The sequence below is a fragment of the Mustelus asterias genome, unplaced genomic scaffold (assembly GCF_964213995.1).
Source record: "Mustelus asterias unplaced genomic scaffold, sMusAst1.hap1.1 HAP1_SCAFFOLD_1318, whole genome shotgun sequence".
NCBI classification, from domain to species: domain Eukaryota; kingdom Metazoa; phylum Chordata; class Chondrichthyes; order Carcharhiniformes; family Triakidae; genus Mustelus; species Mustelus asterias.
This window is the reverse complement of record NW_027591263.1, coordinates 28,324-98,482: the sequence shown is the minus strand read 5'-3', so window position 1 is coordinate 98,482 and position 70,159 is coordinate 28,324. Positions and strand designations below refer to the sequence as shown.

Sequence of the window (70,159 nt, the reverse complement as noted above, 5' to 3'; positions counted from 1 at the left end):
GGACGGGGGGGGGAATGGACGGGGGGGGGAATGGACGGGGGGGGGGAATGGACGGGGGGGGAATGGACGGGGGGGGGGAATGGACGGGGGGGGGAATGGACGGGGGGGGAATGGACGGGGGGGGGAATGGGCGGGGGGGCGGAATGGACGGGGGAGCGGAATGGACGGGGGAGCGGAATGGACGGGGAGCGGGGGGGGGGAATGGACGGGGGGGCGGGGGGGGAATGGACGGGGGACGGGGGGGGGAATGGACGGGGGGGGGAATGGACGGGGGCACGGGGGGGTGGAATGGACGGGGGGGGGGAATGGAGGGGCGGGGAATGGACGGCGAGGGGGGGAATGGACGGGGGGGGAATGGACCGGGGGGGGTAATGGACGGGGGGGGGAATGGACGGGGGTGGGAATGGACGGGGGGGGAATGGACGGGGGGTGGGAATGGATGGGGGGGGGAATGGACGGGGGGGGGGGGGGAATGGACGGGGGGGGGGGGAATGGACGGGGGGGGGGAATGGACGGGGGGGCGAATGGACGGGGGGGCGAATGGACGGGGGGGGGAAATGGACGGGGGGGGGGAATGGACGGGGGGGGGGAATGGACGGGGGGGGGGAATGGACGGGGGGGGGGAATGGACGGGGGGGGAATGGACGGGGGGGGGGGAATGGACGGGGGGGGGGAATGGACGGGGGGGGAATGGACGGGGGGGGAATGGACGGGGGGGGGAATGGACGGGGGGGGGAATGGACGGGGGGGAATGGACGGGGGGGGGAATGGACGGGGGGGGGAATGGACGGGGGGGGGAATGGACGGGGGGGGGGAATGGACGGGGGGGGGAATGGACGGGGGGGGGAATGGACGGGGGGGGGAATGGACGGGGGGGGGAATGGACGGGGGGGGGGAATGGACGAGGGGGGGGAATGGACGGGGGGGGGAATGGACGGGGGGGGGGAATGGACGGGGGGGGGGAATGGACGGGGGGGGGAATGGACGGGGGGGACTGGACGGGGGGGGGGGAATGGACGGGGGGGGGAATGGACGGGGGGGGGAATGGACGGGGGGGGAATGGACGGGGGGGGGGGAATGGACGGGGGGGGAATGGACGGGGGGGGGAATGGACGGGGGGGGGATTGGACGGGGGGGGGATTGGACGGGGGGGGGAATGGACGGGGGGGGAATGGACGGGGGGGGGAATGGACGGGGGGGGAATGGACGGGGGGGGAATGGACGGGGGGGAATGGACGGGGGGGGGAATGGACGGGGGGGGGAATGGACGGGGGGGGAATGGACGGGGGGGGGAATGGAGGGGGGGGAATGGACGGGGGGGAAATGGACGGGGGGGGAATGGACGGGGGGGGAATGGACGGGGGGGGGAATGGACGGGGGGGGGGGAATGGACGGGGGGGGGAATGGACGGGGGGGGGGGAATGGACGGGGGGGAATGGACGGGGGGGGGGAATGGACGGGGGGGGGGAATGGACGGGGGGGGGGGAATGGACGGGGGGGGGGGAATGGACGGGGGGGGGAATGGACGGGGGGGGGAATGGACGGGGGGGGAATGGACGGGGGGGAATGGACGGGGGGGGGAATGGACGGGGGGGGAATGGACGGGGGGGGGAATGGACGGGGGGGGGAATGGACGGGGGGGGGAATGGACGGGGGGGGGAATGGACGGGGGGGGGAATGGAGGGGGGGAATGGACGGGGGGGGAAATGGACGGGGGGGGAATGGACGGGGGGGGAATGGACGGGGGGGGGAATGGACGGGGGGGGAATGGACGGGGGGGGGGGGAATGGACGGGGGGGAATGGACGGGGGGGGGGAATGGACGGGGGGGGGGGAATGGACGGGGGGGAAGGGGGGGAATGGACGGGGGGGGGGAATGGACGGGGGGGGGAATGGACGGGGGGGGGAATGGACGGGGGGGGGAATGGACGGGGGGGGGAATGGACGGGGGGGGGAATGGACGGGGGGGGGAATGGACGGGGGGGGGGAATGGACGGGGGGGGGAATGGACGGGGGGGGGGAATGGACGGGGGGGGGGAATGGACGGGGGGGGGAATGGACGGGGGGGGGAATGGACGGGGGGGGGGAATGGGCGGGGGGGGGGGAATGGGCGGGGGGGGGGGAATGGGCGGGGGGGGAATGGGCGGGGGGGGGAATGGGCGGGGGGGGGAATGGGCGGGGGGGGGAATGGGCGGGGGGGGGAATGGGCGGGGGGGGGAATGGGCGGGGGGGGGAATGGGCGGGGGGGGGGAATGGGCGGGGGGGGGGAATGGGCGGGGGGGGGAATGGGCGGGGGGGGGAATGGGCGGGGGGGGAATGGGCGGGGGGGGGGGAATGGGCGGGGGGGGAATGGGCGGGGGGGGAATGGGCGGGGGGGGGAATGGGCGGGGGGGAATGGGCGGGGGGGGAATGGGCGGGGGGGGGAATGGGCGGGGGGGGAATGGGCGGGGGGGGAATGGGCGGGGGGGGAATGGACGGGGGGGGGGAATGGACGGGGGGGGGAATGGACGGGGGGGGGAATGGATGGGGGGGGGAATGGACGGGGGGGGGGAATGGAGGGGGGGGGGAATGGAGGGGGGGAGGGGGGGAATGGACGGGGGGAGGGGGGGAATGGACGGGGGGAGGGGGGCAATGGACGGGGGGAGGGGGGAATGGACGGGGGAGGGGGGGAATGGACGGGGGGAGGGGGGGAATGGACGGGGGGAGGGGGGGAATGGACGGGGGGAGGGGGGGAATGGACGGGGGGAGGGGAGAATGGACGGGGGGAGGGGAGAATGGACGGGGGGAGGGGGGAGTGGACGGGGGGGGGGAATGGACGGGGGGGGAATGGACGGGGGGGGGAATGGACGGGGGGGGGAATGGACGGGGGGGGGAATGGACGGGGGGGGGAATGGACGGGGGGGGGAATGGACGGGGGGGGGGAATGGACGGGGGGGGAATGGACGGGGGGGGGGAATGGACGGGGGGGGGGAATGGACGGGGGGGGGGGAATGGACGGGGGGGGGGGAGGAATGGGCGGGGGGGGGGAATGGACGGGGGGGGGAATGGACGGGGGGGGGAATGGACGGGGGGGGGAATGGACGGGGGGGGGAATGGACGGGGGGGGAATGGACGGGGGGGGAATGGACGGGGGGGGGGGAATGGACGGGGGGGGGGAATGGACGGGGGGGGAATGGACGGGGGGGGGAATGGACGGGGGGGGGGGAATGGGCGGGGGGGGGGGAATGGGCGGGGGGGGGGAATGGGCGGGGAGGGGAATGGGCGGGGGGGGGGGAATGGGCGGGGGGGGGGAATGGACGGGGGGGGAATGGACGGGGGGGGAATGGACGGGGGGGGAATGGACGGGGGGGGGGAATGGACGGGGGGGGAATGGACGGGGGGGGGGAATGGACGGGGGGGGGGGAATGGACGGGGGGGGAATGGACGGGGGGGGGGGAATGGACGGGGGGGGGGAATGGACGGGGGGGGGGAATGGACGGGGGGGGGGGAATGGACGGGGGGGGGGAATGGACGGGGGGGGGGAATGGACGAGGGGGGGGGGAATGGACGGGGGGGAATGGACGGGGGGGGGGAATGGACGGGGGGGGGGAATGGACGGGGGGGGGAATGGACGGGGGGGGGAATGGACGGGGGGGGGGGAATGGACGGGGGGGGGGGAATGGACGGGGGGGGGGAATGGACGGGGGGGGGGAATGGACGGGGGGGGAGAATGGACGGGGGGGCGAATGGACGGGGGGGGGGAAATGGACGGGGGGGGGAATGGACGGGGGGGGGGGAATGGACGGGGGGGTGGAATGGACGGGGGGGGGGAATGGACGGGGGGGGAATGGACGGGGGGGGGAATGGACGGGGGGGGGAATGGACGGGGGGGGGAATGGACGGGGGGGGGAATGGACGGGGGGGGGAATGGACGGGGGGGGAATGGACGGGGGGGGGAATGGACGGGGGGGGGAATGGACGGGGGGGGGAATGGACGGGGGGGGGAATGGACGGGGGGGGGAATGGACGGGGGGGGGAATGGACGGGGGGACCAATGGACGGGGGGACCAATGGACGGGGGGGGAAATGGACGGGGGGGGAATGGACGGGGGGGGGGAATGGACGAGGGGGGGGAATGGACGGGGGGGGGAATGGACGGGGGGGGGAATGGACGGGGGGGGGAATGGACGGGTGGGGGGAATGGACGGGGGGGGGGAATGGACGGGGGGGGGGAATGGACGGGGGGGGGAATGGACGGGGGGGGGAATGGACGGGGGGGGGAATGGACGGGGGGGGGAATGGACGGGGGGGGGAATGGACGGGGGGGGAATGGACGGGGGGGGGAATGGACGGGGGGGGGGATTGGACGGGGGGGGGATTGGACGGGGGGGGAATGGACGGGGGGGGAATGGACGGGGGGGGAATGGACGGGGGGGGGAATGGACGGGGGGGGAATGGACGGGGGGGGAATGGACGGGGGGGGGAATGGACGGGGGGGGGAATGGACGGGGGAGGGGAATGGAGGGGGGGGGGGGAATGGAGGGGGGGGGAATGGACGGGGGGGAAATGGACGGGGGGGGAATGGACGGGGGGGGGGGAATGGACGGGGGGGGAATGGACGGGGGGGGAATGGACGGGGGGGGAATGGACGGGGGGGGGAATGGACGGGGGGGGGAATGGACGGGGGGGAATGGACGGGGGGGGGAATGGACGGGGGGGGGAATGGACGGGGGGGGGAATGGACGGGGGGGAATGGACGGGGGGGGAATGGACGGGGGGGGAATGGACGGGGGGGGAATGGACGGGGGGGGAATGGACGGGGGGGGGAATGGACGGGGGGGGGAATGGACGGGGGGGGGGGGAATGGGCGGGGGGCGGGGGGGGGGAATGGACGGGGAGCGGGGGGGGGGAATGGACGGGGGAGCGGGGGGGGGGAATGGACGGGGGGGCGGGGGGGGAATGGACGGGGGGCGGGGGGGGGAATGGACGGGGGGGGAATGGACGGGGGCACGGGGGGGTGGAATGGACGGGGGGGGGGAATGGAGGGGCGGGGAATGGACGGCGAGGGGGGGGAATGGACGGGGGGGAATGGACGGGGGGGTAATGGATGGGGGGGGGGAATGGACGGGGGGGAATGGACGGGGGGGGGAATGGACGGGGGGGGAATGGACGGGGGGGGAATGGACGGGGGGGGGGAATGGACGGGGGGGGGGGAATGGACGGGGGGGCGAATGGACGGGGGGGCGAATGGACGGGGGGGGTTGAATGGACGGGGGGGGGGAATGGACGGGGGGGGGAATGGACGGGGGGGGGGGAATGGACGGGGGGGGGAATGGACGGGGGGGGGGGAATGGACGGGGGGGGGGGGAATGGACGGGGGGGGAATGGACTGGGGGGGGAATGGACTGGGGGGGGAATGGACGGGGGGGAATGGACGGGGCGGGGAATGGACGGGGGGGGGAATGGACGGGGGGGGGAATGGACGGGGGGGGGAATGGACGGGGGGGGAATGGACGGGGGGGGAATGGACGGGGGGGGGAATGGACGGGGGGCGGGAATGGACGAGGGGGGGGAATGGACGGGGGGGGGGAATGGACGGGGGGGGGAATGGACGGGGGGGGGACTGGACGGGGGGGGAATGGACGGGGGGGGGGAATGGACGGGGGGGGGAATGGACGGGGGGGGGATTGGACGGGGGGGGGATTGGACGGGGGGGGAATGGACGGGGGGGGAATGGACGGGGGGGGAATGGACGGGGGGGGAATGGACGGGGGGGGAATGGACGGGGGGGGGAATGGACGGGGGGGGAATGGACGGGGGGGGAATGGACGGGGGGGGAATGGACGGGGGGGGGAATGGACGGGGGGGGGAATGGACGGGGGGGGGAATGGACGGGGGGGGGAATGGACGGTGGGGGGAATGGACGGGGGGGAATGGACGGGGGGGGGAATGGACGGGGGGGGGAATGGACGGGGGGGGGAATGGACGGGGGGGGAATGGACGGGGGGGGAATGGACGGGGGGGGGAATGGACGGGGGGGGGGAATGGACGGGGGGGGGAATGGACGGGGGGGGGAATGGACGGGGGGGGGGGAATGGACGGGGGGGGAATGGACGGGGGGGGAATGGACGGGGGGGGAATGGACGGGGGGGGGAATGGACGGGGGGGGGAATGGACGGGGGGGGGAATGGACGGGGGGGGGAATGGACGGGGGGGGGAATGGGCGGGGGCGGGGGGGGGGAATGGACGGGGGAGCGGGGGGGGGGAATGGACGGGGGGGCGGGGGGGGAATGGACGGGGGGCGGGGGGGGGAATGGACGGTGGGGGGGAATGGACGGGGGGGGGAATGGACGGGGGGGGGAATGGACGGGGGGGGGAATGGACGGGGGGGGGGAATGGACGGGGGGGGAATGGACGGGGGGGGGAATGGACGGGGGGGGGAATGGACGGGGGGGGGGAATGGACGGGGGGGGAATGGACGGGGGGGGGAATGGACGGGGGGGGGGAATGGACGGGGGGGGGGAATGGACGGGGGGGGGAATGGGCGGGGGGGGGGAATGGCGGGGGGGAAAATGGACGGGGGAGCGGGGGGGGGGAATGGACGGGGGGCGGGGGGGGAATGGACGGGGGGCGGGGGGGGGAATGGACGGGGGGGGAATGGACGGGGGCACGGGGGGGTGGAATGGATGGGGGGGGGGAATGGAGGGGCGGGGAATGGACGGCGGGGGGGGGGAATGGACGGGGGGGGAATGGACGGGGGGGGTAATGGACGGGGGGGGGAATGGACGGGGGGGGAATGGACGGGGGGGGAATGGACGGGGGGGGGAATGGACGGGGGGGGGAATGGACGGGGGGGGGAATGGACGGGGGGGGGGAATGGACGGGGGGGAATGGACGGGGGGGGGGAATGGACGGGGGGGGGGAATGGACGGGGGGGGGGAATGGACGGGGGGGGGAATGGACGGGGGGGGGAATGGACGGGGGGGGGAATGGACGGGGGGGGGAATGGACGGGGGGGGGAATGGACGGGGGGGGGAATGGACGGGGGGGGGAATGGACGGGGGGGGGAATGGACGGGGGGGGGAATGGACGGGGGGGGGGGAATGGACGGGGGGGGAATGGACGGGGGGGAATGGACGGGGGGGGGAATGGACGGGGGGGGGAATGGACGGGGGGGGGAATGGACGGGGGGGGAATGGACGGGGGGGAATGGACGGGGGGGGGGGAATGGGCGGGGGGGGGAATGGGCGGGGGGGCGGAATGGACGGGGGAGCGGAATGGACGGGGGAGCGGAATGGACGGGGGAGCGGGGGGGGGAATGGACGGGGGGCGGGGGGGGAATGGACGGGGGACGGGGGGGGGAATGGACGGGGGGGGGAATGGACGGGGGCACGGGGGGGTGGAATGGACGGGGGGGGGGAATGGAGGGGCGGGGAATGGACGGCGAGGGGGGGGAATGGACGGGGGGGGAATGGACCGGGGGGGGTAATGGATGGGGGGGGGGAATGGACGGGGGGGGGAATGGACGGGGGGTGGGAATGGATGGGGGGGGGGAATGGACGGGGGGGGGGAATGGATGGGGGGGGGGGGAATGGACGGGGGGGGGGGAATGGACGGGGGGGCGAATGGACGGGGGGGCGAATGGACGGGGGGGGGAAATGGACGGGGGGGGGAATGGACGGGGGGGGGGAATGGACGGGGGGGGAATGGACGGGGGGGGGGGAATGGACGGGGGGGGGGGGAATGGACGGGGGGGGAATGGACGGGGGGGGGAATGGACGGGGGGGGGAATGGACGGGGGGGGGAATGGACGGGGGGGGAATGGACGGGGGGGGAATGGACGGGGGGGGGAATGGACGGGGGGGGGAATGGACGGGGGGGGGGGAATGGACGGGGGGGGAATGGACGGGGGGGGGAATGGACGGGGGGGGAATGGACGGGGGGGGGAATGGACGGGGGGGGGAATGGACGGGGGGGGGGGAATGGACGAGGGGGGGAATGGACGGGGGGGGGAATGGACGGGGGGGGGAATGGACGGGGGGGGGGAATGGACGGGGGGGGGAATGGACGGGGGGGGACTGGACGGGGGGGGGGGAATGGACGGGGGGGGGGAATGGACGGGGGGGGGAATGGACGGGGGGGGGAATGGACGGGGGGGGGGGAATGGACGGGGGGGGGAATGGACGGGGGGGGGAATGGACGGGGGGGGGATTGGACGGGGGGGGGATTGGACGGGGGGGGGAATGGACGGGGGGGGAATGGACGGGGGGGGAATGGACGGGGGGGGAATGGACGGGGGGGGAATGGACGGGGGGGGGAATGGACGGGGGGGGGAATGGACGGGGGGGGGAATGGACGGGGGGGGGGAATGGACGGGGGGGGGAATGGACGGGGGGGGAATGGAGGGGGGGGAATGGACGGGGGGGAAATGGACGGGGGGGGAATGGACGGGGGAGGGGAATGGACGGGGGGGGGAATGGACGGGGGGGGGGAATGGACGGGGGGGGGGAATGGACGGGGGGGGGGAATGGACGGGGGGGGGGAATGGACGGGGGGGGGGGAATGGACGGGGGGGGGGGAATGGACGGGGGGGGGAATGGACGGGGGGGGGAATGGACGGGGGGGAATGGACGGGGGGGGGGAATGGACGGGGGGGGAATGGACGGGGGGGGGAATGGACGGGGGGGGGAATGGACGGGGGGGGGGAATGGACGGGGGGGGGGAATGGACGGGGGGGAATGGACGGGGGGGGGGAATGGGCGGGGGGGGCGGAATGGACGGGGGAGCGGAATGGACGGGGGAGCGGAATGGACGGGGGAGCGGGGGGGGGGAATGGACGGGGGGGCGGGGGGGGAATGGACGGGGGACGGGGGGGGGAATGGACGGGGGGGGGAATGGACGGGGGCACGGGGGGGTGGAATGGACGGGGGGGGGGAATGGAGGGGCGGGGAATGGACGGCGAGGGGGGGGAATGGACGGGGGGGGAATGGACCGGGGGGGGTAATGGATGGGGGGGGGGAATGGACGGGGGGGGGGAATGGACGGGGGGTGGGAATGGATGGGGGGGGGAATGGACGGGGGGGGGGGGAATGGACGGGGGGGGGGGAATGGACGGGGGGGGGGAATGGACGGGGGGGCGAATGGACGGGGGGGCGAATGGACGGGGGGGGGAAATGGACGGGGGGGGGGAATGGACGGGGGGGGGGAATGGACGGGGGGGGGGAATGGACGGGGGGGGAATGGACGGGGGGGGGGGAATGGACGGGGGGGGGGGAATGGACGGGGGGGGAATGGACGGGGGGGGGAATGGACGGGGGGGGGAATGGACGGGGGGGGGGAATGGACGGGGGGGGAATGGACGGGGGGGGGAATGGACGGGGGGGGGAATGGACGGGGGGGGGAATGGACGGGGGGGGGAATGGACGGGGGGGGAATGGACGGGGGGGGGGGAATGGACGGGGGGGGGAATGGACGGGGGGGGGAATGGACGGGGGGGGAATGGACGGGGGGGGAATGGACGGGGGGGGGGGAATGGACGAGGGGGGGAATGGACGGGGGGGGGAATGGACGGGGGGGGGAATGGACGGGGGGGGGAATGGACGGGGGGGGGGAATGGACGGGGGGGGACTGGACGGGGGGGGGGGAATGGACGGGGGGGGAATGGACGGGGGGGGAATGGACGGGGGGGGGAATGGACGGGGGGGGGGGAATGGACGGGGGGGGGAATGGACGGGGGGAATGACGGGGGGGAATGGACGGGGGGGGGATTGGACGGGGGGGGATTGGACGGGGGGGGGAATGGACGGGGGGGGGAATGGACGGGGGGGGGAATGGACGGGGGGGGGAATGGACGGGGGGGGGAATGGACGGGGGGGGGAATGGACGGGGGGGGGAATGGACGGGGGGGTTGGGGGAATGGACGGGGGGGGGAATGGACGGGGGGGGAATGGAGGGGGGGAATGGACGGGGGGGAAATGGACGGGGGGGAATGGACGGGGGGGGGAATGGACGGGGGGGGGAATGGACGGGGGGGGGAATGGACGGGGGGGGGGGGGAATGGACGGGGGGGGGGGAATGGACGGGGGGGAATGGACGGGGGGGGGGAATGGACGGGGGGGGGGAATGGACGGGGGGGGGGGAATGGACGGGGGGGGGGAATGGACGGGGGGGGGAATGGACGGGGGGGGAATGGACGGGGGGGGAATGGACGGGGGGGGGAATGGACGGGGGGGGGAATGGACGGGGGGGGGAATGGACGGGGGGGGGAATGGACGGGGGGGGGGAATGGACGGGGGGGGGAATGGACGGGGGGGGGAATGGACGGGGGGGGAAATGGACGGGGGGGGAATGGACGGGGGGGAATGGACGGGGGGGGGAATGGACGGGGGGGGGAATGGACGGGGGGGGAATGGACGGGGGGGGGGGGAATGGACGGGGGGGAATGGACGGGGGGGGGGAATGGACGGGGGGAGGGGGAATGGACGGGGGGGGGGGGAATGGACGGGGGGGGGGAATGGACGGGGGGGGGAATGGACGGGGGGGGGAATGGACGGGGGGGGGAATGGACGGGGGGGGAATGGACGGGGGGGGGGAATGGACGGGGGGGGGAATGGACGGGGGGGGGGAATGGACGGGGGGGGAATGGACGGGGGGGGGGAATGGACGGGGGGGGGAATGGACGGGGGGGGGAATGGACGGGGGGGGGGAATGGACGGGGGGGGGGAATGGGCGGGGGGGGGGGAATGGGCGGGGGGGGGGGAATGGGCGGGGGGGGGAATGGGCGGGGGGGGGAATGGGCGGGGGGGGGAATGGGCGGGGGGGGAATGGGCGGGGGGGGGGAATGGGCGGGGGGGGGGAATGGGCGGGGGGGGGAATGGGCGGGGGGGGAATGGGCGGGGGGGGGAATGGGCGGGGGGGGGAATGGGCGGGGGGGGAATGGGCGGGGGGGGGAATGGGCGGGGGGGGGAATGGGCGGGGGGGGGAATGGGCGGGGGGGCAATGGGCGGGGGGGGGAATGGGCGGGGGGGGAATGGGCGGGGGGGGAATGGGCGGGGGGGGGAATGGGCGGGGGGGAATGGGCGGGGGGGGAATGGGCGGGGGGGGAATGGGCGGGGGGGGGAATGGGCGGGGGGGGAATGGGCGGGGGGGGGAATGGGCGGGGGGGGGAATGGGCGGGGGGGGAATGGGCGGGGGGGGAATGGGCGGGGCGGGGGGTGGGAATGGGCGGGGGGGGAATGGGCGGGGGGGGAATGGGCGGGGGGGGGAATGGGCGGGGGGGGAATGGGCGGGGGGGGGAATGGGCGGGGGGGGGAATGGGCGGGGGGGGGGAATGGGCGGGGGGGGGGAATGGGCGGGGTGGGGGAATGGGCGGGGGGGGGGAATGGGCGGGGGGGGGGAATGGGCGGGGGGGGGAATGGGCGGGGGGGGGAATGGGCGGGGGGGGGAATGGGCGGGGGGGGGAATGGGCGGGGGGGGGAATGGGCGGGGGGGGGGAATGGGCGGGGGGGGGGAATGGGCGGGGGGGGGGAATCGGCGGGGGGGGGAATCGGCGGGGGGGGGAATGGGCGGGGGGGCGGGGGGGGAATGGACGGGGGAGCGGGGGGGGGGAATGGACGGGGGAGCGGGGGGGGGGAATGGACGGGGGAGCGGGGGGGGGAATGGACGGGGGAGCGGGGGGGGGAATGGACGGGGGAGCGGGGGGGGGGAATGGACGGGGGAGCGGGGGGGGGGAATGGACGGGGGAGCGGGGGGGGGAATGGACGGGGGGGCGGGGGGGGGAATGGACGGGGGGCAGGGGGGGAAATGGACGGGGGGGGGGAATGGACGGGCGGGGAATGGACGGCGGGGGGGGGGAATGGACGGCGGGGGGGGGGAATGGACGGCGGGGGGGGGGAATGGACGGGGGGGGGGAATGGACGGGGGGGGGGAATGGACGGGGGGGGGAAATGGACGGGGGGGGGGGGGAATGGACGGGGGGGGGGGGGAATGGACCCGGGGGGGGGGGAATGGACCCGGGGGGGGGGGGGGAATGGACCCGGGGGGGGGGGGGGGGAATGGACCCGGGGGGGGGGGGGGGAATGGACCCGGGGGGGGGGGGGGAATGGACCCGGGGGGGGGGGGGGGGAATGGACCGGGGGGGGGGTGGAATGGACCCGGGGGGGGGGGGAATGGACCCGGGGGGGGGGGGGGAATGGACCCGGGGGGGGGGGGAATGGACCCGGGGGGGGGGGGGAATGGACCCGGGGGGGGGGGGGAATGGACCCGGGGGGGGGGGGGAATGGACCCGGGGGGGGGGGAATGGACGGGGGGGGGAATGGACGGGGGGGGGGAATGGACGGGGGGGGAATGGACGGGGGGGGGAATGGACGGGGGGGGGAATGGACGGGGGGGGGGGAATGGACGGGGGGGTGGAGTTTCGACCCCGAGGGTGATGTGAATGAACCTTGTGATCTGCAGCGCGCGCTGTCTGCTGGGAGGACTCTTCCCGGACAAGGTGGAATCGGAATGCGCGGGGCCTCGTTTCCTATTGGCCAGTCTGCATTTCCCGGGTCAGCGAGTCCGGATCCGGGTCACACCCTGAGAGCCGGGCCCCGGGGATAGAGACCCCTGACACAGAGCCTGCCTCCCGGCCCCGAGACCCCTGACACAGAGCCTGCCTGCTGCCTTGGCCATGACGGCCCGCCGCGCTCTGCTGCTCCACCTGCCGCTGCTGTTCTGGTACCTGTTCGCCGTGCACTGTGATGTGAGGCTGGCCTCGGGCGGCCGCCTCTTCGGGACCGCCACTTACGGCGGCCGCTGGAAATACCTGACCTTCATCAACATGGTAAAGGCCCAGAGCCGGCGGCTGAATTAGAGGCAAGGAGACCCTGTCCCTCAGCCCTGGAGCTTTTCTCGATATCTAACCCCATGCATTTCCTGTCCTGGGAGTGTTTGATGGGCATGATGCGGAGATGCCGGCGTTGGACTGGGGTAAACACAGTTTTACAACGTCAGGTTAAAGTCCAACAGGTTTATTTGGTAGCAAATCCCAAGATCTTGGGTTCATGTCACACTATCTGTAAACCCCACAATTTGCCTGGCCTTGCAGAATCTCACTGGCTGTCCTGTCTGGAGACAATACACATCTCTTTGACCTGTACTTAGTGCTCTCTCCACTCAGTGTTTGTACCTTTAAGACTTGATTATCTGTGACGACTGCATTCCAATCATTATTCTGTAAATTGATTTTGTGTCTCTGTTTGCCCTGTTTGTGAGCAGATCTCCACTCCACCTGACGAAGGGGCAGCGCTCCGAAAGCTAGTGGCATTTGCTACCAAATAAACCTGCTGGACTTTAACCTGGTGTTGTTAAACTTCTTAGTGTTTGATGGGGACAGTTTAGAGGGAGCTTTACCCTGTATCTAACCATGTGCTGTACATGTCATTAAAATCATAGAACCCCTACAGTGCAGAAGGAAACCATTCGGCTCATCGAGTCTGCACCAACCACAATCCCACCCTGGCCCTATCCCCATAACGCCACATATTTACCCTGCTAATTGCCCTGACACTCAGGGCCAATTTAGCCCCTTATGTCCTCGGAGTGTTTGATGGGGACAGTTTAGAGGGAGCTTTATTCTATCTAACCCTGTGCTGTACCCCTCCTGAGAATTTTTTTTAATGGACAGTATCGAGGGAGCTTTACTCTGTATCTTACCATGTGCACTACTTGTCCTAGGAGTATTTGATGACATTTGTTCTTATAATTGGAGTTATTTTTGCAGTTTTCTTTCTCCTTGGGTGTGAATCACAGTGGAATAATGGCAGAAAGTGTAACTTTTTCATATTTAAAGTTAAAGTAAAAATTTATTTATTAGTCACAAGTAGCTTACATTAACATTGCAATGAAGTTACTGTGAACATCCCCTAAGGTGCCACACTCCAGCGCCTGTTTGGGTTCACTGAGGGAAAATTTAGCATGGCTAATCCACCTAACCAGCATGTCTTTCGGACTGTGGAAGGAAACAGTGGTTAGCACTGCTGCTTCACAGCTCCAGGGACCTGGGTTCGATTCCCGGCTTGGGTCACTGTCTGTGTGGGTTTCCTCCGGGTGCTCCGGTTTCCTCCCACAGTCCAAAGATGTGCGGGTTAGGTTGATTGGCCATGCTTAAAAAATTGCCCTTAGTGTCCTGAGATGCGTAGGTTAGAGGGATTAGTGGGTAAATATGTAGGGATATGGGGGTAGGGCTTGGGTGGGATTGTGGTCGGTGCAGACTCAATGGGCCGAATGGCCTCTTTCTGCACTGTAGCATTTCTTTGATTTCTAACCCACGCTGACCCATGAAGACTCTGCACAGACAGTGACCCAAGCCAGGAATTGAACCCAGGTCCCTGTCGCTGAGAGACAGCAGTGCTAACCACTGTGTCACTGTGCCACTATGTGGTCTGTGCTTAATGTGTTAATTCAGCTGCTTTGACAGGGATTGACAGTGGAAAGGCAATGGTGACATTTAAAGAAGTAAGAAGTCTCACAACGCCAGGTTAAAGTCCCAGCAGGTTTATTTGGTGGCACAAGTCACTAGCTTTCGGAGCACTGCCCCTTCGTCAGGTGGAGTGGAGAAATGCTCACAAACAGGGCATACAGAGACACAAACTCAATTTACAGAATAATGATTGGAATGCAGTCTTTACAGATAATCAAGTCTTAAAGGTACAAACACTGAGTGGAGAGAGCATTAAACACAGGTTAAAGAGATGTGTATTGTCTCCAGACAGGACAGCCAGTGAGATTCTGCAAGTCCAGGCAAGCTGTGGGGTTTACAGATAGTGTGACATGAACCCAAGATCTTGGGATTTGCTACCAAATAAACCTGTTGGACTTTATTTACAAAATAATGATTGGAATGCGAGTCTTTACAGGTAATCAAGTCTTAAAGGTACAGACAATGTGAATGGAGAGAGGGTTAAGCACAAGTTAAAGAGATGTGTATTGTCTCCAGCTGGAGACATTATTTTGTAAATTGAGTTTGTGTCTTTATATGCCTGTTTGTGAACAGAACTCCCACTTACCTGATGAAGGGGCAGCGCTCCAAAAACTAGTGGCTCGTGCTACCAAATAAACCTGTTAGACTTTAACCTGGTGTTGTGAGACTTCTTACTGTGTTTACCCCAGTCCAACGCCGGCATCTCCACATCATGACATTTAAAGAACACATGGATGAACTTCAGCTGTACATGCCTGATGCATAGGAGTAAAATGGGGAAGGTGACTCATCCATGACTAACAAGGGAAACCGGGGATAGTGTTAAAACTAATGAGGAGGCACATAAATTGTCCAGAAAAATCAGCAAACCTGAGGACTGGGAGAAATTTAAAATCCAACAGAGGAGGATAAAGGGTTTGATTCGGAAAGGGAAAATAGAATACTAGAGTAGTCTAGCAGAAAACATAAAAACTGACTGCAACCCCTTGTATAGATATGTGAAAAGAAAAAGACTGGTGAAGACAAATGTTACAATTAGAATTGGGTGAATTCATAATGGGCAACAAAGATGGCAGACCAGATGAACAAATATAAATGCTTTCTATGGTGCATCTGTAAAAGTTGGTGAGAGTTGTAGCTGACATGCCAAATTTCCTTAGTCTTCTGAGAAAGTAGAGGTGTTGGTGAGCTTCCTTAACTATAGCGTCGGCATGGGGGACCAGGACAAGTTAGTGATCTGGACACCTAAAAACCTGAAGCTCTCAACTCTTTCTACTTTGTCCCCATTGATATAGACAGGGGCATATTCTTCTTTACTGAAGTCGATGACAATTTCCTTCGTTTTGTTGACATTGAGGGAGAGATTATTGTTGCCGCACCATTCACCAGATTTTCTCTCATTCCTGTCTCGTCATTGTTTAAGATCTGACCCACTACGGTGATGTCGTCAGCAAACTTGAAAATCGAATTGGAGTGGAATTTGGCCACACAGTCATAGGTGTATAGGGAGTTTAGTAGGGGGCTGAGAACACAGCCTTGTGGGGCACCGGTGTTGAGGATGATCGTGAAGGTGGTGTTGTTGCCTATCCTTACTGATTGTGGTCTGTGAGTTAGGAAGTTTAGCATCCAGTTGCAGAGGGAGGTGCCGAGGCCCAGGCCACAGAGTTTGGAGATGAGTTTCATGGGAATAATGGTGTTGAAGGCTGTGCTGTATTCAATAAATAGGAGTCTGACATAGGTGTCCTTGCTGTCTAGGTGTTGCAGAGTTGAGTGCAGGGCCAGGGAAATGCGGCTGTAGTGGATCCAGGTAGTCCGGGAGGCTGGAATTGATTTGTGCCATGACTAACCTTTTGAAGCACTTCATAATGATGGATGTCAGAGCCACCAGTCGATAATCATTAAGACACGCTGCTCGGTTTTTCTTGGGTACCGGGATGATGGTCATCTTCTTGAAGCAGATAGGGACCTCAGATTGTTGTAAGGAGGACACAGATAACCTTCCTGAAATACTAGGGGACAGAGGGTCTTGCTTGAAGGAGGAACTGAAAGAAATCCTTATTAATCAGGAAATTGTATTGTGGAAATTGCTGGGATTAAAACCCAATAAATCCCCAGGGTCTGGTGCTCTGCATCCCAGATGACTCAAGGAAGTGGCCCTAGAAATAGTGGACGCATTGGTGATCATTTTCCAGCATTCTATTGAATTTGTTTTCTATGCTTTTCAGTGTGGGTGGAGACTGCTTCAGTTGAGAACTTGAGGGGGGAAGCAGATTAATATCTGATCAGGAAGTATGTGCAGTATTACTGGGGATGAAGGCAGTGGAGTGGCACTTAGTGAGTGTATCATTGAGATGTCGCACTGTGTTTCTGGAGTGATGGTTCAACGTGTGGAAATGGTGTTTTTGGATGGCTTGTTCAATCATAGGAGCTTGTATAATCCAAGAGAGTGGTGGAGTTGAAAAGCAGATTGTTAAGCATAGGGGTGCTCTCCTCAGTGTCCTGGCCAATATTTATCACTCGGCCTACCTTGCAAGAAACATTTTCTGCTCATTTTCCTGTTGTTAATTGGAGCTTGCTGTAAGTAAATTCACTACATTCTCCCACTGTTAGAATCTGGGCTTCTTGTACCTGTTTAAGGCAGGAACAGATTTTTCAGTGAACCTTTATTGTGAATTGGCTTTCTGGAAACAAAGTCAGGATAGATTAATCAAGTTGTCAGAATAGTGATGTTAATAATCCAGGAAGTGGGTTATTATTCAATGCACGATGATGTCACCTGTGCCAAGAAATGGGACAGTAAACAACTTTCTCAGCTTTGGTCTTTTGGCCTTTAAGCCTAATTCTCTCTCTGTTGTTTGCTCTGTTTGTGGATGCACTCTCTCACTGGCACTCACTCAATGCGAAAGCCCAATTGCAGGCATCCACTACCTCCTATTATCCAGTTAACCCTTCCCTTACTTCATTTATCTTCAAGCCTGTGACTTATCTAAGTGACTAGCTATAAGGACACAATAGGAGCAGGAGAAGACCATTCGGCCCCTCGAGCCTGCTCCACCATTCAGTACTAGCATTGCTGATCCCTTGGGTTTAAACTCCATTTCACTCCCCATGTCCCTTCCCTCCCGAAGAGACCAATATCTGTCTTTCCTAGCCTGAAATGTATTCACCAATGGAGCATCCACAATCCTCTGGAATAGAGAATGCCAAAGATTCACAACCTTTGAGTGAAGAAATTTCTCCTCATCTCAGTCCTAAACGATCAGCCCTCAATCCTGAGACTGTGCCCCCATGTTTTAGATTTCCCTGACCAGCGGAAACAACCTCTCAGCATCCACCCTATCAAACCCCTTCAGAATCTTGTAGATTTCAGTGAGATCATCTCTCATTCTTCTAAACTCCACACCGTCTGGAGTTTTCACATTCTCCCTGTGTCTGCGTGGGTTTCCTCCAGATGCTCCGGTTTCCTCCCACAGTCCAAAGATGTGCAGGTTGGGTTGATTGGCCATGCTAAATTGACCCTAGTGACAGGGGGGGATTAGCAGGGTAAATATGAGGAGTTACAGGAATAGGGCCTGGGTGGGATAGTGGTCAGTGAAGACTCGATGGGCCAAATGGCTTTGTCTTGTACTGTAGAGATTCTATGAATATAATCCCAATTTACTCAGCTTCTCATCATAGGATAACACCTCATCGCAGGGACCAATCCAGTAAACCTACACTGTGCCACCTCCAAATTAAGTTTATCCTTTCTTAAATGTGGAGACTAAAACTGTACATAGTATTCCAGATGTGATATCCCTAAATTCTGTACAATTGGAGCAGGATTTATTTATTTATGTACTCAAATCCCCTTGCAGTAAAAGCCAAGATGCCATTAACCTCCTTGATTGCTTGCTGCATCTGCACGCTATCTGCGTTCCCTGAATGATAAAAGGGATTGAGGAGAGATTTGAATGAGGTGGACAAGATTAGGACAGGTTTGGTACAGATAGACAAGGAAAAGCTGTTCCCATTGACTGATGGTACAAGGACGAGGGAGCACAGGGTTAAGTTTTGGATCAGAGATGGGGGGGGGAATGTGAGGGAAAACGTTCTTACACAGAGTGGTAATGAGCTGGAACTCACTGCCCACCAGAGAGTGAAAACAATTTCAAGAGGAAATTGGATCCTATTACACTAATAGGAAATTAAATTGCAGGGTTGCGGGGATCTGCAATGGGTTGCGGGCAGTGGGACTGACTGGATTGCTCTGCTGGCCAGATTCAATGGGCTGAATGGCCTGTGCCATTAATTACTCGATTACAAAATAATTGCACTTCAGAAATATTCCATTGCTGTAGTGCTTGGTCATCGAAGGTACTGTCTTGATGCATGTCTCCCACCTCCTGGCCAGTCCTTTTATGCAGCGAGATTTGTAAAACTGCCTGTAAGTGAGTCAGCAATCAAACTGAGCTCCAGTCTGAATGGACAACCTGACTTTCCCCGTGTTCCCCTCGGCCTCATCTTTCTCTGCACTGTCAGCTCACTGTTAGACACCTTGTCCGGTGTAAACCACTGCTGATGCTGATCGATGTTGTTCTCTCTCTAGATTCTGCAGACCACATATTTTGGAGTGTGTGTCTTTGCAGACCTGCTGTGGCTCCTCCCTCAACATGGTAAACGTGTGCAGCGATTGTGCCTGAGGATCAGCGCTCTCCGGGACTGGCTTTTCGCTGCCCTCGCATTTCCCATCGGCTTTGTAAGTGTTCACCATCAACAAGAATCCACACAGGCTCCGGGGTCCCGTGATTGGACCCAGGGGTCCTGGGATTTCTGGGATTGGGGGACCCTGGGAATGGGATGGGGGGGACCCCAGGGCTTTGGGGGGGGGGGGGGGGGGGGCGGGGGGTGGCAGGGTCTAGAGTCTGAGTGGGACTGAATTCAGGTCTCTGATAGGAGTTGGCGAGCTGATGCTTTTCTTCTTTTGCAGTTTGTGGTAGTGAGTTTCTGGGTTCTTTATGCCTATGACCGAGAGCTTGTTTACCCAAAGATTCTCGACCAGATCATCCCCAGGTGGCTGAACCACGCCATGGTGAGTACCGTGTGTGTGTCCGGAGGCCTCCATGTTGCCATTTTCAATCACTGTTCACTACTTCTCAAACTTTTCAGTCTGCCTGTAATTGGAAAAGGTGTTGGGAATTTGTGTTTCATCCAGCACTTTCCAAATTCCCCAGCCCAACACAGCTTGGCCCCCCCCCCCCCCCCCACCCCGTGACCTGGCCACAAACACCTCCTGCCACCACCCCACTCTCCGGCCGCTCCTTCCGTGCCCAATCTAACCCCCCCCCACCCCCTGCCTCCCCTGCTCCTAACCCCATTCACACTGATTCTGTTCTTCTTTCCAGCACTCGGTGGTCTTGCTGCTGCTGATGTTGGAGCTGATTGTTGTGCCACACAGCTGGCCCAGTCACAAGGGAGGCGTGGCCGTCCTCATCACCTTTTGCAGCTCCTATTTACTCTGGTGAGTTTGTAACTTCAAGGACATGCCAATAGGAAAAGGTCAGACTCCACTCTGTCCCCTGTCTAGGCAGGGCTATTGGTCAACTTAAAACCCACTGTGTACAGGACACAGCTGAGCACGCAGTTTTACACAGGACTCTCTCTCAGCTTTGTATTGTCCTGTGATCTTATATCACTGATAGAAGTCGTATATTTACATATTTCCAATTTCTCTTATGTCCTGAACATGGCGGGGGTGCAGACCGTGAGTACAGGCAGAGGGCTGATATACGACACGTAAGCACTGCTGTCTTTTCCTTTTTCCAGGGTGCTGTGGATTCGCCACAGGGCAGCAATCTGGGTCTACCCAATTCTCGAGGTACTCAGCCCTGTTGGCACAGTCGTTTTCCTCACTGCAGCTGTCATGGTGACCATCGCTCTGTATGCTGTGGGTATGAAATTGCATCACTGGCGCTGGGGTAAGTAACACTGACCTAGCTCATTCCCTGAGCAGGTACAGCACGGGGTTAAATACAGAGTAAAGCTCCCTCTACACTGTCCCCATGAAATATTCCCAGGACAGGCACAGCACGGGGTCAAATACAGAGTGAAGCTCTCTCTACACTGTCCCCATCAAGCATTCCCAGGACGGGTACAGCACGGGGTTAAATACAGAGTAAAACAACCTCTACACTGTCCCCATGGAACATTCCCAGGACAGGTACAGCACGGGATTAAATACAGAGTAAAGCTCCCTTTACACTGTCCACATCAAACACTCCCAGGAAAATACAGCACCGGGTTAGATACAAAATAAATCTCCCTCTACATCATCCCGATCAAACACTGACAGGACAGGTATAACACAGAGTTAGACACTGAGTAAAGCTTCCTCTACACTGCCCCCATCAAACACTCCCAGGACAGTTGTAGATGCCAAGGATATTAATTAGGTCCTTGCAGAGATAAAGCAATACTAAGAGATGCCGCTCAGCACGAACTGATGCGAGTCCAGGGTTATGATGCCCTGGGATGCTTGGTACTGAAGTTAAGTTGCTGCTGTGTTTTAAATTTAAGTATGTGTCACAAGAAGGCTTACATTAACACTGCAATGAAGTTACTGTGAAAATCTCCTAGTCGCCACACTCCGGCACCTGTTCGGGTACACTGAGGGAGAATTTATTATGGCCAATACACCTAACCAGCATGTCTTTGGACTGTGGGAGGAAACCGGAGCACCGGAGGAAACCCACGCAATAACGGGAGAATGTGCAAACTCGGCACATACAGTGATCCAAGCTGGGAATCAAACCCAGGTCCCTGGAGCTGTGAGGTAGCAGCGCTAACCACTGTGTAGTACCCACACTAGGCTAGTTCAGTGCTTGATATATTGTACAAGCTCTGTGCACAGGCATGGTTCCACTGTCCGCATTCCCAGGGTGAGGTAGAAAATTAGAGTGAGCGAGACTGGCCTCGGGAGTGACTGAGCCGCCAATGCTGAATGTGAGCAGGGACCCTGTGTGTGTTGCTGCCGGCTCACGTGTGCGTTTGTGGCACGCGACGGCCCCGCCCCTGGCGCGCGCGTGCGTGAGCGCTGGCCCCGCCCCTGGCGTGTGCGCGAGCGCCGGCCCCACCCCTGGCGCGAGCGCCGGCCCCGCCCCTGGTGCGCACGCCGGCCCCGCCCCTGGCGCGCGTGAGCGCTGGCCCCGCCCCTGGCGCGCGTGCGTGAGCGCCGGCCCCCCCCCGGCGCGCGTGCGTGAGTGCCGGCCCCGCCCCTGGCGCGCGTGCGTGAGTGCCGGCCCTGCCCCTGGCGCGCGTGCGTGAGCGCCGGCCCCGCCCCTGGCGCGCGTGCGTGAGCGCCGGCCCCGCCCCTGGCGCGCGTGCGTGAGCGCCGGCCCCGCCCCTGGCGCGCGTGCGTGAGCGCCGGCCCCGCCCCTGGCGCGCGTGCGTGAGCGCCGGCCCCGCCCCTGGCGCGCGTGCGTGAGCGCCGGCCCCGACCCTGGCGCGCGCGAGCGTCAGCCCCGCCCCTGGCGTGTGAGCGCTGGCCCCGCCCCTGGCACGTGCACGTGAGCGCCGGCCCCGCCCCTGGCACGCGCGAGCGCCGGCCCCGCCCCTGGCACGCGCGAGCGCCGGCCCCGCCCCTGGCGCGCGCTGCTTAATGTGTTTCTGTGCTGAGCTGCTTTTAGTGACACAGGTTGTGAATGCAGCCAGCCGCCCACACTGAGGGTCTGGTCAGCAACGCATCATGATCGTGGCCAGGAGTTCCTGCCAAGGTAAGCAACGACCCCGCACCCATAATCCCCATTACCCCAACACACTGCGTCCATTGCCTGACCACCTCTCCCCTCTACTCCCCGTGCCCTCCAGTCACCCCTGCGCACCCCCCGCCCCTTCTCACCCCGCCCCACTCTGGCTTCATGTGTCCTGTTACCACCGCTCCCCCTCCTCAACCCGCACATATTGTTTATGATCTCCAAATTTATGTAAGGCCTGTGATTGAGTATGGAGGATTCTGGGAAATTTGAAAAGGAGAAAAGGTGTGCGGGGAGGGGGGAGGGTGTGTGCGGGGAGGGGGAGGGTGTGTGTAAGGAGATTGGGGGGGGGGTTCAGGGGGATATAGGGTGAGAGGAGGAGGGTGTGTAGGGAGAAGGGAGGTGTAGGGAAGGGGGTCTTTCTGCCACACATTTGTTTCTCTGATCTTTGTTACTATTACCTTTAAGATTCTGCTTAATTAGTGCCTTGCTCCTCATCCTGACAAGGTAGGACAGCCTTCCTCATCCTGCCCATGTCATAAATAGGTCACAATCTAGCCCAGAGGTGATGTCCCAAACCTGGCACTGGGCAGGTAACAGCAGTCTGGTCTCTCGCTCTTTGCTGCAGTGTCAATCTCCCTCACTATACAGTCCCCTACTAATACTATATCCTCCCCCACATTCGCACTTGAATGGCTTCTTGTACCACATTGCCATGGTCAGTTCCAACAGAAGCTTCTAGATCTTCAAAAGGAGGGTTTTGAACATCTGGAAAGAAAATTGGACCAGGTGATCGACCTGATGGGAAATATCGCTCAGTGTCTGAGTGTCCTTGCCCAAGGCCAGGTCCAGCCAGCTGAGCCTGTGGTTCGCTCTCTGTCTCCTACCAATGTTAGTCTCAGAGCTGACCCGACCACCCTTGTACAAAGCAAGCCGGCTGGTGTGTCCCTTGAGGAGCCAGAGGTGGACACTGATGCTGAAAAGATCAGCAATCCAAAACACACTCGCCTCCCCTTAAAAAGCCAGCTGCCCAGTCTCAGAAGGACAATGAAAGGTATCGCCTCAGTGAGTTCAGGAGTGCATGTAGCACCAAGTGCGGAACTGAGACAGGCAGAACCTCCTTTCCCCAGCATTGATTCGGTGATGAATTAGTTTACCTCTCGAATGCTCTGACTAGGGAGATATAAATTGGCCTCAGCCACTGCTGGATACTTTGGGAGTGGGGGGGGTGGGAAGTTCAGCTATTCCCAGTCAGTTGGATGAAGCCTGGAATATACATCCTGAGTGTGGTTACGAGCAGCTGAGCCAGAATATCATAGGGACATTAAAAGTATGCACATTTTTAAAAATGTCTTTATTAGTTACAAGGATATGGGAGATGGGGAGAAATGGCTGTTTGCTGGGGGGGTGGGAGGGTGTTCGAGCTGTGGGGTACTGGCCAGAGTTAGTGATTCAGTTGTCCTGATGGTGTGATACTGAGTGATGGTCTAGTGGTATTATCGCTAGACTATTAATCCAGAAACTCAGCTAATGTCCCGGGGACCCGGGTTCGAATCCTGCCATGGCAGATGGTGGAATTTGAATTAAGAATCTACTGATGAGCATGAAACTATTGTCAATTGTCGGAAAAACCCATCTGGTTCACTAATGTCCTTTAGGGAAGGAAATCTGTCATCCTTACCTGGTCTGGCCTACGTGTGACTCCAGAGGGGTTGGCTTTCAACTGCCCTCTGAAATGGCCTAGCCAGCCACTCAGTTTCAAGGGCAACTAGGGATGGACCATAAATGCTGGCCAGCCAGCGAGGTCCATGTTCCACGAATGAATAAAAAAAGTGTCTAAGATCCCATCAGCAGAATGGGAGCCAGTGCCTCAATCAGAGGGCAGAGGGTTATGGGCATGCTCAGAGGAGGGTCATTTTCCTGCCATATAGAGGTGAGAGGAGATGTCTCAACATTGCTCTGCTGAAAGAGGAAATCTCCCTCCAACCCACCATTGAGCTCACTTTTCAAAGTAAATTGGTTCCCCCTTCAAGTCCTGAGACAGAAGCTACTGTCGCTCTCTGTGTCGGATGTCCCCCCCCCCCCCCCCCCAATGCATTGCCTGGAGGTCTGTGCACCCATTGTCGCTTCCCCCCATCCCCCAGCAGGAATCTCCTTTTGGATAATTGGGCTGAAGTTCCAGAGAATCCGGGTTTTTCCAGGGTGTGTCATATTCACCCTAGTGTTTGATGTGGCGAACCGGAATGGGTGATGTGGAGTGGAGATCGGGCAGTATTCAGGGAGGACGCTGAGAGTAGTACATGTACCTGGAGACACCACATTGCCATGGTCAGTTTGCTCATCCACTCTCATCCAAACCAGCTGAAAGAACCACAAACCTGTTGGATGATTGCAGAGACTGATTGCACTCCTGCCCTTTGGATCCCCTTATCTGCCTCAGTTGCAGTCGCACCCTCCCATTTTTGACCACTTTCCAAACCGGAAGATTCTATCCTAAGGGCTGTGACTTCCTCCTGAATCAAAGTGTCCAGGTAACTCCCTCCCTCAGTCACAGTGTCTGTAGCTCAGCCTCCAGCTCCATGACTGTGAGCTGAAATTCCTCAAGTGTTGCGCGAACACTTACTGCAGACATGTTTGCCCTGGATCACAATGTTATCCAGGAGCTCCCATGCTGCAAATGTAACACATCACCTGTCCTGTGATCCTTAATGTACTTTTATTAACTATTTTTTTCCAATTACTTATTTTATGTATTCTATTAATCTTGCAACAAAATCCTTGGCAATGAAATAGACCTTAACTACTCTCCGGATACAACGTTATTGACACGTATTGGATTCCCGGGGGGGGGGGGGGGGGGGGGTGTTGACAGGGTTGATTCTGAGCAGTTATTTCTCCTTGCAGGATAGTCTCAGACCAGTGGGCATATCTCAGAGTAAGGGGCCGTCCATTTAAGACATAGATGAGGAGGAATTTCTTCTGAGGGTAGTGAATCTGAGGAATTCTTTACAGCAGAGAACTGTCGAGGCTGAGTCATTAAGTATGTTCAAGGCTGAGATAGACAGATTTTTCATCAGTAAGGGAATCGAGCGTTATGGGGATAAGGTGGGAAAGTGGAGTTGAGGGTTATCAGATCAGCCTTGATCTCATTGAATGGGGGAGCAGACTTGATAGGCCGAATGGCCTACTCTGCTCTTCTTTCTCAGGGTCAGATACTTAGCAGCTACCAGAGCAAGAACCATTTCCTACACGAGGTACTCCTACAAGGAGTTCCTCCCTCACCTCGCTCCCTCAGCAGGGTCTGGGCTGTGAGAGAACAGGAAGGGACTGGGGGAAGGGGCTGAGAGAGAGGGGGAAGGGGCTGAGGGCCCGGGACTGTGGGAGAGTGGGGTGGGGTAGGCTGAGGGTCCGGGGGGCTGAGGGTCCGGGGCTGTGGGAGGGCGGGGGTCTGTGGGTCAAAAGCAAATAAAAGAAACGTTAATTTATTTCTTGATCAACCCCTTACTCACTCGGGTGTGGCATCACTTTGTAACAGTGCATGATGGTATTTCAGTTTCATTGCACTCTGTGTGGGCTGCTGCAGATGTTTATTAATAAGGTTGAATTTTATTCCCACAGGGCTCCTGGATCAGCATGGAAATGAATCATTCTGCATCAATCAAGAGCAAGTACAGGAGAGCAGGCCAAAGCTGGCCAACAAGGCTGGCAGTCAGAAACTCAGTGATCCTTACATTCCTGTCTGCTCTGACCCTCCGTCTCCACACATTACACCAAATGTCTCCCTGTCCCCCAGGAAGCTTCCCCCGCTCCCAGACCCTTTCCAACAGAAGCTTCTAGATCTTCAAAAGGAGGGTTTCGAACATCTGGCAAGAAAGTTGGACCAGGTCATCGACCTGATGGGAAATATCGCTCAGTGTCTGAGTGTCCTTGCCCAAGGCCAGGTCCAGCCAGCCGAGCCTGTGGTTCGCTCTCTGTCTCCTACCAGTGTTAGTCTCAGAGCTGACCCGACCACCCTTGTACAAAGCAAGCCGGCTGGTGTGTCCCTTGAGGAGCCAGAGGTGGACACTGATGCTGAAAAGATCAGCAATCCAAAACACACTCGCCTCCCCTTAAAAAGCCAGCTGCCCAGTCTCAGAAGGACAATGAAAGGTATCGCCTCAGTGAGTTCAGGAGTGCATGTAGCACCAAGTGCGGAACTGAGACAGGCAGAACCTCCTTTCCCCAGCATTGATTCGGTGATGAATTAGTTTACCTCTCGAATGCTCTGACTAGGGAGATATAAATTGGCCTCAGCCACTGCTGGATACTTTGGGAGTGGGGGGGGTGGGAAGTTCAGCTATTCCCAGTCAGTTGGATGAAGCCTGGAATATACATCCTGAGTGTGGTTACGAGCAGCTGAGCCAGAATAGCATAGGGACATTAAAAGTACACGTATTTTTTAAAATTTCTTTATTAGTTACAAGGATATGGGAGATGGGGAGAAATGGCTGTTTGCTGGGGGGTGGGGGTGTGTTCGAGCTGTGGGGTACTGGCCAGAGTTAGTGATTCAGTCGTCCTGATGGTGTGATACAGAGTGATGATCTCGTGGTATTATCGCTAGACTATTAATCCAGAAACTCAGCTAATGTCCCGGGGACCCGGGTTTGATTCCTGCCACAACAGATGGTGGAATTTGAATTCAATAAAATAAAAAAAATGGAATTAAGAATCTACTGATGAGCATGAAACTATTGTCAATTGTCAGAAAAACCCATCTGGTTCACTAATGTCCTTTAGGGAAGGAAATCTGTCATCCTTACCTGGTCTGGCCTACGTGTGACTCCAGAGGGGTTGACTTTCAACTGCCCTCTGAAATGGCCCAGCCAGCCACTCAGTTTCAAGGGCAACTAGGGATGGACCATAAATGCTGGCCAGCCAGCGAGGTCCATGTTCCACAAATGAATAAAAAAGTGTCTAAGATCCCATCAGCAGAATGGGAGCCAGTGCCTCAATCAGAGGGCAGAGGGTTATGGGCATGCTCAGAGGATGGTCATTTCCCTGCCATATAGAGGTGAGAGTAGTTGCCTCAACATTGCTCTGCTGAAAGAGGAAATCTCCCACCAACCCCCATTCAACTCACTTTTTGAAAGAAAATTGGTTTCCCCTTCAAGTCCTGAGACAGAAGCGACTGTCACTCTCTGTGTCGGATGTTCGCCTCAATGCATTGCGCACTGCCTGAAGGTCTGTGCACCCATTGTCTCTCCCCCATCTCCCAGCAGGAATCTCCTTTTGGAAAATTGGGCTGAAGTTCCAGAGAATCTGGGTTTTTCCAGGGTGTGTCATATTCACCCTAGTGTTTGATCAGTATTTGATGTGGCCGAACCGGAATGGGTGATGTGGAGTGGAGATCGGGCAGTATTCAGGGCGGACGCTGAGAGTAGTACATGTACCTGGAGATACCAAAGCCGTATTCTTGGTCCCAGTTTGTGCAAAAGGAGTTGCTAATTGTCAGGTCAGACACCAGGTCAGGGCGGCACGGTAGCACAGTGGTTAGCACTGCTGCTTCACAGCTCCAGGGTCCCGGGTTCGATTCCCGGCTCGGGTCACTGTCTGTGTGGAGTTTGCACATTCTCCTCGTGTCTGCGTGGGTTTCCTCCGGGTGCTCCGGTTTCCTCCCACAGTCCAAAGATGTGCGGGTTAGGTTGATTGGCCAGGTTAAAAATTGCCCCTTAGAGTTCTGAGATGTGTAGGTTAGTGGGATTAGCGGGTAAATATGTGGGGGTAGGGCCTGGGTGGGATTGTGGTCGGTGTAGACTCGATGGGCCGAATGGCCTCCTTCTGCACTGTAGGGTTTCTATGATTCTATGATTCTATGATTTCTACTTTTTAAAAACTCCTGTAAAGCATCCAAATAAAATTATCATAATACAAATCATGTGCAACCTTATTTTAGCATTTAATGAACTGGCTGACTTAACCATGTTACAGTGCAGAAAAAGGCCATTCAGCCCATCATGTCTACGCTGACCAGAAAAAAAAACTAGCCGCTCATTTTAATTCCATTTTTGTGCACCAAGACTGTAGCCTTGCAGGTTCCAGCACTTTAGATACAGATCCAGGTACCTTTGAAATGAGTTGAGTGTTTCAGCCTCAACCACCAACTGAGGCAGTGAATTCCAGATTTCCACCACCCTCTAACAGTTTCCCTCATACACCCTCTAATCCTTCTACCAGTCACCTTAAATCTATACCCCTCAGCCAAGGGAAAATAGGATTTTCCTGTCTACCTTGTCTAGGCCCCTCACAATGTGATGTACACATCACCCCTTACCCTCCACTGTTCTAAGGAAAACAACACTAGCCTATTCAATCTCTCCATATAGCTGCAATTTTCCAGTCCTGGCAACATTTTTGCAAATCTCTGCATTCTCTCGAGAGCAATTATGTCCTTCCTGTAATATGGTGACCAGAACTGTACAGCTTTGGCCTAACGAGCTGTGTGGAGTTTGCACATTCTCCCCATGTCCGCATGGATTTCCCCTGGGTGCTCCGGTTTCCTCCTATATTCCAAAAATGTGTGGGTTAGGTGGATTGGCCATGCTGATTTGCCCCTTAGGGTCAGGGGGGCACGTGAGAGTAAATGCATGGGATTATGGGGATAGGGCCTGGGTGGGATTGTGGTCAGTGCAGACTTGATGGGCCGAATGGCCACCTCCTGCACTGTAGGATTCTATGATAACTCTATGACCTCAACACTGAACCCTGTGGAATGCTTCTTGAAACGTTTCCATTCACATAAACACCCATTGACTTTACCCTTTGTTTCCTGTCACTGAGTCCATTCTGGATCTGTTCTGGTGGGGATTTCTGTCACTGTGGCTGAGGTGCAGATCCCTGTGTTACAGAATGCTCAATGGTGGTGAATGGGGAGAACATCCTTCAGGATCCATCAGAATTCCTGACTTTTGCACAAACACTAATTTTCCAGGAAGTTGAATCTTCCAAGGAGCTGCTGTGTGCTGACAGAACCCTCCATGAATGTCTCTGACAAAGATGTGTGTCAGAGGTTGGCCTATATACACACTGTTTCCCTGATACTTATCCAAGAATTGTGACTGTTTAATCACCAAGTTACACCAAAGATTAACCCGCCATCTCCCACCCCACCAAAACCCCCATCCCCCACGCAAAACCCCCATCCCCCACGCAAAACCCCCATCCCCCTGCACAAATTGCTCACACTTTGGCCTGACCTCTCCCTCCCGACCTGACTCCCCTCCCCCCCCAAACTCAACCTGACTCTTTAACCCCCCCGTCAACATGACCTGACTCTTCTCCCCCCACCCCCCTCCCCCCCCCGACTTGACCTGACTTCTCCCTCGCCCTCTTCCCCCTTGACTTGACTACTCACTCACTTATTCACTGCCTTCCTTTGACATCTGTAAACACCTACATACAGCAACTGATGTAGTGACCAAGTGCCGGAGTCTCTGTTCTATCCCTGTGCTGTTCCTCCCTGGGCATGTGCTGCTCTGAAGGATCACTGATGATTCCAGCATTGGAAGATTCAGCCTGAAAAGTCCCAATCCAGAGATCTTTGCAGTGCTTGACCCAGCATCACTGCTGACTAGGAGATCTGAGCCTGTATGTGTGGGGGTGGCTGGGGCTCCCTGTGTCGCGGTGTGTGTGTGTGGGGGCACCCCGTGTCGCGGTGTGTGTGTGTGGGGGCTCCCCGTGTCGCGGTGTGTGTGTGTGGGGGCTCCCCGTGTCGCGGTGTGTGTGTGGGGGCTCCCCGTGTCGCGGTGTGTGTGTGGGGGCCCCCCGTGTCGCGGTGTGTGTGTGGGGGCCCCCCGTGTCGCGGTGTGTGTGTGGGGGCCCCCCGTGTCGCGGTGTGTGTGTGGGGGCCCCCCGTGTCGCGGTGTGTGTGTGGGGGCCCCCCGTGTCGCGGTGTGTGTGTGGGGGCCCCCCGTGTCGCGGTGTGTGTGTGTGTGGGGGCTCCCCGTGTCGCGGTGTGTGTGTGTGGGGGCTCCCCGTGTCGCGGTGTGTGTGTGTGGGGGCCCCCCGTGTCGCGGTGTGTGTGTGTGTGGGGGCTCCCCGTGTCGCGGTGTGTGTGTGTGGGGGCCCCCCGTGTCGCGGTGTGTGTGTGTGTGGGGGCTCCCCGTGTCGCGGTGTGTGTGTGTGTGGGGGCTCCCCGTGTCGCGTTGTGTGTGTGTGGGGGGTCCCCGTGTCGCGGTGTGTGTGTGTGGGGGCCCCCGTGTCGCGGTGTGTGTGTGTGGGGGCTCCCCGTGTCGCGGTGTGTGTGTGGGGGCTCCCCGTGTCGCGGTGTGTGTGTGTGTGGGGGCTCCCCGTGTCGCGGTGTGTGTGTGTGTGGGGGCTCCCCGTGTCGCGGTGTGTGTGTGTGTGGGGGCTCCCCGTGTCGCGGTGTGTGTGTGTGTGGGGGCTCCCCGTGTCGCGGTGTGTGTGTGTGTGGGGGCTCCCCGTGTCGCGTTGTGTGTGTGTGGGGGGTCCCCGTGTCGCGGTGTGTGTGTGGGGGCTCCCTGTGTCGCGGTGTGTGTGTGTGTGGGGGTCCCCGTGTCGCGGTGTGTGTGTGTGGGGGCTCCCCGTGTCGCGGTGTGTGTGTGTGGGGGGTCCCCGTGTCGCGGTGTGTGTGTGTGGGGGCTCCCCGTGTCGCGGTGTGTGTGTGTGGGGGCCCCCGTGTCGCGGTGTGTGTGTGTGGGGGCTCCCCGTGTCGCGGTGTGTGTGTGTGGGGGCTCCCCGTGTCGCGGTGTGTGTGTGTGGGGGCTCCCCGTGTCGCGGTGTGTGTGTGTGTGGGGGCTCCCCGTGTCGCGGTGTGTGTGTGTGGGGGCTCCCCGTGTCGCGGTGTGTGTGTGGGGGCTCCCCGTGTCGCGGTGTGTGTGTGTGTGGGGGCTCCCTGTGTCGCGGTGTGTGTGTGTGTGGGGGCTCCCTGTGTCGCGGTGTGTGTGTGTGGGGGCTCCCCGTGTCGCGGTGTGTGTGGGGGCCCCCCGTGTCGCGGTGTGTGTGTGTGTGGGGGCTCCCCGTGTCGCGGTGTGTGTGTGTGTGGGGGCTCCCTGTGTCGCGGTGTGTGTGTGTGTGGGGGCTCCCTGTGTCGCGGTGTGTGTGTGTGTGGGGGCTCCCTGTGTCGCGGTGTGTGTGTGTGGGGGCTCCCCGTGTCGCGGTGTGTGTGTGTGTGGGGGCTCCCCGTGTCGCGGTGTGTGTGTGTGTGGGGGCTCCCTGTGTCGCGGTGTGTGTGGGGGCCCCCCGTGTCGCGGTGTGTGTGTGGGGGCTCCCCGTGTCGCGGTGTGTGTGTGTGGGGGCTCCCCGTGTCGCGGTGTGTGTGTGTGTGGGGGCTCCCTGTGTCGCGGTGTGTGTGTGTGTGGGGGCTCCCTGTGTCGCGGTGTGTGTGTGTGGGGGCCCCCCGTGTCGCGGTGTGTGTGTGGGGGCTCCCCGTGTCGCGGTGTGTGTGTGGGGGCTCCCCGTGTCGCGGTGTGTGTGTGTGTGGGGGCTCCCCGTGTCGCGGTGTGTGTGTGTGTGGGGGCTCCCTGTGTCGCGGTGTGTGTGGGGGCTCCCCGTGTCGCGGTGTGTGTGTGGGGGCTCCCCGTGTCGCGGTGTGTGTGTGTGTGGGGGCTCCCCGTGTCGCGGTGTGTGTGTGGGGGCCCCCCGTGTCGCGGTGTGTGTGTGTGTGGGGGCTCCCCGTGTCGCGGTGTGTGTGTGTGGGGGCTCCCCGTGTCGCGGTGTGTGTGTGTGGGGGCTCCCCGTGTCGCGGTGTGTGTGTGTGGGGGCTCCCCGTGTCGCGGTGTGTGTGTGGGGGCTCCCCGTGTCGCGGTGTGTGTGTGTGTGGGGGCTCCCTGTGTCGCGGTGTGTGTGTGTGTGGGGGCTCCCTGTGTCGCGGTGTGTGTGTGTGGGGGCTCCCCGTGTCGCGGTGTGTGTGTGTGGGGGCTCCCCGTGTCGCGGTGTGTGTGTGTGGGGGCTCCCCGTGTCGCGGTGTGTGTGTGGGGGCTCCCCGTGTCGCGGTGTGTGTGTGTGTGGGGGCTCCCTGTGTCGCGGTGTGTGTGTGTGTGGGGGCTCCCTGTGTCGCGGTGTGTGTGTGTGGGGGCTCCCCGTGTCGCGGTGTGTGTGGGGCCCCCCGTGTCGCGGTGTGTGTGTGTGTGGGGGCTCCCCGTGTCGCGGTGTGTGTGTGTGTGGGGGCTCCTGTGTCGCGGTGTGTGTGTGTGTGGGGGCTCCCTGTGTCGCGGTGTGTGTGTGTGGGGGCTCCCCGTGTCGCGGTGTGTGTGTGTGGGGGCTCCCCGTGTCGCGGTGTGTGTGTGTGTGGGGGCTCCCTGTGTCGCGGTTGTGTGTGGGGGCCCCCCGTGTCGCGGTGTGTGTGTGGGGGCTCCCCGTGTCGCGGTGTGTGTGTGTGTGGGGGCTCCCCGTGTCGCGGTGTGTGTGTGTGGGGGGCTCCCCGTGTCGCGGTGTGTGTGTGGGGCCCCCCGTGTCGCGGTGTGTGTGTGTGTGGGGGCTCCCCGTGTCGCGGTGTGTGTGTGTGGGGGCTCCCCGTGTCGCGGTGTGTGTGTGTGGGGGCTCCCCGTGTCGCGGTGTGTGTGTGTGGGGGCTCCCCGTGTCGCGGTGTGTGTGTGTGGGGGCTCCCCGTGTCGCGGTGTGTGTGTGGGGGCTCCCCGTGTCGCGGTGTGTGTGTGTGTGGGGGCTCCCTGTGTCGCGGTGTGTGTGTGTGTGGGGGCTCCCTGTGTCGCGGTGTGTGTGTGTGGGGGCTCCCTGTGTCGCGGTGTGTGTGTGTGTGGGGGCTCCCTGTGTCGCGGTGTGTGTGTGTGGGGGCTCCCCGTGTCGCGGTGTGTGTGGGGGCCCCCCGTGTCGCGGTGTGTGTGTGTGTGGGGGCTCCCCGTGTCGCGGTGTGTGTGTGTGTGGGGGCTCCCTGTGTCGCGGTGTGTGTGTGTGGGGGCTCCCCGTGTCGCGGTGTGTGTGGGGGCCCCCCGTGTCGCGGTGTGTGTGTGTGTGGGGGCTCCCCGTGTCGCGGTGTGTGTGTGTGTGGGGGCTCCCTGTGTCGCGGTGTGTGTGTGTGTGGGGGCTCCCTGTGTCGCGGTGTGTGTGTGTGGGGGCTCCCCGTGTCGCGGTGTGTGTGTGTGGGGGCTCCCCGTGTCGCGGTGTGTGTGTGGGGGCTCCCCGTGTCGCGGTGTGTGTGTGTGTGGGGGCTCCCTGTGTCGCGGTGTGTGTGGGGGCCCCCCGTGTCGCGGTGTGTGTGTGTGTGGGGGCTCCCCGTGTCGCGGTGTGTGTGTGTGGGGGCTCCCCGTGTCGCGGTGTGTGTGTGGGGGCTCCCCGTGTCGCGGTGTGTGTGTGTGTGGGGGCTCCCCGTGTCGCGGTGTGTGTGTGGGGGCCCCCCGTGTCGCGGTGTGTGTGTGTGTGGGGGCTCCCTGTGTCGCGGTGTGTGTGGGGGCTCCCTGTGTCGCGGTGTGTGTGTGGGGGCTCCCCGTGTCGCGGTGTGTGTGTGTGTGGGGGCTCCCTGTGTCGCGGTGTGTGTGGGGGCTCCCTGTGTCGCGGTGTGTGTGGGGGCTCCCCGTGTCGCGGTGTGTGTGTGTGGGGGCTCCCCGTGTCGCGGTGTGTGTGGGGGCTCCCTGTGTCGCGGTGTGTCAAAGAATCATAGAACCCCACAGTGCAGAAAGAGGCCATTCGGCCCATCGAGTCTGCACCGACCACAATCCCACCCAGACCCTACCCTCTTATCCCTACATATTTTACCCACTAATCCCTCTTATCGACGCATCTCAGGACACGAAGGGGCAATTTTAGCATGTCCAATCAACCTAACCCGCACATCTTTGGACTGTGGGAGGAAATCGGAGCACCCGGAGGAAACCCACGCAGACACGAGGAGAATGTGCAAATTCCACACAGACAGTGACCCAAGCCGGGAATCGAACTCGGGTCCCTAGAGCTGTGAAGCAGCAGTGCTAACCACTGTGCTACCATGCCGCCCCATGTGTTGGGGGCTCCCTGTGTCGGGGTGTGTGTGGGGAGGGGGTTGCTCCCTGTGTCGCGGTACGTGTGGGGGGGGGGGGGGGGGGCTCCCTGTGTCGCAGTGTGGGGGGGGTCCTCCCTGTGTCGCAGTGTGTGGGGGGGGGGGGAGCTCAGTGTGTCGTGGGGGCTCTCTGTGTCGTGGGTGCTCTCTGTGTCGTGGGTGCTCTCTGTGTCGGGGGTGCCTCTCTGTGTCGTGGGTGCTCTCTGTGTCGGGGGTGCCTCTCTGTGTCGGGGGTGCCTCTCTGTGTCGGGGGTGCCTCTCTGTGTCGGGGGTGCCTCTCTGTGTCGGGGGTGCCTCTCTGTGTCGGGGGTGCCTCTCTGTGTCGGGGGTGCCTCTCTGTGTCGGGGGTGCCTCTCTGTGTCGGGGGTGCCTCTCTGTGTCGGGGGTGCCTCTCTGTGTCGGGGGTGCCTCTCTGTGTCGGGGGTGCCTCTCTGTGTCGGGGGTGCCTCTCTGTGTCGGGGGTGCCTCTCTGTGTCGGGGGTGCCTCTCTGTGTCGGGGGTGCCTCTCTGTGTCGGGGGTGCCTCTCTGTGTCGGGGGTGCCTCTCTGTGTCGGGGGTGCCTCTCTGTGTCGGGGGTGCCTCTCTGTGTCGGGGGTGCCTCTCTGTGTCGGGGGTGCCTCTCTGTGTCGGGGGTGCCTCTCTGTGTCGGGGGTGCCTCTCTGTGTCGGGGGTGCCTCTCTGTGTCGGGGGTGCCTCTCTGTGTCGGGGGTGCCTCTCTGTGTCGGGGGTGCCTCTCTGTGTCGGGGGTGCCTCTCTGTGTCGGGGGTGCCTCTCTGTGTCGGGGGTGCCTCTCTGTGTCGGGGGTGCCTCTCTGTGTCGGGGGTGCCTCTCTGTGTCGGGGGTGCCTCTCTGTGTCGGGGGTGCCTCTCTGTGTCGGGGGTGCCTCTCTGTGTCGGGGGTGCCTCTCTGTGTCGGGGGTGCCTCTCTGTGTCGGGGGTGCCTCTCTGTGTCGGGGGTGCCTCTCTGTGTCGGGGGTGCCTCTCTGTGTCGGGGGTGCCTCTCTGTGTCGGGGGTGCCTCTCTGTGTCGGGGGTGCCTCTCTGTGTCGGGGGTGCCTCTCTGTGTCGGGGGTGCCTCTCTGCCTCTCTCTGTATTTTGTGACCTTCCTGTGAAGATGCTTTCATTCTCATCTCTGGTTTGTGTTCAATTAGCAGATGTTTTCCTTAATTTATCCATTACCCTGCACTTTCCCTGTTTGGAGATTTGAAAATGCCTCGATCGGTTTGTGTGTGTGTGTCCCTAGACTGACCTCACCCAGTTTATTTTCTGTCTCTCTGTCTCACTCCCAGCACCAGTTCAATCATTTCCTGACACCAAGTCTTCAGCCACCTTGGTTCCTGCACGGTGGCCCATCTCCCCAGACACGCAGCTATTCCCAGGTCTTCAGCAGCATATTGCTGAAGCTGTGCAGATGAGAGGTGTCCGCCTGAGATAAGATCGGATTTTGAGTGTTGAGTATCTAACTGAGTTACAGGGAGACACTCGATGTAATGCAGTGTTATCAGTCTTAGCTATAGCCATTGTCAGTCATGGTGTCTATCAGAGCCTCAATGTGGACAACATTCGAATCAGTATTAGCCCTTGTTGTAAGAAGCCAATCACCAGCCGGAGAGTTTGTATGAATGGACAGAAAGCAAGTTGTGTGAGTAACAGGCCAAGAACAGCAGGCTTTGGAGAACAGGAATGTGTGGCTGGGGAAATGGTGGGGTGGGGATAGGCGTCTAGGTCTGCACCTAACCCCGTGCTGTACCTGCCCTGGGAGTGTCTGATGGGCACAGTAAGAAGTCTCACAACACCAGGTTAAAGTCCAACAGGTTTATTTGGTAGCAAATACCATAAGCTTTCGGAGCACTGCTCCTTCGTCAGATGGAGTGGTCTCTGTTCTCCAACAGTGCACAGACACAGAAATCAAGTTACAGAATACTAATTAGAATGCAAATCTCTACAGCCAGCCAGGTCTTAAAGGTACAGATAATGTGGGTGGAGGGAGCATTCAACACAGGTTAAAGAGATGTGTATTGTCTCCAGACAGAACAGCTAGTGAGATTCTGCAAGATCAGGGAGAAAGCTGTGTGGGTTACTGCTAATGTGACATAAATCCAACATCCCGGTTTAGGCCGTCCTCATGTGTGCGGAACTTGGCTATCAGTTTCTGCTCAGCGACTCTGCGCTGTCGTGTGTCGTGAAGGCCGCCTTGGAGAACGCTTACCTGAAGATCCAAGGCTGAATGCCCGTGACTGCTGAAGTGCTCCCCCACAGGAAGAGAACAGTCTTGCCTGGTGATTGTCGAGCGGTGTTCATTCATCCGTTGTCGTAGCGGCTGCATGGTTTTCCCAATGTACCAAGCCTCGGGGCACCCTTTCCTGCAGCGTATCAGGTAGACAACGTTGGCCGAGTTGCAACAGTAGGTACCGTGTACCTGGTAGATGGTGTTTTCACGTGAGATGATGGCATCCGTGTCGATGATCCGGCATGTCTTGCAGAGGTTGCTGTGGCAGGGTTGTGTGGTGTCATGGTCACTGTTCTCCTGAAGGCTGGGTAGTTTGCTGTGGACAATGGTCTGTTTGAGGTTGTGTGGTTGTTTGAAGTCAAGAAGTGGGGGTGTGGGGATGGCTTTGGCGAGATGTTCGTCTTCATCAATGACATGGGGCGGCATGGTAGCACAGTGGCTAGCACTGCTGCTTCACAGCTCCAGGGTCCCGGGTTCGATTCCTGGCTCCGGTCACTGTCTGTGTGGAGTTTGCACATTCTCCTCGTGTCTGCGTGGGTTTCCTCCGGGTGCTCTGGTTTCCTCCCACAGTCCAAAGATGTGCAGGTTAGGTTGATTGGCCAGGTTAAAAATTGCCCCTTATAGAGTCCTGGGATGCGTAGGTTAGAGGGATGAGTGGGTAAATATGTGGGGGTAGGGCCTGGGTGGGATTGTGGTCGGTGCAGACTCGATGGGCCGAATGGCCTCCTTCTGCACTGTAGGGTTTCTATGTTGAAGGCTCCGGAGGAGATGCCGTAGCTTCTCCGCTCCAGGGAAGTACTGGACGACGAAGGGTACTCTGTCCACTGTGTCCCGTGTTTGTCTTCTGAGGAGGTCGGTGTGGTTTTTCGCTGTGGCGCGTCGGAACTGTTGATCGATGAGTCGAGCGCCATATCCTGTTCTTATGAGGTGTTGTGAGACTTCTTACTGTGGTTACCCCAGTCCAACGCCGGCATCTCCACACAGAGTCTGATGGGGACAGTGTAGAGGGAGCTTTACTCTGTATCTAACCCTGTGCTGTACCTGTTCTGAGAGTGTTTGATGGTGACACTATAGAGGGAGCTTTAATCTGTATCTAACCCCGTGCTGTACCTGTCCTGGGAGTGTTTGATGGGGACAGTGTAGAGGGAGCTTTACTCTGTATCTAACCCCATGCTGTACCTGTCCTGGACTTATTTCATGGGAAGAAGTCTCACAACACCAGGTTAAAGCATCTCATTAGCTGTTTCATGGGGACAATGTAGAGGGAGCTTTACTCTGTATCTAACCCTGTGCTGTACCTGTCCTGGGAGTGTCTGATGGGGACAGTGTGGAGGGAGCTTTACTCTGTATCTAACCCCGTGCTGTACCTGTCCTGGGAGTGTCTGATGGGGACAGTGTAGAGGGAGCTTTACTCTGTATCTAACCTTGTGCTGTACCTGTCCTGGGAGTGTTGATGGGGGAGTGTTGGTGGGGCAGTGTTCAGGACCAGCTCAGAAACTCCAAGGCATTTTGTGCTGTTAGCCAAGGCCCTAACTTTTGCATTTGAACTTGGCATTGGTAAGTATAAGATGTTTCACTCCAGGTATAATTCCAGTGACCCATTCGGAAGCTTTGATAAAAACAAACTTTATTTAAGAACACAGTTAGCATATAACAAAAATAATTAACATAACTTTTACCAATTAAAATACATTAAAAACATGACAAAGTATAATTCTTAACAGTGAGCTGTTTCTGTTGTTCCAATTTAGCAGTATCCACCATTGACATGAATCCCTTCTTTAGGACAAGTTAGCACAGAAACCAATGATACTTATGTGGGAACTAGATTTCTGGCCTTTTAACACCTGGACAGAGATCCGGTCAAACAATTGTCTTCGAATTCTCAGACAGCAACTTCTCAGCAGAATCTCAGAGAAAGAAATTTATTTCCCGTCTCTCTCTTAAGATCCCAAAAAGTAGACTGCCTTGAGTTCTCTGTGAAAGCCTAGTCATGAAAATACCTGTCAATCAAGCCCCAATATCCCAGGGTAAAACGCAAAACAACAGAACGCTGCATTAGTTCAGATTAGTACAAACATTGTAGCAATTAAGATCAATTATGCTGCTGCAGTAACAATACAGTGCTGCTGTATACAGACATATCAGCTGAGTCATAGAACAGATCCTACACTGGAAACATGACTAAAATGCATTTCTTAAAGGCACAGTACCATTATACCTTACCCCTTAAGAGAAAAATGAACCATCAATATTCAAAGCTTCATTTTTCAAAACCTCTAGTTTCACACTGTTAGTCCTCTCTTTCACTCTCTTTCTCTCGCTCTCTCTTTCTCTCTCTCTCGCTCTCTCTCTCTCTCTATATAAAATATATATATACACAGTTTATAAAATCTTAACAGTAGTATAGTCCATTTCAGTCTTTTTCATCCACCATTGAATATTTCCTCTTTCGACACACTGCTATTTACTCTTTCCAAAACTCTTCAGCCCTTAATCCTGTGTTGATTCCAAGTCTGAGCTCCATTTCTTCGTTATGATTATAGATTAGCTGTAGTGATGTCTTCAAGTTCTAGACAGGATCAGGAGGGTACATTGGATAGAGACTGGCACAAACCACTTTGAGTTTGCTTTTTACTTTCCTTTGCTGAGTCCAACCAGTTCCTTTGATCACCAAAAGTCCCAACATCTGAAATCAAAATAATCTTCTCCCAGAAGATTGAACTGCTCACAAACTATCAAAGTGAGCCTTTGTGCATTGTCTCAACTTCACGTGTAAATGGCTAGGGGCATTTGGATAGGTCACTTTATCTCTGTCTCCTTTCTTGTTAACTGGCCTTAGTTCCTCTGTCAGACAGTAGAACTCCTTTGTTTGCTCTGGTTTTTTACCATCACTTTCTACACATTCTTTGGCAAAGACACACATTTGATTTTCTTCCTTGGTCTTAGAATCCGTTGCAACCATGGTTCCAGAGATCACCATGGTAGTTACACTGTTGCGAAAACTATCGTAATTTACTTGAACAAAAACTGAAAATGCTGGAAAATCTCAGCAGGCCTGACAGCATCTGTGGAGAAAGAATAGAGCCAACGTTTCGAGTCAGGGTGACCCTTCGAAGGGTAATCAAGCACCACTCTGCAATATCCCAGGGGAAAACAAAGTAACATCCCTGCATTAATTCAGGTTAAAGCAAACATTGTAGCAATTAAGATCAATTATGTTGTGCAGTAACACTACAGTTCTGTGGTATAGAGACAGAATGGCTCTGAGTGCATAGAACAGAGCCTGCAGCAGAAACATGACTAAAATACATATCTTAAAGGCACAGTATCATCACAACAGTATTAGAAGGAGCTTTACTCTGTACATAACCCCCTGTTGTACCTTAACTGGGAATGCTATAATGGGGAAAGTGTAGAGGTTTTTTACTCTGTATCTAACCTCGTGCTGGAAGTGTTTGATGGGGACAGTGTAGAGGGAGCTTTATTCCGTATATAACCCTGTGCTGTAACTGCCCTGTTAGTGTCTGAAGAAGAAAGTATAGAGGGAGCTTTTCTCTGTATCTAACCCTGTGCTGTACCTGTCCTGGGACTGTTTGTTGCAGCCGGATGGAGTTTCACTCTGAATTTGTAATGGGAACTTTGCCGTTTTTTAGGTTCCAAACTGTGATAATTATTCTCAGGTATCTGGGATTAGATTGCAGACTGACCATTGCTCCTACTATCTTTTGCTCTGACTGTACTTGTTCTGTTCATTGCAGGCACTGTGGACTCGATCAGGAAGTGGAAGTGATCGGCTAAGAATTGGAAATTTAAATGAAGATTTTGAGTGTAGAATTGTTGTTGGAATCTTGCTGTTGAATCTGACAATTTTGTGTGACGGTTAATAACGGTAGCTCTGATCACAATGAAATATATCTTCTTTCTGCTCTATATCTCTGATTGATCTCTAAGATGATTGAACTCTGTTTATGAATTCTCTGTAGTAATGATGTGGATCGAGAGTTGGCCAGTGTCATTAATGCCATGTTAGCCATTTGATGATAATGGGCATGAGAGCAGTAAGATGTATCAAGTGACACCAGATCATTGACAGGGCACGGTGATTTCCAGTCTGATTTCAATGAATTCTATTTGGAGTTCTGTGGTTTCCAATCTGATTTTGATGATTTCCAATCTGATTTCGGTGATTACCGGTCAGAGCTCAGTGATTCCCACTTGATGTCACTGATTCCCAGTCTGATTTCAGTAATTCCTGGTCTGAACTCACTGATTCCCAGTCTGATTTCACTGATTGCTGGTCAGTGCTCAGGATACCTTGAACCAAATTTTTACACCTAGTAATTGAGAATCCTGTAATGAGCAGTTAATGATTGGGTGAAGGACAGGATAGAATATGTCAAAGTCCCGCCCAGAACTGGAGAATAATTGGTTTTAATGCAAAGGCTATTCTACATTCAGACCCATCCAAAACCCAGTTCCATTCATAACCCAACTCATTCAGGACCAGTTACTGTGAAAGGGAGGGTAGGTAATTTACTGTTTTACCCACCTCCTTACCCCTGACCCAGGGGCTTAAGGTCATAAACAATAGGAGCAGCCCTTTAAGCTCCCTCCACTGTTCAATAATACCATGGCTGATCTGATTGTGGCTTCAACTCCACTTTGCTGTCTATCTCCTCCTGTAAGCCTTGTCAATCCAAAATCTGTTTCACTCAGCCGTGAGTATACTCAGTGACTCACAGCCCCCACTGATCTCTCAGGGGAAAGAGAATTACAAGGACCAATGACCCTCTGAGAGAAGAAATTCTTCCTCAACACTGTCTTTAATTTTAAGTATTCCCACTACTTATCCTCAGGCAATAATACATGTTTTTAATTCCTCCCCTTAGTCCCTTGATTTTCTTTTGGGATGATTTTTGTGTCTTGTACAATAAAGACAGATTTAATGTGAGAAACTGTGCCCCAGTCTTTGTGATTAAACACCATTGTGTTGTAGAATTCCCTCAGTGAAATGGGAAAGTGGTCAGTTTGTGTATTTGCTCCCAGTCCATTGTTGGATGGTTGGCTGCTGGAGCCTCTCATGTAGTTTATTGTGTGAACCCTTTGCACATCACATTCTCAGCAGGCTGAGGTTGAAATCAGAATGTTAGTTTAATAGACTGGGGAGGAGGGGGCATTGAAAAGACTGTGCAGTAGGAGTTACACAATATTTTTATTCTTTCATGGGATGTGGGTGTCACTGGAAGGGCAGCATTTGTTGTCCATCCCTAATGGTGGCACAGTGGTTAGTGCTGTCACCTCACAGCGCCAGGGACCCGGGTTCAATTCCAGCCTCGGGTCACTGTCTGTGTGGAGTTTGCACATTCTCCTCGTGTCTGCGTGGGTTTCCTCCGGGTGCTCCGGTTTCCTCCCACAGTCCAGAGATGTGCAGGTTAGGTGGATTGGTAAATTGATCCTTAGTGTCAGGGGGATTAGCAGGGTAAATACATGGGGTTACGGGGATCGGGTCTGCGTGGGGTTATTGTCAGTGCAGGCTTGATGGGTGGAATGGTCTCCTTCTGCACTGCATGTATGTAATTGCTCTAGAGAAGAGTACGCTGATTTATTTATCAGTTAATAGGAAATTCTGTGATATTTATTCAATTGACTGGGTAATTGGAAACTCAAGAGCCAGTTAGTATGTTGAAGAGCTTATTAGCTGAACTGTTCCGAACAGCACCTTGTGGTAACAACCAGGCAGTGCAGCATTTCCAGAGAAAGAGTAAGAAATGCAGAGGGAGATCCAGGTCTTAGTTCCGTTTGTTGTGAGGATGTGGGATTACTCACAGTATCATGTTTATTCATTTATTGATCATTCCTCACTGTCTGAGGATATTCAATAGCTCAGTCTGAAGTCAGAGGGTAAAAGAGTTCAGTCGCCAACACCCAGAGACTGAAACGGGCTCTCGGAACATCAGACACGCAGTCAGCACAATATTGTGACACCCGACACAGATTGAAACTTGGAGAAACATTGTTAGAAATGGCAGTCAGTGTGACAGACCCTCTGCCATTTGCAGAGAATGCCTTTGGCAGTGAATTTCTATCTTAGTGTTCCATTATTCTGGGGTCGATACTAAATCCAACTAATAATCTGGTACAGAATGAGCACGCTGAACAAAGGTGGGACCAAAAACGTAGCTCTCACATGTTGTTGTAATTTTCTGATGTCTGTGTGTATCAGGTCCAATTCTGTGATGTTCCTGACTGGGAACATATCAACAGGAAACATGGTGTGATAGGCCAAGTCATTGCTGTGGAGAAAGCAACAGGGAATTTATTGGCTCCCCAAGTTCCCGGGTAATTGGAAAAAAACAAAGGTTTTGAACATGTTCATTTTGTTTGTGAACTGTGTCTGAGTGTAAATAAACTTTTATAAATAAATAAACTTTAACTTTTCTCTTCTAGCAAGTGTATATGAGCCACATTATTAGTCTGACTGATTATCTTAAATTGGTTGTTAGCGTAGCTATTAGCACACTCAGAATTATTCAGTAAGTGCTGCACCATCACAAAATCACAGCCATTTTCAACCAGTCCACACTTGTAAAGCCCAAAACAAAATGCCTGGTGTTAGATGTGATTCTGAAATTTTCTGTACCTGTCTGTGATTTTTTAATCTTCTACAAACCTGGGCATCCAACTCTCTTTGGGCCTCCATTGTTTTTAGCTTTTCACCATTTAGAAACTCCCCTTTTCTATATTTTTCTATCTTTTTTTGATCCAAAGTGAATTTCCTCACATTTGCCCACATTGAAACCCATTTGCCAGTTTTGTCCATTCAGGTAATTTATATTTCCATCTACAATGTAATTGATGTTTCCAGCGACACTGCTTTACAATGTTATCGTTCTGGCTGATAAAATTGAACCTGGTCAACCCTATTGGTTCTAGGACAGGTTGCAAGGAAGAAATGAGAAGCAGAATAATTATCCTGAGCATTTCACTACCTCAAAATGAATTGAGCAAAAAATGTACGCAAAGAGAATACAATTCCCGCAAAAAAAGTCAGACTCTTTACTAGCCAATATGCAAGGAGCCCAAAGAAGGGTTCAGTACTTGCTAATAATGAGGAATTAAAGCAGAAGTAATTGAAGTAAGGCTGAGGAACAATAGTTTAGCTTCAGAATATAGAACAGCAACAGTGGGGCAAAGCTCGAGAGATAGCTGGCTGGCTGGAGACAGAGCAGAGAACAGGTACAGAGTGGCAATAGGTGGGAAGTGGTGATCCACAGAGATAAATAGTGGAATAACTGCTGTTCACAATTTACATGAACAACTTAGACTGTGGAATCGAAATCAGATGAAACCAAATGGTGTGGCTGTGATATTGATTTCATCAGTCAGCCGGCACGTTGGAGGTGATGCTGAATTTTGTCATCGATGTCTACCTCTGTCAAGGAGGAAAATGGAAGAGAGTCCATGTTTTACTGACTCAATGGGCCAAATGGCCTCCTCCTGCACTGTAGGGGTTCTATGGTTCCAGGACCTCACGGCTGACCTTAATGGTGGGGGAGTTGTGTTTTGGGAGCTGATTGCAAGAGAACTTTAGTTTTCCAGGTGTTTAATGAAATGTTCATGTCCTCGTGTGTCAGAGTCAACATGCTGAGCAACAAAGCACTAATCACTCAAAACCAGCTCTGTTGGATGGGGTATGTAGTTCATGTGTCAGACACCAGACTCCTGAAGAACCTGTGTTACTCAGAAATCGATTATAGCAGACTCCCAGGAGAAACATAAACTATTGGAGCAGGAGGAGGCCATTCTGCCCTTCAGAATGATTTTGGATACTGTGTGTGGGGGGGGAGGGGGGGGGGGAAATGACCCTCCAGGGGTAAGCCACGGTGACCAGGTCACTGGCACGGAATCGGGCTCTGTGGCTCAGAAGGGAAAGAGGGGAACCAGGAGAGCAATAGTAGTGGGGGATGAAATGGTTAGAGGCACTGACAGGCGGTTCTGTGGGCGCGAACGAGACTCCAGGATGGTAGTCTGCCTCCCTGGTGCCGGGGTCCTGGATGTCTCTGAGCGGGTAGGAAGCATCCTAAAAAAGGCGGGTAACCAGACAGACATCATTGTCCACATTGGTGCAAATGACGTTGGCAGAAAGAGCAGGGAGGTCCTGCAAGAGCAATTCAGGGAGTTGGGTAGTAGGCTGAAAAGCAGGGCCTCTAGGGTAGCAATCTCTGGACTACACCCAGTGCCACAAGCTAGTGAGGCTAGGAACAGGGAGACTGCACAGCTGAGCGCGTGGCTAAAGGATTGGTGCAGGAGGGAGGGTTTCGAATTTGTGGATCACTGGGAAGTCTTCAAGAGAGGATGGCACCTGTACAAGAAGGACAGGTTGCACCTAAACTGGAGGGGCACAAATATCCTAGCTGGGAGTTTTGCTAGTGTGGTTCAGGTGGGTTTAAACTAATGTGGCAGGGGGGTGGGGATCAGAACAAGAGGTCAATAAGCATAGAGGCTGGGGACGAGGTTGGGGCCAAGACAAGGCTATCTAAGAGGAAGGGCATTCTGGGGGAGGATGACCTCAGTGGGTCTGGAGTGCATCTGCTTCAATGCAAGGAGCGTCACGGGCAAGACAGACGAGCTTAGAGCCTTAATGCTTGCGTGGAACTTGGATGTGGTTGCAGTGACGGAGACTTGGTTAAAAGAAGGACAGGTCTGGCAGCTGAATATTCCAGGGTATAAGTGTTTTAGGCGAGACAGAGGAGGGGCGAGGAGGGGTGGGGGAGTAGCAATGCTGGTTAGGGAACATATTACAGCGGTACAGAGGGCGAACACTATGGAAGGGTCAGGTAACGAGTCACTGTGGGTAGAGCTCAGAAACAGGAAGGGCGCAGTCACTATGCTGGGGGTATACTACAGGCCTCCCAACAGCCCACGGGAAGTTGAGGAACGGATCTGTAAAGAGATTCTGGACAGGTGCAGAAAAAATAGGGTTGTTGTAGTGGGAGACTTGAATTTCCCTCACATAGACTGGAAATTGCTTAGGGCTGGGGGCCTGGACGGGGAAGAATTTACAGGAAGGTTCTTTGGAACAACATGTTGACAGTCCAACTAGAGAGGGGGCTGTACTGGACCTAGCACTGGGGAATGAGCCCGGTCAGGTCATCAAAGTTGCAGTAGGGGAACATGTGGCAAATAGTGACCACAATTCTGTAAACTTTGGGATAGTAATGGAAAAAGATGAGTGTTGTCCTGTGGGTAAGGTGCTGAATTGGGGGAAGGCTAACTACAGCCAGATTAGGCAGGATTTGGTGGCTGTTGATTGGGAGAGGCTGTTCGAGGGTAAATCCACATCTGGCATGTGGGAGTCTTTTAAGGAACAGTTGATAGGACTGCAGGTCAGGCATGTGCCTGTAAAGAGGAAGGATAGGAAAGGTAAGATTCGAGAGCCGTGGATAACCAGGGAAATTGTGGGTCTAATCAAAAAGAAAAAAGAGGCATACATGAGGTCCAGGCAGCTAAAAACAGATGGAGCACTGGAGGAATACAGAGAAAGTGGAAAAGAACTCAAACAGGGACTTAGAAGGGCAAAAAGGGGTCACAAAATATCCTTGGCAGACAGGATTAAGGAGAATCCTAAGGCATTTTATACATACGTTAGGAACAAGAGGGTTGTTAGGGAAAGAATTGGACCTCTCAGGGACAAAGGAGGGGAATTATGCTTAGAACCAAAGGAAGTAGGTGAGATCCTAAACGAATACTTTGCATCAGTATTCACAAAGGAGAGGGAAATGGTGACTGGTATTGTCTCAGAGAGATGTGTTGACCCGTTAGAAAAAATCTCAATTACAAGGGAGGAAGTTTTAGGTTTTTTAGGAAACATTAAGACAGACAAATCCCCAGGGCCGGATGGCATCTATCCTCGACTCCTCAGGGAGGCAAGAGATGCAATTGCTGGGCCTCTAACAGAAATCCTTGTCTCTTCACTGGACACAGGTGAGGTCCCAGAGGATTGGAGGATAGCAAATGTGGTCCCGTTATTTAAGAAGGGTGGCAAGGATAACCCGGGTAATTATAGGCCGGTGAACTTGACGTCCGTGGTAGGGAAGTTGTTGGAGAAGATTCTTAGAGATAGGATATATGCGCATTTAGAACTGAATAATCTCATTAGTGATAGACAGCATGGTTTTGTACGAGGGAGGTCATGCCTCACAAATTTGGTTGAGTTTTTTGAGGAGGTGTCAAAAACGATTGACGAGGGAAGGGCCGTGGATGTCGTCTATATGGATTTTAGTAAAGCGTTTGACAAGGTCCCTCATGGCAGGCTGGTGCAAAAGGTTAAATCTCACGGGATAAAAGGTGAGCTAGCTAGATGGGTGGAGAACTGGCTTAGCCATAGAAGACAGAGGGTAACAGTGAACAAGAACAAACAAAGAACAAAGAACAATACAGCACAGGAACAGGCCCTTCGGCCCTCCAAGCCCGTGCCGCTCCCTGGTCCAAACTAGACCATTCTTTTGTATCCCTCCATTCCCACTCCGTTCATATGGCTGTCTAGATAAGTCTTAAACGTTCCCAGTGTGTCCGTCTCCACCACCTTGCCTGGCAGCGCATTCCAGGCCCCCACCACCCTCTGTGTAAAATATGTCCTTCTGATATCTGTGTTAAACCTCCCCCCCTTCACCTTGAACCTATGACCCCTCGTGAACGTCACCACCGACCTGGGGAAAAGCTTCCCACCGTTCACCCTATCTATGCCTTTCATAATTTTATACACCTCTATTAAGTCTCCCCTCATTCTCGGTCTTTCCAGGGAGAACAACCCCAGTTTACCCAATCTCTCCTCATAACTAAGCCCCTCCATACCAGGCAACATCCTGGTAAATCTCCTCTGTACTCTCTCCAAAGCCTCCACGTCCTTCTGGTAGTGTGGCGACCAGAACTGGACGCAGTAATCCAAATGCGGCCGAACCAACGTTCTATACATCTGCAACATCAGACCCCAACTTTTATACTCTATGCCCCGTCCTATAAAGGCAAGCATGCCATATGCCTTCTTCACCACCTTCTCCACCTGTGACGTCACCTTCAAGGATCTGTGGACTTGCACACCCAGGTCCCTCTGCGTATCTACACCCTTTATGGGTCTGCCATTTATCGTATAGCTCCTCCCTACATTATTTCTACCAAAATGCATCACTTCGCATTTATCTGGATTGAACTCCATCTGCCATTTCTTTGCCCAAATTTCCAGCCTATCTATATCCTTCTGTAGCTTCTGACAATGCTCCTCACTATCTGCAAGTCCTGCCAATTTTGTGTCGTCCGCAAACTTACTGATCACCCCAGTTACACCTTCTTCCAGATCGTTTATATAAATCACAAACAGCAGAGGTCCCAATACAGAGCTCTGCGGAACACCACTAGTCACAGGCCTCCAGCCGGAAAAAGACCCCTCCACTACCATCCTCTGTCTTCTGTGACCAAGCCAGTTCTCCACCCATCTAGCCACCTCCCCCTTTATCCCATGAGATCCAACCTTTTGCACCAGCCTACCATGAGGGACTTTGTCAAACGCTTTACTAAAGTCCATATAGACGACATCCACGGCCCTTCCTTCGTCAACCATTCTGGTCACTTCTTCAAAAAACTCCACCAGGTTAGTGAGGCATGACCTCCCTCTCACAAAACCATGCTGACTATCGTTAATGAGTTTATTCCTTTCTAAATGCGCATACATCCTATCTCTAAGAATCTTCTCCAACAACTTCCTCACCACGGACGTCAAGCTCACCGGCCTATAATTACCCGGGTTATCCTTCCTACCCTTCTTAAATAACGGGACCACATTAGCTATCCTCCAATCCTCTGGGACCTTACCTGCGTCCAGTGACGAGACAAAGATTTGCATCAGAGACCCAGCGATTTCACCTCTCGTCTCCCTGAGCAGCCTTGGATAGATTCCATCAGGCCCTGGGGATTTGTCAGTCTTTATATTCTCTAACAAACCTAACACTTCCTCCCTTGTAATGGAGATTTTCTCCAATGGTTCAACACTCCCCTCCGAGACACCCCCAGTCAACACATCCCTCTCCTTTGTGAATACCGACGCAAAGTATTCATTTAGGATCTCCCCTACTTCTTTGGGCTCCAAGCATAATTCCCCACTTTTGTCCCTGAGAGGTCCGATTTTTTCCCTGACAACCCTTTTGTTCCTAACGTATGAATAAAATGCCTTGGGATTCTCCTTAATCCTGTCTGTCAAGGACATTTCATGACCCCTTTTTGCCCTTCTAATTCCCCATTTGAGTTCTTTCGTACTTTCTTTGTACTCCTCCAGAGCTCCCTCCGTTTTTAGCTGCCTGGACCTAACATACGCCTCTCTTTTCTTTTTGACCAGTCCCTCAATTTCCCCGGTTATCCAAAGAACAAAGAACAATACAGCACAGGAACAGGCCCTTCGGCCCTCCAAGCCCGCGCCGCTCCCTGGTCCAAACTAGACCATTCTTTTGTATCCCTCCATTCCCACTCCGTTCATATGGCTGTCTAGATAAGTCTTAAACGTTCCCAGTGTGTCCGCCTCCACCACCTTGCCTGGCAGCGCATTCCAGGCCCCCACCACCCTCTGTGTAAAATATGTCCGTCTGATATCTGTGTTAAACCTCCCCCCCTTCACCTTGAACCTATGACCCCCTCGTGAACGTCACCACCGACCTGGGGAAAAGCTTCCCATCGTTCACCCTATCTATGCCTTTCATAATTTTATACACCTCTATTAAGTCTCCCCTCATCCTCCGTCTTTCCAGGGAGAACAACCCCAGTTTACCCAATCTCTCCTCATAACTAAGCCCCTCCATACCAGGTAACATCCTGGTAAACCTCCTCTGTACTCTCTCCAAAGCCTCCACGTCCTTCTGGTAGTGTGGCGACCAGAACTGGACGCAGTATTCCAGATGCGGCCGAACCAACGTTCTATACATCTGCAACATCAGACCCCAACTTTTATACTCTATGCCCCGTCCTATAAAGGCAAGCATGCCTCCGTCCACGGAGGGGTCTTTTTCCGGTTGGAGGTCTGTGACTCGTGGTGTTCCGCAGGGCTCTGTACTGGGACCTCTGCTGTTTGTGATATATATAAATGATTTGGAGGAAGATGTAGCTGGTGTGATCAGTAAGTTTGCGAACGACACGAAGATTGCTGGAGTTGCGGATAGTGATGAACATTGTCAGAGAATACAGCAGGATATAGATAGGCTGGAACATTGGGCAGAGAAATGGCAGATGGAATTTAATCCAGATAAATGCGAAGTGATGCATTTCGGTAGATCTAATGTAAGGGGGAGCTATACAATAAATGGCAGAACCATCAGGACTATAGACACACAGAGGGACCTGGGTGTACAAGTCCACAGATCCTTAAAGGTGGCAGCACAGGTGGAGAGGGTGGTGAAGAAGGCATATGGCATGCTTGCCTTTATTGGACGGGGCATAGAATATAAAAGTTGGCATATGATGTTGCAGCTGTATAGAACGATGGTTAGGCCGCATTTGGAATACTGCGTCCAGTTCTGGTCGCCACACTACCAGAAGGACGTGGAGGCTTTGGAGAAAGTACAGAGAAGGTTTACCAGGATGTTGCCTGGTATGGAGGGTCTTAGCTATGAGGAGAGATTGGGTAAACTGGGGTTGTTCTCCCTGGAAAGACGGAGGATGAGGGGCGACCTAATAGAGGTGTATAAAATTATGAAGGGCATAGATAGAGCTTTTTCCTAGGTTGAAGGTGACGAACACAAGGCGTCACGGGTTCAAGGTGAGGGGGGCAAGGTTCAACACAGATGTCAGGGGGACGTATTTTACACAGAGGGTGGTGGGGGCCTGGAATGCACTGCCAAGCAAGGTGATTGAGGCGGACACGCTGGGATCGTTTAGGACTTATCTGGATAACCACATGAACAGACTGGGAATAGAGGGATACAAAAGAATGGTCTAGTGGGCACATGAGCGGCGCAGGCTTGAAGAGCCTGTTCCTGTGCTGTATTGTTCTTTGTTCTTTGATCATGCTGGTCATTAAACTCAAAAGTCTGATCCTCCCTCCTCTCCCCCCCCTCCCCAAACCCATATGCTTTGATCCCCTTTGCTCCAAGTGTTATATCTAACTGCTTCTTGAATTCCACAGTTTACATTAGCGAATTCCACAGTCTGACCACTCTCTGGGTGAAAAACTTTTCATCTCTGTGCTAAACAGTCTACCCTGTATCCTCAGACTATGATCCCTGGTTTTTGACAACCCCACCATCGGGAACATCCTTTCTGCATCGACCCTATCTAATCCTGTTAGAATTTTATAGGTTTCTATGCGATCCCACCCCCACCCCCCGCTCATCCTTCTGAACTCCACCATCCCAGGGATTAGTCTGGTAAACCTTTGCTGCACTCCCTCTAGAACAAGAACATGCTTCCTCAAATAAGGAGACCAAAACTGCACACAGCATTCTCGATGTGGCCTCACCAAGGCCCTATATACTTGTAGCACGACATCCCTACTCCTATACCCAAATTCTCTCACTATGAAAGCCAACATACCATTTGCCTTCTGAAATGCTTAGTGATGTCTACAAAGCAATCCTGAAGAGATCAAACATCCCCACCGACTCACGGGAGTCCCTGGCTTATGACTGACCAATACAGAGAAGCTTCATTTGGGAATGAACACATTGAGAAACTTTACTGGGAATGTGCAGAGGTATTGGAGGGAGCACACAAACTTTCAAACGAACCCATCCACCTGCCCCTCCCAGCACCACCTCCCCTCACATTGGACTGATTAGTCATCTCAGAACTCATTCAAACAAGTCAATCCCGAGGGCTTGTTGAAAGGCCAGGTGTGGAGTGGGGGGAGGTGGATATTGAGGAGGACTGCAGCAAATCACAGGGTGACGTTAAACTTGAAGAATGGGAAAATAATGAATAAAGTTCAACACTGAATAATATAAGATATCACAAATTGCCAAAAAAAGGAGATTACATCCTCCTTCGAAAACAAGAATATAAAAGTGCAAAGTAATTTGTGAAAATAAGTACGAAATTCATTAAAAGTAGCAACAGAAATTAACAGGGCAATTAAAGAAAAACAAAGTAAACACTACCTTTCTGAGCTAGTGTGCTTGCCCCAATCTTTATGCAAATAAAAAACTATTCTTAAGAAGCCTGACTCTCAGTAACAGGCCAATTCCCTTGATAGCGATATAATATAAAAGCAAAATACTGCGGATGGTGGAATCTGAGACAAAAACAGAAAGTGCTGATCTGACAGCATCTGTGGAGAGAGACGAGAGCCAACATTTCAAGTCAGGATGACTCTTCGTCAGAGCTGAAGGCAAAGAAAATAGGATGAGATTTATACTGTAAGGCTGGTGGACAGGGGGGGTGTTGGTTGTGTAATTGCCCAAGATGTTATAGGAAAAAGGAAAAAGTGAATGTAAATGGTGGTTAGAAAGGCTGAATGTGAGCCCGCAATATAAATCCTGACTCTCTTATATTTTTAGCCTTTCAGTAACAACAATAACTTGCATTTATATAGCCCCTTTAGTGGAGTTAATATTCTCAAGGGGTTCAGAGCTTAATTGTTAAAGAAAGTTTGACTCAGAGTCACAGAAGGAGATATCAGGACCAGTGACCAGAAGCATGATCAAAACAAGTTGCTTTTGTTATCACCTTAAAGGAGCAAAGAGAGAATGGGAGCTTGGGAAGGGATTCCAGAGCCCAGAAGACACACCTCCAATGGTGAGGCAAAGGGAATGATGGATGTGCAGAACAACAGAAGTGGAAAGTTAGTGGGATTGGAGATAAGGAGAGACAAGGCCATGGCTGGAATTGAAAACGAGATGGAGAATTTGAAAATGGAGGATTGGTGAACTGGCAGCCAATGTAGTCAGTGAGCACAGCGGCTGCTGAGTGAATGGGGGCTTGCTGAGAGATAAGGCATGGGCAGCAGAGAGATGAATGAGTTGAAGTTTCTGGAGAGCAAAATGTGAGAGACGGGTTGGAATAGGCATATCCAGAAGTAACAAAGGTATGAATGAAGATTCCAGCAGCAAATGAGGGAAGTATAAGTGGAGTGGAATGAGATGGGAGGAAACAGGCAGCTGAGTATTTTATTTTTATTTGTCTAATATTTATCTATTACTTGCTGCTTATGCTGTTTGGCATCGAAGTAGTCCTATTTTGTAGCTTCACCAGGTTGACACCTCATTTTTCGGTATGTCTGGTGCTGCTCCTGGGATGCCCTCCTGCACTATTTGATTTGATTTTGATTTGATTTATTATAAGAAAAATAGAAACATAGAAAATAGATGCAGAAATAGGCCATTCGGCTCTTCAAATCTGCACCACCATTCAATATAACCATGGCTGATAATGCACTTTCAGTATCCCGCTCCCGCTTGCTCTCCATACCCCTTGATACCTTTAGCTACAAGGGCCACGTCCAGCTCCTTCTTGAAAATATTTAATGAACTGGCCCCAAAAGCTTTCTCTGGTAGAGAATTCCACAGGTTCACAACTCTCTGACTGAAAATGTTCTTCCTCATCTCTGTCCTGAACGGCTTACCTCTTATTCTTAGACTGCGACCCCGAGTTTTGCACTTCCCCAACATCGGTAACATTCTTCCCGCATCTAGCTTGTCCAGTCCCATCAGGATTTTATATGTTTCTTTGAGATCCCCTCTCATTCTGCTAAATTCCAGTGAGTACAAGCCCAATTGATCCAGTCTCTCGTTATTTGTCAGTCCTGCCATTCCAGGAATCAGTCTGGTGAACCTCTGCTGGACTCCCTCAATAACAAGAAGGTCCTTCCTCAGACTAGGAGACCAAATTTGTATACAGTGATAAGTATTGTTTCTTGTGTGCTATACAGACAAAACATACCGTTCATAGAGCACACAGGGGAGGAGGAAAGGAGAATAGTGTTACAGTCACAGCTAGTGTGAAGGGTCAGCTTAATAAGAGGTAGGTCCATTCAAAAGTCTGATGGCAACAGGGAAGAAGCTGTTCTTGAGTTGATTGGTATGTGATCTCAGACCTTTGTATCTTTTACCCAATGGAAGAAAGCGGAAGAGAGTATGTCCAGTATGCGTGGTGTCTACGATTATGCTGGCTGCTTTTCCAAGGCAGCAGGAAGTGTAGACAGAGTCGATGGATGGGACGCTGGTTTGCGTGATAGACTGAGCTATGTTCACAACCCTTTGTTATTTCTTGCGATCGTGGTCAGAGCAGGAGCCATACTGTGATACATTCAGAAAGGTGCACCTGTAAAAATTGGTGAGACTCATAACAGACATGCCGAATTTCCTTAGCCTCTTGAGAAAGTAGAGGCGTTTGTGGACTTTCTTAATTATAGTGTCAGCATGGAGGGACCAGGACAGGTTGTTGGTGATCTGGACACCCAGAAACATGAAGCAGTTCCACTTCATCACCATTGATGTAGACACAGTAGGGATTCAATGATTAAAGGGATGGCACGGTGTCACAGTGATTAGCACTGCTGCCTCACAGTGCCAAGGTCCCAGGCTCGATTCCAGCCTCGGGTGACTGTGTGGAGTTTGCATATTCTCCTTGTGTCTGCGTGGATTTCCTCTGGGTGCTCCGGTTTCCTCCCACAGTCCAAAGTTGTGCAGGTTGTGTGGATTAGTCATGCTAAATTGTCCCTTAGTGTCCCAAGATGTGCAGGTTAGGGGGATTAGCAGGGTAAATGGTGAGGTTATGGGGATAGGGTGGGGTATGGACCTGGGTAAGATACTGTGCTGGAGTCAGTGTGGACTTGATGGGCCAAATGGCTTCCTTCTGCACACACCCACATATGTGGTCAGGACCCTGATGCTGTTAGGAGAACCTCAGGTAATTGCCAGGGAGAGGGACAGTGAAATTATAGAACCATAGAATTCTAAATGAATGGAGATTGTATGATGGATGTCAGATAAAGCTCGGCACAACATCGTGGGCCGAAGGGCCTGTTCTGTGCTGTACTGTTCTATGTTCTATGTGACATATTCAGGAATGGCATGGGCCTGAGAACGGTGCTGGTGATGAATTCAATCTCCGTACATGTAGACCTGATGTTCTGTTTTTGGATGAGAACCGAGAAATAGAAATAATAATCAGATGGCCTCCATTTATTTATTAGGCTCATTTTAGGCACTCTCTGGGAACCACACATTCCCAGAATCACTCTGTCCTGTTTCCAGGGCCAAGACTCACATACTCATACTCCATTGCTTAAAGCAAAGATTTTCTCTGTTCCCGTGCCACATTGTACCATGAGAGGTTGGTGAGTTTTTTTCTTGTCACTGTTGTCTATTCCCAGCTCCTGGTTTCCCAGTTAAACTTGCTGTCTGTGCATGATCCGAATGTCCTACTCTTTCCCACAGGAACATCAACTCCCTCTTGTTGACCTGCAGCACCAGACATAACATTCCTCGTGAAATTCCAAATCCTAACTTTTGATTTCCGTTGTTTAATATTCTTTAATGACTAGGGTCTGCCTTTCAATAACTCTCACTTGGCTTTATAATATTTCGCTAACAACACTGGTTCTATTACATCCAACAGATGAGGAAAGCTTGTCTTTTAGATGGAGCTTTCAGTGATCCATACATCTGTTTCACAGTCTCTATCCTGGAGTTTATAGAGGGATGGTGATCATTCCGTCAGCTTTGCATATGTTAACCATTTTTCTTGTGATGTAGCTATGCAGTAATTTCATCCTTAATTACAGATTTTAACATTTATTCCTATTCCCATTCCCTCTGACCTGACTGCGACTCTTTTCCAAGTGTGAAACACAATCCAAATAATGTAACCCATTCTGAGCTCCCTCCCTCTGTCCCTCAATCACCCACAGTTCAGCACAAGTTGCCTCTTCAGTAAATGCCCTCTCAGGAGTTCTGCCAAGTAATAACCTCTCAATCAACACTTAAAAACAGGTTCGATAAATACTGTGGGATCTTGCTGTGCACAAATTGGCTGCATATTTCATTATTGCAAAGGGTTGTGAATGCAGTCCAGTCCATCACGCAAACCAGCCTCCCATCTGCCTACACTTTTTGCTGCCTTGGGAAAGCAGCCAGCATAATCTTTCTTCACACCCTAGCTATGACTGTAACACTATATTCTCTAATCCCTCCTTCCTGCTCCCCTATGTACTCTATAAATGGTATGCTCTGTCTGTACAGTGCGCAATACTTTTCATTGCATACTCATACATGTGACAATAATAAATCAAATCAAATCAAAAATGATTACACTTAGGAAGTATATTGTTAATTGTGAATTACTTTGAGATGTTGACTGTGAAGATACAATATAAGTGCAAGACTTCAGCAGGTCTCACAGCATCTGTGGAGAGAGAACAGAGCTAACGTTTAGCCTGGATGGCTTCATCAGAGCTGAAGAATACTGGAAATAGGCTGAGATTTATATTGTTGAGGTAGTGGTGGATAGAAAGGGGTCAGCAATAGGTGGAGGCTAGGGAGAGATTGACAAAGATGTCAAAGACAAAGGGAAGGTAAATAGTGGTGTTCAAGGCTAAGAATGGTGCTGGTAGTGGCCCATTAAGAGATCAGAAAGTGTTCATGGCAGAACAAAGGTATAAGCAGTGTGTCAACCTGAGACAGATGGCTATGGTGGGGTGGGAGAGGAGAGGGAGGTAAGGGAAAAAAGATGGAAAGTGAGATGGAAAAATGAATCAATGGAGAAAAAGAAAATAAATTTCTAGAAATAAAAAATGGGGTGAAAGTGAAGAGAGTCCACAATATCAGGTTGTTGAACTCAATGTTATGTCCAGAAGACTGTAAAGAGCCGAATCGGAAGATGAGGTGCTGTCCCTCCGGTTTGCGTTGGGCTTCAATGGAACATTGCAACGGGCCATTATTGCTCCACTACTGAGCACCATTGAAACGTGTGCGGATGCACATTATTGAAACGTGTGTGGATGGAGCTCTCCCTCGCAGTTTATAGAGGTGATCATTCTGTCAGCTTTGGATCTGTTAACCATTTACTTCCTCACTATTGGACTGAGTCTGATTTCATGAACCTGATTTCAAATTTGACATAATTACAACAAAACATTCGCCATAGATTGCTAACAGGCAGTCACGGAATAAAGCAAGATCTAACTTTGTGGCAGTTTGTTATCTATAATTCATATTGATTATGTTTTGACGATAACATTGAAATACAAAAATAAGTTGAGATCTTTTACATTGATTTGTTGTTGTGATCATTTCATGATCACTGTTCTTTTAATTGTTGATCCCAATGTGAACCCTTATACCTTTTCTATACAGGCTTCTGGTTGATATTATTTTCCCAGTCCCCCAGTTCAATCAGCTCATCACTTTCTAAATTACCTATTAAAACATGGAGCATGTTGTTGAGCTGTAGCCCATTGTGGTCCAGCTTCATCTATCCCAGAACAAAGCCCAGTGGTCAACACAGTAAACCCACCTTCCCGAGAGCCTCCGTATTCAGCTGCTGAGTTTCCTCATCATCCTGCTTTCTCTGTTCTTACACATGGCCGGGGAAGTAATCCCGAGATTCCCATGGAATCTGCTTCCTATTCCGTACAGTATCTGACCTTTCCTGAACCTTATCATTGCTTCCACTTGGAACCCAATTTGATTGGCCAAATCGAATGATGCAATTGGGGTTTCTGATCAAAGAACTTTTGGAGTTTAACTATGCTAACTCTTGTTCAGAAGGCAGTGTGTAGAGCCCGGGGACCAAGCTCACAAGGAGAGACAACTGGAAGAAGAGAACAAAGGACTGATTCCATGTGACAAAATCCTGGCTAGGTTTTAATGTGCAAGTAGAAATCAACCTTAAGTTAAGTAAAGTAACAAATAGTGAATGTTTGGTCTTTGCATTTCAAGTATTTACCGTTGTTTAAGTAGCTACAGAATAAAGGAAATTGTGTTTAAGTATTTAAAGTCGATTTTGTGTCTTTATTCGCTGCAGAGGTTAAAACACACAGGTTTGTACAACAAAACTAAATAGTGCCAATGGTTCATGTGAGAGAAAATTTGGGAAGTTAAAGAGCAAGGACAGGGCAATAGTGATATGGACAATGTTAACCACAGTGTGGCAGGAAGTGACAGTGTGTACAAGCATAAGTGTCACCAGCAGATAAGGTCCTGCACCCGCTTTAGTATTATATTCTTTATTTCATATTGTCTTTCTGAGGCAGTCTTAATTATTGACCTCAGAGTAAGGAATTTCCTAGGTAAGAGTGATCATAACACGATAGAATTTCACATTCCGTTTCTAAAACAATTGGGACAAAGTCAGAGAGAACTATGTCACAGCCCCTGTGGCTGCCTACACTCCTTTTCCAGGTCAGTGCGTCCCTCTCTGTCCCAAAAATATGACAAGGCCCTTTAAACAAATTCTGGAAATTTACCAACTCGAGTAACTGCCTTGCTGGCAGAAATACAGACCTCAATGTCACCAGGAAACACATATCGCCCACAGTTCCTTCATCAAAGTCATTGATAAACATAATGGAATGCTGCAGCTACAATAAGGATTCCTGGGGAATATCACATCCTGCTTATTGCAGTGTATCATCATTATCCATACTGTGATAAAGACTGGACCGTTGAATTTATGTTCACTGTGGGAACTGCTACATCAAACCAGACATCTGTTTAGTGACATTCAATAAAGAAATAAATCTGTGCTGGAGAAAGGATCCAACATTTCCTGAAACAAATAATCTCACACTGGCTGCCCTGGGAAGATTGCTGAGCTTTTTCTGGGAGTCATCGTCTGATAAACAGACTGCCCCACACTGTGGTTGCATGTGACAGGTCAGCCGTTTCAGTTCATCCTTTTCACTGTCCACAGATTGTCTTCTTTGTAAATTTTGAGAATTGAGATTGAAAATGTAGAGTGCATCAGTGAAAGTTGATCCCTCACACTCACTGGGCTTCCAGTAATAGAACATAGAACATAGAACATTACAGCGCAGAACAGGCCCTTCGGCCCACGATGTTGCACCGACCAGTTAAAAAAAAAACTGTGACCCTCCAACCTAAACCAATTTCTTTTCGTCCATGAACCTATCTACGGATCTCTTAAACGCCCCCAAACTAGGCGCATTTACTACTGATGCTGGCAGGGCATTCCAATCCCTCACCACCCTCTGGGTAAAGAACCTACCCCTGACATCGGTTCTATAACTACCCCCCCTCAATTTAAAGCCATGCCCCCTCGTGCTGGATTTCTCCATCAGAGGAAAAAGGCTATCACTATCCACCCTATCTAAACCTCTAATCATCTTATATGTTTCAATAAGATCCCCTCTTAGCCGCCGCCTTTCCAGCGAAAACAATCCCAAATCCCTCAGCCTCTCCTCATAGGATCTCCCCTCCATACCAGGCAACATCCTGGTAAACCTCCTCTGCACCCTCTCCAAAGCCTCCACATCCTTCCTGTAATGTGGGGACCAGAACTGTACACAGTACTCCAAGTGCGGCCGCACCAGAGTTGTGTACAGTTGCAACATAACGCTACGACTCCTAAATTCAATCCCCCTACCAATAAACGCCAAGACACCATATGCCTTCTTAACAACCTTATCTACTTGATTCCCAACTTTCAGGGATCTATGCACACATACACCTAGATCCCTCTGCTCCTCCACACTATTCAAAGTCCTCCCGTTAGCCCTATACTCAACACATCTGTTATTCCTACCAAAGTGAATTACCTCACACTTCTCCGCATTAAACTCCATCCGCCACCTCTCGGCCCAACTTTGCAACCTGTCTAAGTCTTCCTGCAAACTACGACACCCTTCCTCACTGTCTACCACACCACCGACTTTGGTGTCATCAGCAAATTTGCTAATCCACCCAACTATACCCTCATCCAGATCATTAATAAATATTACAAACAGCAGTGGCCCCAAAACAGATCCCTGAGGTACACCACTTGTAACCGCACTCCATGATGAATATTTACTATCAACCACCACCCTCTGTTTCCTATCCGCTAGCCAATTCCTGATCCAATTTCCTAGATCACCCCCAATCCCATACATCTGCATTTTCTGCAGAAGCCTACCATGGTGAACCTTATCAAACGCCTTACTAAAATCCATATATACCACGTCCACTGCCTTGCCCCCATCCACCTCCTTGGTCACTTTCTCAAAAAACTCAATAAGGTTAGTAAGGCACGACCTACCTGCCACAAAACCATGCTGACTATCACCTATCAATTCATTACTCTCCAAATAACTATAAATCCTATCCCTTATAATTTTTTCCAACATCTTGCCGACAACAGAAGTGAGACTCACCGGTCTATAATTCCCGGGGAAGTCTCTGTTCCCCTTCTTAAACAATGGGACAACATTCGCTAACCTCCAAAGTAATGGTGGAAATGGCCTGGAAGATGCTGAGCAGTATGTAATGTAGGTGATGGGGGTTTTGCCCATGAGCTGAGGATCCAACAAGAGCCCTGCATTGCCTACTTTCTGGAAGGTCCAGCATACTGAGTGCCAATCAGGCACTGAAGCAGACACAGAATATTTACAGTGCAGAAGGAGGCCATTCAGCCCATCCAGTCTGCACTGGCTCTCTGAAAGATTCTACCCAGTCCCATTCCCCCAGCTTTATCCCTGTAACCTTGCACATTTTCTCTTTTCAGACAGCAATGCAATTCCTTTTTAGATATCTCAATTGAACCTGCCTCCATCTCCTCTCAGGAAGCTCATTCCACATGCCAACCACCCTCTGGGTGAAAAAAAAATCCTCACATCACTTCTACTCCTTTTGCCCATTATTTGGAATCTGTGCCCTTGAGCTCTTGATGCTCTCTGGAATGGGAACAGTTTCCCACTATTTACCCTGTCCATATTCCTCTGAATATTAATATCTCTATCAAGTCTCCTCTCAGCTTTCTTTTCTCCAAGGAAAGCAGTCCCAACCTCTGCAATCTATCCGCATAGTTACAGGTCTTCATTCCTGGAATCATTCTTGTGAATCTCCTCTGTATTCTCTTCAATGTCTTCTCATCCTTCCTCAGGTATGGATGTTTCCAGATGAGGGCTAACTAGTGTCTGATTCAAGTTCAACATGACCTCCTTACATTTGTATTCAGGGTCCCTATTAATAAAACCTAGGATATCATATGCTTTATTAACTGTTCTCTCAACCTGCCCAGCCACCTTCAATGACTTCTGTACATATACACTGAGATCCCTCTGTTCCTGAGCCTCCTTTAGAGTATCTCCCTTTATTTTATTCCATCTCTTCATATTCTGCCAAAATGAACCATTTCACATTTCTCTGCATTGAGCTTCATTTGCCACTTGTCATTTTGAAGTTCAAGACTATTCTCACCAGTTGACAATGTTTCCAATCTTCGTATCATCAGCAAATTTTGAAATCGTGCCTTGCACACCACAGTCTAGGTTATTAACATATCAGGAAGATCAAGGGTCCCAACACTGACCCCTGGGGAATTCCATTACAAACCTTCCCCCAATCTGAAAAAAAGAATCACTATTCCCAGTTTCCTGTCACTCAGCTAATTTCTTATCCAAGTGCCTACTTTCCCTTTTATTCCATGAGCTAGAATTTTGCTCACACGCTGTGTGGCTCTGTATGGAATAGAACCATGATAGAAGTCCTTCGATGTTCACTGCCAGTACAATTTCATTCTCTCTCCTTGCTTTTGGGATTAGTTTTTGCACTTCCCCTCTGGTCCTTCCATATTCAGCCTGATTTTCCTTTGTATTTTCTACCTGCCATCTGCCATACGTATCCATCCACCCTTTCATCTTCACCTCTATCTCTCACATTATCCAGAATGCTCTGGATTTATTTGTCCTACCTTTCCCCTTCAATGGAATACACCCCCAAATTGCCTTCAATACTATATCTTTGAAGGTAGCCCATTTGAGGATGGCACGGCGGCACAGTGGTTAGTACTGCTGCCTCACGGCACCTGGGACCTTGGTTCAATATCTGTATGGAGTTTGCGAGTTCTTCTCATGTTTGTGTGGGTTTCCTCCCACACTCCAAATATGTGCGGGTTAGGTGGATTGGTCATACTAAATTGTCCATTAGTGTAAGGGGTCTAGCTAGGGTAAATTCATGGGGTTTTGGGGATGGGGCCTGGATGGGATTGTGGTCAGTGCACCGTAGAATTCTAAGATTTTTCAGCCATTGTCTTTTCTGCCAACATTTGATTCCAACTCACTCAACTCAGACACATTCTCATCTCATCAAAGTTGGCTTTCCCCAATTAATTATCCCTGCTCTGGGTTGCTCCTTGTTCATTACCTTACTATACTATGGTCATCGTCTCCTAAATGCTCTCTCACTGATATTTAATCCACTTCGACGAACACATTCTCCAGAACCAGATTTAACAATGTCTGCCTTTTTATTAGACCAGGAACATACTGAATGATGCATGCTCACAGATTTTGTTAGAACAGAAAAGGTATTTATTAAAAAGCAATAACAATACAGAGGCCAGGAGTCCACCGGTTGCCCCAGTCCCTACATGTCTTCAGACTGTCTTCTGCCTGAGAGCTCCATCTCCAGGGCTGAATACCCACTCTCAGTCCCAAGTGATCCGTCAGTCCACGTGACCTTCTTATGCTGTGTTGCCCTTCGAGGGACAATTACCACATCTCTCCCCCTTTAACTCTTTTATAAAATCTTCCAAAGCCAAGTTACACAGTCCCAAATCTAATTAAACAAGTTGGACAATTTAAGTCGAGGCTTTGAGAGGTTTTTACTTTCTTGTAATCCGTGTCTGAGATGCTTCCACAGGATTGACATTAACAGGAACTGCAATAATGGCTGCCACTTCCGGCAGCGGCAGTTCATTACTACTCGCTCCCACAGAGACATCGGTTCTGTCTATAACAGGCCAATCAAGTACTTTGGTGCTTAAAGGTTTGAAAACATTTCTTGTTGGCAACACTGAAAGAGAGAACCTGGTGAACTGGTGTGACAACAATAATCATTCCCTCAATGTCAACAAAACAAAGGAGATAGCCATCGACTTCAGGAAGAGTAGTTGAGAACATGCCCCTGTCTACATCAATGGGGATGAAGTAGAAATGGTCGAGAGCTTCAAGTTTCTAGATATCCAGATCATCAACAATCTGTCCTGGTCCCTTATGCTGACACTATAGTTAAGAAAGCCCACCAAACCTCTACTTCTCAGGAGACTAAGGAAATTTGGCATGTCCGCTACAACCCTCACCAACTTTTACAGATGTACCATAGAAAGCATTCTTTCTGGTTGCATCACAGCTTGGTATGGCTCCTGCTCTGCCCAAGACCGCAAGAAACAACAAAAGGTCGTGAATGAAGTCCAGTCCATCACGCAAACCTGCCTCCCATCCATTGACTCGGTCTACACTTCCCGCTGCCTCAGAAAAGCAGCCAGCATAATTAAGGGCTGCACACATCTCAGACATACTCCCTTCCACCTTCTTCCATCGGGAAAAAGATGCAAAAGTCTGAGGTCATGTACCAACCGACTCAAGAACAGCTTCTTCCCTGCTGCTGTCAGACTTTTAAATGGACCTACCTTGCATTAAGTTGATCTTTCACTGCACCCTAGCTATGACTGTAACACTACATTCTGCACTCTTTCCTTCTCTATGAATGGTCTGCTTTGTCTGTATAGTGTGCAAGAAACAATAGTTTTCACTGTATACTAATACGTGACAATAACAAATCAAACCAAATCTGACTGCTGGAGCATCTCACTACTCCTCAAGTGATCCATATGTTTACAAACTATCCATCCCTTCATATCCCACTGAGCACAACAGAGAAAAAATAATAGCAGAGACCTAACCTGATCCACTACTGAAGTTTCAAACTGTTAGCGCGAGTGAACAGATACCACACCACTCGCACCCAGAGCCAAGATTGATAGCAGCACAGTTTATTATAGTGTTTTACGTCGACGGAGGTACAATCAGGACACAGACAAGACAGTCCCGAAAAGTACTCTGCTTGCCTGCCAAAACGGAGTACAGTTATAGTAACGATCTGTTTTGATATGTAAATGGTTTGTGAGTGGTTTCCTGATATAATCATCCTGTTTCAATAGGTTTGTGGGTGTGGAGTTTGATGTGTAAATGGTTTTCTTTTATAGTTATCCCGTTAATGGGTTTTCTGGTCTAGAGTTTTAATATGTAAAGTTTGGTTTAAGAGTGTGATAATTGCTTTATGTCTCTGAATTCCTTTGGACAATGGGTGTTTGATGGGATGTCAGGAAGTTTTCCAGGTCTCATGGTATTTTCTGAATAGCATATTGATGCGAGTTCCTGAGTCTTTGTCAACCTGGTTTCTGTGTTTAAAAGATGCCTGCTTGCCTTACTCACACCTTTCTGGCTGAATGCTGTCCTGTTTTGCTTCATTTATCGAGTTATAGTTTAAGAAATATTCTAATCCTAATACCCACAAAATTTATGCCCGCCTACAGTCCCCCCTGTCGGTCAAAAGTGAATTTTTGTTGTTTATTTCCTTTTCACTTTTCTAACCGATCTTTCTCCCCTTTATTATATTTTGTGTCCGGTGCTTCCTGCCTCCGTACGCTGCAGTCGTACAGTTTAGGGAAGTCCCGGAGTTTGTCAAATCATGTGTAGGCGGGAGTAATCATCCCGCTTGGTTACCTGCCCCATCATACCAATTGTTCTAACTAAGTTCTTATGTGCTTTCATTCTCTTCCGCTGGCGGTAGGTGTAACATGTAGCCAATCCCCAGGAAAGGGCTAAGATGAGTTGGATGACCACCAGTGTGTGCGATGTAATTCGGACCCAGGGGTGGATGTTTACATTTAGACCCCAGTCCCACACCTTCTGTACCCATGTTTGACTTCGTAACGCCGTCTCGGTATCTTGTTCCAAGGTTTTGATGTGTGACTGTAACCGGTGGTATAATCGGACGGAGTGTCCTACTTTAAGTCGGAGCTCCCTTAGGACTTCGGTCAGGTGTGGGATGGGGGCTTGCTCGGGTTCTTGGTAGTCTCTTAGGTTGTCTTTTAGGGGGTCTGTGGCATTAAAGGCTATGGTCTGCCTATTTCGGATATTGGTGATGTGAGCTTGACCTATAGTGACTGGCTTGCGAGGGGTAAAACAGAAGTTAGGGTCGGGGATTGGGCATGTTAATCCGTTATATGTGAATGATGTACGTGTGGTAGCTACACAGTATCTACCCCGCCCCCCGTATCCTGCCCGGGCGAAATGTGGGTCTACGGGTATAATCTCTAAGGTGCAGTCCTGTGTTCGGTTAAACCCACATTCTGCTGCCTCTCCTTGTCTCAGTGGGTGAGGACAGATGGTGACCTCTCCCCTCTGCTTGCACCCTGCGAGAGAAACACTGGACATTATGCCATGTTTGGAGATGGCCATGTTTTCGGTTATGTGGTAGCGGAGGGAAGCATTGCCCCTAACAACACCAATATTTTCAATTCGGAAGATGGGGAATGGTCCAGCGTCCTGTGTGACCGTTGGAATTAGCAGAACCATTCCTATCCCGGTGCCCTCACTAACCTTGCAGTCGGGGATTACTGGATATACTCGTGTCATCCCCTTCAGGGTCCGGTCATCCAGCACCCCCTTCTGATCTGCGAGTTGCGCTAGTTGGGCGCTGTCGATCCAATCGGGCACTTCCCCCCTGTGTACCTGGTCCAAATTGTGTCGTATTTGTGCCACCATCCACTGACCATATGCATGGCATAACTGTCCCTGTTGTACCCGGGCAGTGTCTTCCCTTTCCCTGTCTATGAGGCGATTGATAGTTCGGGCATGTGCTTCTAACACTGCAATCCCATCTAGTTGGATATGGGCGCCCGCTTCCCCTAAGAATGCTTGTTCCGCCTGCTGGTCTAATGACCGCTGTAATATGTTTTTCATTACCCCTTTCAGCTGTTCAATTTTACTGTTGAGGCCCTGGATGTCAATGGAGTTAATCATTGTGTCTCCTGTATTCAGCCCTGTGAGCATATCATTGATAATACCCCGTTTGCTTCGGTATGTGTTGGTGTTTATGTTTCCCCTGTAGTGTGTGGCCCCCATTGCGTCAATGGCCCGTTTTATGGTCTCTCTCTCTAACATCTGATACAAGTTCTGTACCCGTTCTGAGCAATGCCTGGGTACCTGGATTCCTGAAATGTCGATCAGGACAGGTACCACCTCATGTTTTACGTTGTCGTACACAATTTCCCCCTCGTTCCACAACACCAGTCCTCCCTCCGGTCCCCTGCTTTGCAAGGGACAGGGTAAGATTTCGGGCCTTGTGGTCGTGGGGGCCCGCGTTGGAAGCGGTGCAAAACATACATACAATGAGACTGCGGGAGCCTCAACAGGTCCGTAATAGCCGCAAATGTCCATGTTTGAATTCAAAGTGTCCTGTGGTCGGGCCTCTTGTGGGTTGTCGGGGAGGGCGCAGAGAGTCCCAAAAACGCACTGGTCTCTGTTCTGGAGGTCCCGCTGTTGAATGCATGTTCGGAGTCCTTCTAAAGTGCAAGTGAAGCAGATCTCGTTGATACCCGGGTAAACTTGTAGCCATGCGTTAAGATAAGTTCTACTGTTCATAGGGTCCGGTCCAGCTGGCACACAGAGTGCCTCGGATGTGTTGAAGGCTACCCCGTGGAATCGCGGGTAGATGGGGTGTTCTTCGGGTGCCACACTCGTCAGGAAGGTCGCCGCGAGGATCATCCTCCAAGTGGTCCACATGGTTCTGGAGAGGGGTTGGGGGAGGATATATAAAACCTGGTGGCCGCCAGTCGTTAGGTTCATATTAGGTGATGAACTTGTCTTACTTATCTTATTCTTATTTCTATCTACATATATACATTCATGCCTCGGTTGGCATATAGTTCTTTTAGTGTTGGAAAATAAAGGTTGTTATTTCGATTTCCGCTGTAAGGACAAAGATGGTTAAGGGCCAATACGTGGAGTGGACGGAGCATCCTCTGTCCTTTCAGTCAGTCTGCTCTGTCCTCTTTCCCCGTGGTGATAGGATTTTAATTGCGACCAATGTTTCCATCGGCCTTTTCCTTTCACATCAACACACGCACATGTATCGCTGGTAAGGATAACCTCGTGGGGTCCCATCCATTTCGGTGCAAACCCGGGTCGGTCTGGGGCAATCCGAATCAAAACCCTATCCCCTACTCGAGGGAGGGTGGGGGTATGACTGACATTTTCCTTTTTAGCCTGGTCTCTAATGGCTTGCTGGTCCCTGGCTGTGTGGTGCAGGTCTCGGAGTTGTGAATCTAAGTGTTGCACATATCGTTTGAGCTTGTCCCGGAGGGGTGTCATTTCTTCCCCTCCCACGGCGATGTTTTCGGGGAGTCGCATTGCTCTCCCGGTCATTAGTTCGAACGGGGTGAGCCCTATGGTTCGACCTGGGGTGGCCCGTAGGCGCATCAGGATACAGGGAAGGACATCTACCCACCCCTGACCTGTTTCTGCGATAGTTTTTGCTATCGTGTTCTTGAGGGTGCGATTCATTCTCTCTACCATTCCAGCACTCTGGGGGTGGTATGGTATATGGAACCGCTGTCGGATCCCTAAGGTTTTACATGCATGTTTCATTACCTTGCCTGTGAAGTGTGTCCCCTGGTCGGAGTCCAGTTGTAACGGGACTCCCCATCTGGGTATTATCTCATATGCTAAGATGTGGGCTACAGTGGTTGCCCCGCAATCCCGGGTTGGGAAGGCTTCTACCCATCGGGTGAACTGGTCAATGAGGACCAGGCAGTACTTCTTTCCACGACTGGTGGGTAGAGGGCCGATGAAGTCAATTTGGAGGTTTTCCCAAGGTCCCTTTGGTCTGGGTTGGTTTGCTAGTTTAACCTTCAGGGGCCGGCCAGGGTTATGCTGTGCGCATATGATGCATCTTTGGCAGTGCTTAGCTACATCCCGCCCCATCCCTGGCCACCACCAATCTCCTGATAAACGAGCTAGGGTCCCATCCCGTCCGGAGTGGTTTGGTTCGTGGTGGAGTCGAAGTAGTTCCGCCTGTAACGCCTCGGGTTTTATGGGATATTGTTTATGAGGGGCATGGGCTGGTCCTTGTATTTGTAAAGGAAGGATTGTGACGAGACCGCAGTCTTGCTTGCCTGTAGCCCAGACCCGGGGTAGTGCTTGACATAAGAGTCCCACTAGTCCCTCCTTCTTCCAGTCTCGGGCCGTCGGAGCCGGAGCCCCCATGCCTATGGCTGCTACGTTCTTATTAGGGACCCAGTATCCTTGGATCCCGCTCTTGTGTTCTTTCCTTGCCGTCCACAGCAGGCGCTTATTGAAAGCGTCCACCACTGCTCCTAACTCTCCCAGGAGGTCTATTCCCAAAATTGTCCCTTCTTCATTTGGGCCCACCCAGAAGTGTACGGGGAGTATGATCCCCTCTACCTCAAGTAACACTGCTTCGCTCTGATATGCTATAGTCCTATCCCCCCCTATTCCTACTACTACTATGGAACGGTGGGTGGTGGGTAGTGCCATGTTGGTGAGGGATATCGAAGCCCCCGTATCTATTAATATTTTGCATCGCCGGCCCCCTAACGATGCATTCACCCAGATACGGGGGTCCGTTCCCGGGGCGGGGGCCGATGCCACTCATGCAGATTTTTGTGCCGCCCAGGTTTGTATAATGTCCAGCAGCTGCTGGTGGCTGAGGTGCGCTGGGTCCGAAACCACCTCGTTCTCCCTTATATCTGGGGCGCTTGCCGGGGTTTTCTCCAGTCTCTTCGGGGGCGCTCTCTCTCTCCTTGGGATCCTTCTGTCTTTGCAGGTAGATTCGGTGTGTCCGATTCTGCCGCACTTATTACATGTATTAGGAGGGTGCGGGATCATAGCTCGGCATTCCCTTTTGAAATGGCCTAATTCCCCGCACCTGTAGCAATTTCCTCCTTCAGTTCCTACCGCTGATATCCCTACTCTGGCGCCCTGTGTTTTCCTTTGCTGGTTGTCTACAGTGACAGCCCAGTTTTCTAATTCATTGAAGGTGTTAAAGTTTACCAATCCTGTCTTTAGGATAGCTTGGTGTGCTGGGCTCAGCCCATCCCTATATAACCGGAGGAATGCCGGGTTCTGTCTATCTGCATCTGGCATTCCTCCGTGGGCTACAAAGGCATCGAATTTTCGTCGCCCGTATTCCTGAGCCCCTTCCTCCTTTTCCTGCGTTACTCCTACTATTACACTCCAACTCACGGGGACCTCCCCCATGGTCAGGATGATATCGTTTTTAAAGCCTGTCAGAGCCTGTTCCTGCTCCCGGCCACTTAACCCTTGTCTTCCTTAGGTACCTTTTGGGTCAGCTAATGTCTGGTCGGGTCCGCTGTCAGGGATACGCGGAATGCAACAGTACACAATCAATTACAATTCGCGACCCCGCTCACCCGCCCAAAGAAGAACCTACCCCGCTGTGCAGCTCTCGATCGGGCTCTGTTCACAAGTTCAGATCGCGGCAGCCGTGGAACACCGCTGGCACTGGGAATTCCCGCGGACTTTAAATGAGTAAAGATACTCACCCAGTGTTTGAGAGGCGATGTTCCAGCGGCGGTCACGATCCCGGACGAGCCCCCAATTGTTAGCGCGAGTGAACAGATACCACACCACTCGCACCCAGAGCCAAGATTGATAGCAGCACAGTTTATTATAGTGTTTTACGTCGACGGAGGTACAATCAGGACACAGACAAGACAGTCCCGAAAAGTACTCTGCTTGCCTGCCAAAACGGAGTACAGTTATAGTAACGATCTGTTTTGATATGTAAATGGTTTGTGAGTGGTTTCCTGATATAATCATCCTGTTTCAATAGGTTTGTGGGTGTGGAGTTTGATGTGTAAATGGTTTTCTTTTATAGTTATCCCGTTAATGGGTTTTCTGGTCTAGAGTTTTAATATGTAAAGTTTGGTTTAAGAGTGTGATAATTGCTTTATGTCTCTGAATTCCTTTGGACAATGGGTGTTTGATGGGATGTCAGGAAGTTTTCCAGGTCTCATGGTATTTTCTGAATAGCATATTGATGCGAGTTCCTGAGTCTTTGTCAACCTGGTTTCTGTGTTTAAAAGATGCCTGCTTGCCTTACTCACACCTTTCTGGCTGAATGCTGTCCTGTTTTGCTTCATTTATCGAGTTATAGTTTAAGAAATATTCTAATCCTAATACCCACAAAATTTATGCCCGCCTACAAAACTATGGCATCATGTCATATTGTACTTAATATGGGGTTTTTATTATTGCAGTGGTGATTGCTCACTGATGAGATCTTAAAGGTTGTGTGCTTAAACATGAATGCTTTTGTTCGGTTTTAACTATATACAGTTCCAAATATGGTCTTGCATGGAGCTATTCCATGCAGGCTTGCTGCTTACCGAGTTCAGTTCTAGACTGTTCTCTGACCATGTGACTACATTCATTACTCTGTGGGTGGCGCCCTCCTTTGGGGTCTTTCGTGTCCTTCCTCTGGGTGTGCGCATGTGCTCTGGGTATGTGTCTGGGTTGATACAGGCTTCTGTGTCTGGGGACTTGCATGCATGGATGTGGGCGTGCATGGATGCATGCGCAGGTGCGCATCTGGGTGAGTGCGTGCGTGCACATGTCCAGGTGAGTGTATGCTTGCGCATGTGTCTGGGCCCACGCAGGTGTCTAGGGGAGTGCGTATCTCTGGGTGTGCATGCCTGTGAGTGTGCGCGCGCATCTGGGTGCGAGTCCGCGCTGTGAACCCACTCCCCA

The 70,159-nt window shown here is 53.8% G+C and overlaps 1 protein-coding gene across 2 annotated transcripts; it reads left to right on the top strand.

The window, feature by feature from the left end:
- The first annotated feature begins 12,532 nt into the window (after window positions 1-12,532).
- LOC144488130 (androgen-induced gene 1 protein-like) lies at window positions 12,533-40,582 on the top strand. Of its 2 annotated transcripts, XM_078206154.1 has the most exons (7): window positions 12,564-12,801; window positions 19,028-19,177; window positions 19,409-19,510; window positions 19,824-19,939; window positions 20,245-20,396; window positions 25,788-26,053; window positions 40,146-40,582. In XM_078206154.1, the coding sequence occupies exons 1-7, from the start codon at window positions 12,649-12,651 to the stop codon at window positions 40,269-40,271; spliced, it is 1,065 nt and encodes a 354-aa protein (XP_078062280.1). In that variant the 5' UTR covers window positions 12,564-12,648; the 3' UTR covers window positions 40,272-40,582. The 2 variants fall into 2 exon arrangements, with proteins under 2 accessions (XP_078062281.1, XP_078062280.1); XM_078206155.1 differs by lacking the exon at window positions 25,788-26,053 and having other exon boundaries at window positions 12,533-12,801.
- Window positions 40,583-70,159: the final 29,577 nt, after the last annotated feature.

What these genes read in the sequence shown, in the direction of transcription:
- LOC144488130 (XM_078206154.1), top strand. Translation starts at nt 12,649, where the DNA reads ATGACGGCCCGCCGCGCTCTGCTGCTCCACCTGCCGCTGCTGTTCTGG. An exon ending in TGCAGCTCCTATTTACTCTG is followed by an intron (nt 19,940 to 20,244) that starts GTGAGTTTGTAA and finishes TCCTTTTTCCAG; the next exon opens with GGTGCTGTGGATTCGCCACA. An exon ending in TGGCAAGAAAGTTGGACCAG is followed by an intron (nt 26,054 to 40,145) that starts GTCATCGACCTG and finishes TGTTCATTGCAG; the next exon opens with GCACTGTGGACTCGATCAGG.